The sequence below is a fragment of the Parasteatoda tepidariorum genome, chromosome 1, assembly GCF_982258835.1.
Source record: "Parasteatoda tepidariorum strain Cologne lab strain chromosome 1, Ptep-v5.0, whole genome shotgun sequence".
NCBI classification, from domain to species: domain Eukaryota; kingdom Metazoa; phylum Arthropoda; class Arachnida; order Araneae; family Theridiidae; genus Parasteatoda; species Parasteatoda tepidariorum.
The window spans coordinates 74,058,043-74,118,990 of record NC_141755.1 but is presented as its reverse complement, the minus strand read 5'-3'; the positions used below and the strand labels follow the sequence as shown (position 1 = coordinate 74,118,990).

General features: G+C 26.2%; 4 protein-coding genes across 5 annotated transcripts; 2 read left to right on the top strand and 2 right to left on the bottom strand.

Annotated features, from left to right (window-relative positions):
* Window positions 1–6,540: 6,540 nt before the first annotated feature.
* On the bottom strand, window positions 6,541–11,736 carry LOC107456833 (putative acetylcholine receptor chaperone). The gene is made up of 3 exons (XM_016074797.5): window positions 11,493–11,736; window positions 10,485–10,620; window positions 6,541–6,847 (listed from the first exon to the last, which is right to left on the bottom strand). Exons 1-3 carry the CDS (start codon window positions 11,601–11,603, stop codon window positions 6,588–6,590), a joined length of 507 nt encoding a protein of 168 aa, XP_015930283.1. The 5' UTR covers window positions 11,604–11,736; the 3' UTR covers window positions 6,541–6,587.
* Window positions 11,737–11,788: 52 nt separating this feature from the next.
* Window positions 11,789–20,857, top strand: LOC107456832 (uncharacterized). The gene is made up of 4 exons (XM_016074796.5): window positions 11,789–12,434; window positions 14,777–14,924; window positions 16,381–16,826; window positions 20,099–20,857. The coding sequence occupies exons 1-4, from the start codon at window positions 12,251–12,253 to the stop codon at window positions 20,272–20,274; spliced, it is 954 nt and encodes a 317-aa protein (XP_015930282.1). The 5' UTR covers window positions 11,789–12,250; the 3' UTR covers window positions 20,275–20,857.
* Window positions 20,858–26,730: 5,873 nt separating this feature from the next.
* On the bottom strand, window positions 26,731–35,243 carry Prx4 (Peroxiredoxin 4). Its single transcript, XM_016074800.5, has 6 exons — window positions 34,806–35,243; window positions 34,166–34,283; window positions 33,174–33,290; window positions 30,967–31,089; window positions 28,436–28,601; window positions 26,731–26,912 (listed from the first exon to the last, which is right to left on the bottom strand). Exons 1-6 carry the CDS (start codon window positions 35,011–35,013, stop codon window positions 26,859–26,861), a joined length of 786 nt encoding a protein of 261 aa, XP_015930286.3. The 5' UTR covers window positions 35,014–35,243; the 3' UTR covers window positions 26,731–26,858.
* Window positions 35,244–35,406: 163 nt separating this feature from the next.
* Window positions 35,407–55,002, top strand: Rpn6 (regulatory particle non-ATPase 6). 2 transcript variants are annotated; one of them, XM_043056848.3, is made up of 12 exons: window positions 35,407–35,821; window positions 38,308–38,400; window positions 39,788–39,912; window positions 40,379–40,450; window positions 42,183–42,240; window positions 43,216–43,327; window positions 45,196–45,423; window positions 46,553–46,676; window positions 47,471–47,596; window positions 51,592–51,627; window positions 52,159–52,210; window positions 54,761–55,002. In XM_043056848.3, exons 1-12 carry the CDS (start codon window positions 35,734–35,736, stop codon window positions 54,901–54,903), a joined length of 1,257 nt encoding a protein of 418 aa, XP_042912782.2. In that variant the 5' UTR covers window positions 35,407–35,733; the 3' UTR covers window positions 54,904–55,002. The 2 variants fall into 2 exon arrangements, with proteins under 2 accessions (XP_042912782.2, XP_042912786.2); XM_043056852.3 differs by lacking the exon at window positions 35,407–35,821 and adding an exon at window positions 35,952–36,041.
* Window positions 55,003–60,948: the final 5,946 nt, after the last annotated feature.

The following is a 60,948-nucleotide window of genomic DNA, read 5'->3' as shown; positions in this document are numbered from 1 at the left end:
GGTAGAGGCCTATCAAATTTCATACAAATAGTAAAATAAATGTCGAAATCTTACGAATAAAAAATTCGAAGTACTGTGAGTTCTTGTTCTATTTAATTAAGCCCATAATAAAAAAAAAAGTGCGCTTTTAAACTATGAAACAGGATTATTTCTTAATTTATGTTCCGTTCAAATGGTTGCATTCGAATTGTAAGAAAACAAAATCTTGGAATGGTTTTCAAGATAATGAATAACTAAAATGATTACATGAAATTTTTATAACGAAAATTTTTCATTTAATTGAAATTTTCCTTTGTTTTTTTTTAAATGATAATTAGAAAATTATTTTGTCAATTTTGTAATAAAAAAATAATAGTTATTTATATATAAATAACACTAGAATAATTAAATGGGAATAGCGCTTCCCTATTTAGTTCTACAGTCATTTTTCTCATACTCTTAATTCTTTGATTTGATAGGGTCTAAATTTAGATACATATCTTGGAGAAAATCTCTCTGATTTTCAAACAGCCCATTAGAATTTTCCATCTTAAACCTAAGAGAATTGATTTTCGTGGTATCCTCTACATTTATAAAATTTAAATTATCACACCTGAAAATATATTCGTGCCATCCGAATAAGCTGAGATTTATTTTTAAATATTTTTGCAGGTATCAATGGAAATTCCCTTAAATTGACATGTATTTTAAATTTCAGACCAACAATAAATAAAAATTATTAAAAAATTTACATTTGTTTGAATAAAAAACTAACATTTTTACTTTATACGTCCTTTTTGCCCTTCTTTATTAAGGGAAATTTTAAGTTAGAATTCCAGAATTTTCATTTATATACTTAAGCCCATACGAAATTTATAAATATTTTTCATAAATTATGACATGGTTTTTAAATGATACTTTGAAGAAATTTCTATTTACAAATCCTTTGTAACAATGAAAAAAATCATCTTCTCGGACCTAAAATGTCAACAGAAAATTCTAAAATTTTATCTACAGAAGCAAAATAGGAATATATATCGATGACTTTTGTTTTTTAGTTTTTTGTTATGATTTTTAATTTTTAGCTGTGTCGGACAAAAATAAAAATACTTTTGATGCACTCAAACTGCATCAAAAAATTTTATGATTACTTGAAGAAAAAAAAAATAATCCTTAACAATTTTATTAATAAATTTTCAGGAAAATTAATAAAATATAAAAATCCAGGCAGAAGAAAAAGGAAAAATAATCTTTTTTGCAATAAATTTAAATTTTGTGTTAATTTTACTTAAAATATTTAATATAATTGTTTATACTATTTATAATAACTCTTTTATTGATAAAAACATCAATACCAAATGGTTAAAATTAATTTCTTTTGCTATTTAGACAAAAAAATTTTTTTAAAATATGAAAAAAAATTTTATGTTCAGAGTCCTTTTAATCAAATGAATTTTGTATGTAAACAAGCAGAAAACAAATGGAATGTAAATAGTAAATGAAAAAAAATTAGTAAAACTCCTATAATTATGTATAGTTAACGCTAATTTCTAAACTAAAAACATTTATAAAAACATGTAGAAAATGGACATTGCAATTTTAAGCCAATATTCTCTAAAAGACTTGGACAGGAAAGGGCAAATAGATTGAATTTAAGGCAAGAGAGATTTAGCACAATCATGTAGCATTAGAAAACGTCAAAAACATAAGTTTTTCCAATCATAATTTCGTAACTAGCTAGGCACCTGGGTGCATCTGGATTAGAAAATTTGATTGTTCACGTTAGAAATATTTGGTGAATATAAATTTAAATTATTTGCAATATTTTCGATTGATAATTCACATTATACAGATAACATTCATGATCAATATGAAGTGTTTTTTTTATCATGTTTGTTACATTTTCGTAATTATAGTTCTGCATAGTAATGAATAATTCATTTTGGATGGTTACAACATATTCCTTAACTAATTTAAAAATAAAAAGTTCAAAATTAAAAAAAAAAAAAATGAAAACTTCAGAATATTGAAAAAAAGAAGTTTTAAACTGATTATTATAAATAATGCTTACTATATTATTCTGGAACAATAATATACTTATATAAACATTCAAATTTATAGAAAAATCATACAGGGATTTTTTTTCAGAAACTTTCCCAATTTCAGAAAAAATCTAGAAAAACTAGGATAAACAGTTAAAATCAATTAGAGTTTGGTGTTGGCAGTTGCGATATAAACGAGAAGGTATGAGGTGCTATGTAAAAGTGGTGCATCTCTCTAATGATAACAGGGTGCATAGCCAAATCTCTCAACAAAAAAAGCACCTTTTAAGTACTTTTTAAGCACTCAAAAAATATTTTCAAGCATTATTATATGCATTAACAAAATTACAAATAATTTTCAAAGACTTCACAAGATCATTATAAAATAAATAGTCTCTGACAAAGAACTCTTTTCTTGATAATATTAGCCATCATAAAAAGATCCAAGAGATTTTTCAGATCAATTTCAGATGATGGAAAAAGAAGCCTGAAATGGAGAAAATCTTGCAAAATTCATCAGAGTTACACATGAGAGTGAAATAATCTCACCGAACCCTGCTCAGTAGAAGCACACGCGGACTCGCAAGTATTTAATCAAACATGTAACATGTTTGGCGCTATCATACATTGCGGACTGACAGTACGCCGAAATGGATTGTGGTTGAATAGACTCTTGAAAATGTTGAATAGAACAAGGGAAAACCATGTTTTTGCATAATACGCAGCGGTAAAGAAAAAAAAAATCTCATTTTCAAAAAGGTAAAATTAAGCACTTTTTAAAAACACCCCATGAAAAAAACACCTCTTTTCACCAGCAAGGGCTTTTAAAAAATGAAAGCAAGCACCTTTAAGCACTTTTTAAAAACGCTATGCACCATGGATAAGATATAAGCATTTAAAACCCTTTACAGAATTAACTGTGTTCCAACCATCCCAGTGTTTCTGAGACATTGATGAATACATACAATTTATAATAAAAAGAAGCTATTTCAGCAGCTTTTATTAATTTAAAAAATGACTGAAAAAGTAAACAAAACAAGTAAAACAACTTACAACAAACATGTATAAATAAAGGAGAAAAAAATAATAAAGATACATATCAGATATAGAGTTCAGCTTAATATATATATCTATCTGGTATATTTGTAAAGATATTTTTCACGTAAAACATTGATATAATACAATTAAATATCGCATGAATATTGAAGGTAAGACAACAAACAATGAAAGAAATGCTATCTACATAAGCCAAAAACATTGAATACAGATAATTTTTATTTCATTTCTACAGTTTAAACGTACACTAGACTTTCTGCCAACTTTTTTAAGGGACATTTTTCAATATCAGAAGTGATGATGATTTGATGTTAAATGCTAAATACTAAACCACAAAAATATGCATGATACATCATACTGTACACATAAAGAAAATCAATGAACTCCTAAAATATTTTAAATTCCAGTTTACATTATGTATTTTGTTCAAAACCTTATTTTTTCTCTCTCTAAATATATAGTTGGGAATATTTCAAATGGATTAAACACAGAAATGGTTATTCGGAGAATGAATGTTTTTTTTAGTCAAATTTTGCAATTTAAGATATAGCACTAATTAATAAACATATCCTAAGTGCAAGCTTGTGCATTTTTTTATTGATGATATATTTTATATATTAAAATATTTTAAATGAAGCAACAAAACAAAGCTTTATGTCTTAGATTAGCCTAATTTATGTGCATTAATTAATTATTATTTTAAAGTTTATAACTACATTAAAGATATATAAATATGGTGAATTTTTAATACACAATAAGCATTTTCACACATTTCTATGCATATTAATTTTATTTGTAAATATGTTCAATATTATGAAAATATTCTACAGATGTTAATCATAAATTTCTTTTTTGTTCAAATAATAAATTTTAAACATTAAAATACTTTAAATGAAGCAACGAAACAAAGTTTTATGCCTTAGATTAGCCTAATTTATGTGCATTAATTAATTATTATTTTAAAATTTATAACTACATTAAAGATATATAAATATGGTGAATTTTTAATACGCAATAAGCATATTCACACATTTCTATGTATATTAATTTTATTTGTGAATATGTTAAATTTTATAAAAATATTATACAGATATTAATTATAAATTTATTTCTTGTTCAAATAATATTCAATCAAACATACTTAAAGTCTTGCTACAGAAAAATTGCAATTATCCAGTTAAAATTAATTTGAATTGAAACAATTTATATCCTTTATAAAAAACCTCAAAAGTAATGCAAGTCTGCATAAAGCATACTTGAATATTGATTTAAAATGCAAGCTATAATTGGATTCCTATTTTATTGTAATTTTTGAAAAATAAAACAAGTATATAGGAAGTTGGCAGTTTGGACAGTCTGGCTATTTTGCATCGAAACATTCACAAAGCCTATAAATATGTAAATCTGCAGTAAAAAGAGTAACTAATTATATACATACAATATAAAGTTCATAATATAAATGTAATATGCATTACTCGTTAAAAAGAAAATAAATTATAAAATTGCTATAATATTCTTCACATTGAAACATAAAGAATAATATTTTTTCTATAATAATCAAACATTAATTTAAAAAGGAGGAAATGTAGAAATTTTTTTTTATTCACAGGAATGTATAAAAAAAATCAAGTAAAGAGTGTAATAATACAGTAATGTAATTTAATTTAATTATAATTAGCAAATTATATATCTACTAATAATTCTTAAGATTCCTATATGTCTGCAAAAAGGTTGTTCACATCTTTTAATGTGATAAAACAAAATGAATGATAAAGTTTTTAAATAAAAAACTCATACATTTGCATCGAAGAAGCAGCTTTTATTATTTCTGTTGAAAAATAAATAAAAGATGATGGCGGATCATTTTATTACACATTGTTGATCATAACATGAATACTATTCTAATTTTTATCAAGTCATTTAAATTACAAAATTTTAATTTACGTAAAGGTTTCAACTAGATTCATTTAACAATTCCAACATAAACCAATATTTTAACTTATCTCTGCCTAATAATAAACACATTTAGCATTAAATAAATTAATAAAACTCTAAGAGGATGGATTTTAAATTCCTGTTTAAATAAGATTTCGTTTACATTGTTTTTAAATATAAAATTATTATTTTAAAACAATTTAATATTAAGCAGTTAGATTTCAACATTGGTCCATATATGAAGGATATACTATTCATGTGAAATGAAGATTATGAGTGAATACTTGATGTCTATTAAGAATTCATTCAAGATGTTTCCTCAATTAGGTTCTCACTCACATGTAAATTTTAGCATACAGTGAGAACAGTCCCTAAAATTATTTTAAATATATTTTTTTTCTCAAAATAACTCAGATCAATTTATAAAGTAACTAAAAATAATGATATTTGAAAATTCATTCTCTTAATACTGTAAAATAGCTAAGTAAATATTGTTTTTGTTTAAATTAATAAAAATATTGATTAATAACAAAAAATTACTCACATATAATTCTATTTTCAGTAGGGACAAAGGAGAAAAAAAAATCCTGAGAGACTTAAAAAATAAATGCACACACTGCTGATATTTTGAACTCACACTATGCTGTAATGGCATTTTAAATGCACAACACATTTTCCTTTTCATCAATTTTTCAGGTACTTTTTTTGTCTTATTGTTTTTAATTGCTTTTTTTTCTAAGGGCAATTTTCAGAACTTTTTTAATTGGTTTTCCTTTAGGATCAACAGCACTTTTGAAATTGTTTTTCATTTTCAATCCAACGATCATTTATTAATTTTATTCTTTGATGTAATGTCTTCTCCTTACATTATTAGTATTAAGAGAAAAAACCATTACAAAACAAATGCAAGTTAGGGAAATAGTTAATTTACTTTTAAAATAAGTATGTCTCTCTGAAAACTTTTTTGTTAAATATAGAATAATTTTAAAGAATGAATTGCAACAACCTAAAAATTCTTGAATAATTGGTTTAAAAAAAAATTGTAAATTTACATTCAAAAATTTAACAAAAACATACCTAAATAATCAATCATTTTCAACATTTATACAAATGAGTTGGCACAGATAAATTCTAGGTATATTTACTACAGTAATTACAAAATGTTTAAATATCTAATATTACACTTTGAAATTTAAAAATAAATTAGCTGACTGATTAGATGATTGTATGGTTCATCCTTTCGATTCATAATATAGATATATATATATATTTTAAATTCAAAATGTATAACATTGTTATTTAAACTGAATAAATAAAACAAAATTTTTTCATATACATAAAATTGCAAAAAAAAGAAAAAGGAAATATATATATATAAATCATAAAAAGTAATTAAAATATAAATGGCACATGAAAATGAATAGGCTAAATTCGAAATAAATGCTAAGAAAATAAAATGTATAAGTTTTTCAATAATAGGAAACAGCTAAAAAAAAAAACTTGTAAATTATAACAAATAAAATATCACATAATACTTGTAACTTAATAGTATATAAATAAAAAGAAAGAAACAAGTTAATCTTGTTTTGTTTCTTTGTTTGAAATGCTATCAGTTCTAAATAAATCCCTGTGTGAATTTTCTCTCCCATGTTCCAAAGCTGCTCTCTTTTCTTTTCGTTTCACTTGAAGATGAACGATTATTCGACAACTCAGCATCAAGGCAAACACAATTGAAGGAGCGGTTCTTTCAAACTTATCTTCAATTATAGTATGTGTGTAAGAAGCACCAAGCATTAAAAAAAGCAGAATTATATTAGCAACCAGTTTTAGTACACCTAAAAAAAAAAGTTTTCAAATTAAAAATAAAGGTATAAAAGAACTAACATTTAACTTACAAAATAATGAGATAAATGAAAACAACTTTGCATTATAAATGAATACAGGCGTATGAATGAATACAGGTGAATGGATACAGATATTATGAATGAATACAGAATATAAGATATAATAATAATTATAAGTTTAAAATATTAAATGTAGTACTAACAGGGATAAATAACACTCCAATAAAGCCAGAAAAGCCACAAGAGTAGCATGATGGGGCACACATTTTTTTAAAAAGAAAACTTTCAATTTATTGGAAGTTTTACACACTGTATATTTTGGTTTATAAGTCAATCTGTTTTATAAGTCGATCCCAGATTTGGATAACAAGATGGCAAATTTCTGCTATGTGTCAAAATTGTATAAAGTCAAATATTGATAAAACTAAACCTGAAAATTTCTAAAATTAAAAAACTTAAAACAAAATTAAAGTCTGCAAAATTTTCTCAAGTTCCATGTTCATTTTTCTCTCTGTATATGAAACATATGCCCTCAAATAAAAATGCATAACATTATTGAATCTGACTAAGATGATGTTCAGGAAAAATTTAATTTGTAGCTTTATGGTATGTTTAAAAAGTTTGCATAGAACTATATTTTTAAATACTCTTCACTAAATTATATAAACTTTTTATAATCTTAATTTCTTTCTGAATGTCATTTAAAGTATTGCTTTTATATATAAAAAAAACTGTTGATATTAAGAAAATACAAAATTAACCATACATAACATAGTAAAAATAGTTTTTCAAAGGGATAAATTGATAAAGAGTATTCCTATCTATCTCATCATTTATAACGCAACAATCAACGAATGTCTGAATTTATTATTGGTGAATAAATCAACCCCCTGATTTTTGTAAAAGTTTAGGGGTTTGAAAAGCTCACTAACAATATATATATCCAGTACCGTTTCTACGCATGGGCCCTTAAGAATTCGACTTTTTATAAATTTTATTAAAAATACTAAGAATAAACAGCATTGCATTATATATTTGTTAAAATAAATATATTCTCCAGTAAAAAGTGTGAATTTATTTTCTTCCTACAAGTAGTGATGGATTATCAGACAAACACCAATAATTTGAATAGTTTATCACTAGAAAAACTTAAAAAGTCAATCAAAATCTATTTTATCTACGTTAAAATGATTATGTCTCTAAATATGCTTGACCACCACCAACTCTGTTTAGCGTTTATAAGTAGTTAAATTAAGTAATAATTGAAAGAGTTTAGAATTACACAGCAATATGGGAGAGTAACCTTTCAACTGGTTACGCCTGATGCGCATTGAAAGATGTTCCAATATCTGACTTTAACAGTTTGACAAAGTAATTCATACCTTTTGAATTTTTTTATAAGTTACACTCTTATTTTTTTTAAAATTTAATTATTTTATTAGCTTTTTGGTTTTGAAATTTATTTTATTACTTGACGAGTGCGACTGGTCAGCATCTCAATTTTTTAAAATCATGCATAGTTTAAAAACACGTTATTTTATGTGCATTTAGTTTCTGAGGTAATAAAAATGTGTTTAAGTTTGTTAAAATTATTGCATATCTTAAAAATGATTTATTTTATGAATGTGAAGTTTTTAAGTTTGATTTTAAACAGTATGGCATGTTATAGGCGCCCAAAACATTTCTTTGCCAGTGGGCCCTGCTTGCTATTAAGACAGCCCTGTATATAGTGCAAAAAATTCCTTACAAATATATATACACACACAAAATTAAATTTAAATGGACAATCATTAAGAAAAAAAAGTGTGTCCTTCTTATGCTAACCTTATGCAGATAAGACTTTATGGTCATAGATATTTTAATGACGATTTTAGGACACTTTAAAGAGAATGAATAATTGTAATCATTCTATTAAAAATTTTTTTTACAGAAAAACTACAGCATTTTGAAACACATAAAATATCTGTTCAGTGCCGACATAAAGAGTTCAAAGGAGAGTTTTTCATTTATAATGCATTGGGTGTTTTGTATTTTATTACTCAAAGAAACAAATGTAATTGAATTTAAAGAAACTATTTCAAACATTTAGAGCAGATTGGAATGACTTTTGTAATTTTAAAGCTGCTTAGTTTAGAGTAAAAAAGTTTAACCCTATTCGAAATTACAAATAGAAATCAAGCTTTTTTAAACAATGCATGAAGACAATTATATAAGAAAATGCATAAGAAACATTTTTCACAATTCATATAATTTTCCTTATTATTCCTTGTCTAGGTATGCACTGCATATTCTGTTAGTTTGGCCATTAAGTCACATATTTTGCTAAAACATGAAAAATGCTTTCTTTTATTTATAAAATAGTTCATTCATAATAAAATTTAAAAAATAAACGTAATAAATAATTGAAAAATAACAGAAGCTTTATGGAACTCAATATATAAAACAATTAATAAAATAGAAATTTCAGAAAGACCTAGGAAACTAAACCTTTTGAAGTTGTTGGTTATATAATGATAAATGTGTATACATATATATATAAAACCAAGTACGGACACAGATTACAAATGGTAATGTTAGATTTTAAAATTGTGTGAATATGAATCACAATGCAGAATTTTTAAATGGCGGGATTTTGAATCATAATGTGAGACTTTCAAATCGTGTCAAACAAATATGAATTATGGTAAGTGAAACGCATTTACATGGCAGATTGGTGAATCAAGATAATCAATAATTCAAAATAAAAATCAATATTTATTCCACTGTTCTAATTCTACTCTTCTGATCTAGCATTTTTTGTTCCGTCATAAAGCATATGTATAAAGCAATGGAAAGAAAAAAAATGACTCTTCTCTCCAATAAAAAAAAACCTGCAATAATTTGTGATAAAGAACATTTAGAAGAAAAAAGAGTGAGATTAACCCCCCTAAAATTAATCAATAATGTCGTTCTTGATATGCTCATTGAAAGGGTTGGACTGGACCTTCAAACTCCCCACATTTTATATTAATGCAACTGGCTTCTTTTTTTTCTGTCTATAGATAGTTAAGATTCTGTAAAAAAAAAAAAAAGCAGTTATTTTGAATTTTTAAGGACTGTATGAACCCTGCGCGACTGTAAGGATTTTTAAGATAAGTGACAAACTAAAAAAAAAAAACTTTTCAAAGCAAGAGTTAAATTGTAAATAATTAAAGTAGTTTTTAATAAAACTTTTCTTACACAGTGACAGTATAAAAGATTAAAACATGTGAATATTCAGAACTGCAATTCAAATATTTAAAATTAAAAAAAAATTCCAAGATTATGTATATAGTATTTTACATATTTGCTATAATTTATTCATTAATTTATTTGATCATAGAACTAAAATATTTTCATGCAACTTTCAATGAATGCTTTATTTTAGAAAATCATAGTTGCTCACATTAGATTATTTCATGTTTTTTCTTTTGTATTGATAAATAAAATTCAAAACTTTTTATTTATCAATTCAAAAGAAAAGACAACAACACAAGATTATAACACGAGCAATAAGAATAACATAATACATAAGTGAAAACATGTATTTGAGAATTGAGCTTGAAAGTATTAGAAAAAAAAAGACAAAAAAACTGTAAATGTCACAAACCTGGGATAAACACAAGTGTTAAGCCACATAGAACCTCCATCCAGCCTACAACAATACGAAAATATTTCGAAGGTATTTTGAAGCCAATTGTTTTTGCCAGAGGAAAAACTTTTGCATACTGGACAAAATTTCTTCTCTAAACAAAAAATTTAAAAATAGAATATTATAAACATAATAATTGTGCATACATTAATCTCATTAATAAAAAATAAACGTGATACTTTGAGAATCCATCTATTATATAAAGTTAAATAAAAAGTTAAGAGTAATATTTATTATAAAGAACATTGATTTGTACAATACACCCTTATAAAATTGCAATCTATAAAGAATTAGGTTTTAGGAGGTATTAAAATATTAAAGACAAGAAAAAAAAAAGATTATTTTTTTCTTAAAATCAGCAGAAAAGATGAGCTTAAAAAAAAAAACTATGGATAGGCTCTACCAGACAGCAAACTTTATCTAAAAATATCATTTAACTGTCACAATAGTTTTAAATATTGGAGTAACAATAAATTTATATTAAATGCAGAAATAATAGAACAAAAGAACAATTTTATTCAGACATTTCGGAAACGACTGATCTCAATTAAAACAACGTATTTACAAATACAACAGGTATTTTAAATATTCAAAAAACACGTTAAGTTGCTTGAATTTGAGAAAATATGTTTTAAAATGCATACAAATAGCCTAGATTTTGTTCACAAAATATATTTTGTCTTTGAAAACCACCGTAACAGAAAATAAATTTATTTTTCATAATTTAAGTCACCAATAACAATTTCTTTAACTATTACGTTTTAGTGTTTATTATTAAGTCATTTATTTTATAATGATAACTTCATGATGACTATTTTTAATTATCTTAAGTTAAAGTTTATGAAACAAAGAGAAAATAAGAAAATTATACACAAAATATTGCTTCACCTATAGTATCGTTATTATACATAAATTTAATTTATAAAGTCAGAAAAATAAAAGTATTTATCAATGAATAAAACATACTATCTCACGGTGCATTTCTTTATTTATGGTCGGAGAAATTTTCATTGATCCGACAAGTATAAAAAATAAACCTAGAAATACTGAAAGTGTTTTTAAAACTAATGAGCCCATTTTATCTATTAATAAATAAGCCAAATAGTTAAATATATGAAGTCAAAAATATAAACGGTATAAACAAAAACTCAGCACAAAAGGACAAGCAGACAAGCTTATTAGTTTCCGTTCAGTTCATTTTTATCTAGTTGCAGTTGTGAAACAAGGATCTAACAATTTTTCGTTTATTAACTGTTGTTACTAGCGCTACCTGGGAAAGGAAGTCGAAACTTAGAGAATTCTTAGATGTTCTCGTGGCGTTTATTTCATTATACTGCTTTCATCTTTTGGCACTTGTGTCTTCTATTTGATTGGTCACTTTTAAGCATCTGATTCTAAAATACCAATCGCGTCCTTACTGCAGATGCTTTGACGTTTACAGAAAAATGGCGACGAGACCTTTAAATCAACGCTTTTGATTGGTTGTATAATAAGGGAAACGCTTAGAAACTTTCATGGTTGACTCTCACTTTAAACATTAATGTGAACATTTTATTGTAGGCAACGGTGAAGCTGAATTGCACGAAACTCAATTTTTTTCAAAATAAACATAGAGGAGGTAAACAAGCAGAATACAACATAGTTGAAAGACCAGTTTTATTATAAATCTTCTGAAATAGTTAAGTCATTGGCTAAAGTTCTAGTGCCATATAATTTAGAGCATAATGATGAATATCGCTTCGTTTGCCCGCTTGAATAATCTCAATTCAAAGCAGCGAAAAGACTGTATTTTGATCAACGAAGTAAAGAGGTATTCTTTTTTGTATGATAGAAATGAAATGAATCATAAACGGTCCAAGTATCGTCAGGCTGCTTGGGAGGAAATTGGTCGAAAACTGGGCATGGAAGGTAATATTTTATTATATTAGCAATATTATATTTTATTAACAATATTAAATGTTTGTTATTGAGGTGAAAGAAATTACATGTTTTTATCCTGTTTATTAAATATATTTCCTTTTAAATGTTATTGTATATTTATGTTAAATGAAGATTTTTCTTACTTATACAAATATATATTGAGATATATATTTTTTTAGAGTAGGGCAATTTAAAAAAAAAGTTTAAAAGTCGAAGAAAAAACCCATTTAATAATTCGTATCTTGTTAATTATGATGTTTGTTTTTATCTATTCTCCTAAGGTTGCATTTCTTATATATATATTTTTTAAAAAGGTTGACTAAAATTGACTGTCTCAAACGATAATTATTAACTTCTTCATAGTAACTTTACTTATATTTTTATTAAGAGTCAGGGGAAGATTTTCGCATCAGTTTCTACTCTAACAGTGTTTTCACTACAACCGATAGTCTCGCATATTTTTTTCTTTTCTCGCATTAAAAAATGATCACTGCAAAAAATTTGCGCATTCTATAAACCAATTTCAAAATTAGAGAATTTCTCGCATTTTGAAAAAAGTTTCTCATTTAGAATAAAATCCATTTAACTTTTCTTCCTGGATCTTTCATTACATATTTTCAACATCTGCCCCATTATCTAGCTTCCCTATTTACAAGTATTGTTCAGAACCTTTAAGAACAACAGAACACCATCTCTGGGAATCACGGAACCTCTTTCAGAACGCATAGGTAAGGTTTCTTCATGTAAGATGTTCAAATTTTTTGTGCATTAATGTAAGATGGATAAATACCTTGTGAAGGCAATATCTTCTACTCCGAAACAGTCAAATGAAAATTGAAGCAAATGTGGGCGGAAACGATTAAAACGCAAAAAATTCGCATTTGAGCAACCTAATGAGAAAAGCTGATGAAAAAGTAGATGTAGAACATTTTCCATATGATGTGCAGCAAAAATATTCAATGTTTTAAAAATTAGAAGATGTTAAAAATGTATTTTAATTAAAGAAATGATTTTTTTCCCAAGTCTCTTTGTGTTTTTTTTTTTTTTTTTTTTTTTAATTTTTAGAAATATCACTTAACTTTTTGAAATCTCACCCTGTTTTTGAGAAAGAGTGAGAAATTCTCAACCATATTTCTGTGATGAAAACACTGTCTAATGTAAATGCTGAGTCCACCATCATGTAAAGTTTTTTACTATTACTAAAAAGGAAGTCTCTTCAAAGAAAGTTTGCCTTTTTATAATGTCTGAGGAGAAACAAAAATTTTTACTATCTTTCCTCTAATGCAAATGCAATGATAACATTCGTTGATTACTTTCCATGCACAAATAAAATGCTTTCTACATATTTTTTTTCTTTGCTGAAATGTTACATCATATTTCTTCACATTTTTTTTTACCTCTTTTCGTTTTTAACCAAACTTATCCCTGTGGTATTAATATCAAGCTTTATAAAAATTAAATATTTTTAAAAAAATCCATGATTTTCAAACAACTTTCGTTAAGATGAGGTTGTGACGAAGGGATTGAAACTAGCTACAAGAGTTAATCAATGCAGCAGAAAGTTTAAGTGAAAAAACTATTAAGTACCTAGTAGAGGAGCTGCATCACTGCATTAAAAAAGTATTACAAAGAGGTTTGCATTGTGTAATATAAGGTCACTTTAGTTAAAGTTTAGACATTTTTCAAGAGAAAAATCAACTTTTTTATAAACTAGATGAAATCGAAATAATGCTGATTAAACACCAAAAAGAAGTGAAAAATTTTTAAAAAATGTTAAAACTAAGCATTGAACCAGGTTGTGTTCATTTATATTAATTTTGAAAATTTAATGTAAGTAATTAAAAAATAAAACTAGAAATTTTATATTTAAGTTGAAATTTATCCATTAACCTATTTCATTTAAACCATACTAGTTTTTTTATAATGTAATTAATTTAAACTCTTTCAATATTTTGTTTTGATAGTCAATACAAAATAACAAAAAAACATTTTATTAAAAATGAAATTATTTTTAAAAATCAGTATTGGATCTTTAAAGAGATTTCATTTTTGATGAAAAATATATTTTATCATGCAATTTAATTTTTATGTTAATGCTGCTTAAACTTTTAAATACAAGACAATTAAACAAGAGGTAGTTATTGTTTAAAAATTGTCGCATGTGTTTAAGTAGAGGCTGCTTAAAGATAAGGTACTCTAGAGAATATTCCTGTGATAAATTAATATTTAGACTATTTCATCACCAGTAAATATTAAGACTTTAGCTACATTGCAAAATGAAGAGTTTGCATTTATATTAATGTTTATATGTTTTTTTTTTATCAACGTAGGTATTGATTGTATGAATCGCTGGAAGGTGATAAGAGATAGATACAGGAAGGAAAAAAGGGATAAAATTCGAGGTCCTAAGTCAGCCCGCATTAAAAGATGGCTGTACTATGACTTGTGTACATTTTTAGACCCACACCTAGAAGATGTGTAAGTAATAACATTATAAATCAATGAATATTCTAAAATTATTAAAAATTATAATTATTTAAAGGGTTTGGTACAAAAATTTTTTATTCTCATCTCAGTATAATGTTTTCTATAACACTAAAAAGTTAAAGATGTTTTACTACTTTTATAGTAAACATGTATAATGTTATCAGTTTCAATGAGAAATAATAAATGTAAACTTGTTTTATTAATTGTCAGTTGAGGTCATTTCCTTCATTTTACATCTGAGGTCTTTTTTTCTTCTTCCTATTTACATTTAATAATCATACTTTTACTTGTTTAAGATTTTTTAAGATTAAAATATTTTGCCAATTTCGAAGTAGTTGTAATGCATACCGAATTCGGGAAACAAATTGATTAAGATTTGTTAGAGTTATTGTAGCGATTTAGTTTCAAGTAGTTGTGATGTTTCTAAAAAATGCCAACTTTCTTTCTTCCATTTTTAACTTGCATATTGTTCAGAACTCAATAGTTCGAAAAATACAAGATTTACTATTTAGGTTTTAGTTGTTCAAGATTTTTCTAAAATTGATTAAGCTAGTACAGTTTAAAGGAAGTTGATATTTATTTTAAGATTCTACATATAGTCTGCCTATATAAAGAACTCCTCTCAACACAATGTCTAAGGCTGTCTGTAACTATTGGAAAAAGTAATAGCACATTTCAAAGAGGGGAGCTTTATAATATACTGTAGGAAAATGATTACCTTTCTTTTGCTGCCATGGCCAAAGCCTGTTTGAAATTTTGAGTCGACAGTCCTACTTGAAATAGCCATAGTCATAACCATATTTATCGCCACTGCTCCTAGACAAATTGGCAAGAGGAGTTTTTTGCGTAGACAGACTGTAGAAGTATAGTGTTGTCCAAGATAAGTTTGTTCTCAGTTTTCTTTTTCATTGATGGCATCATTAAAGGAGGAGAGGAAGGTGATGATGTAGAGCAGTATCTCCCAAACTTATGACTTTTGTGTACCCTTTCTAAATTTTTCGTAACGCTGAGTACCACTAATAAAAAAATGAATGATTTTTTACTTTAAAACAGTTGTATAAAAGTTAAAAATCGCAACTGGCTGTTGACACCACTAATTATTAATTGTTAATTCTGCAAAAAATAGCCAATAGAAAAATACGGAATTGTAAATTTCCATGGCTAGTTTTGCTTTTAAATAAACAATTTTGAGAATTCTGTTTGTTGCAAGATATTTTGTATATGAACGTGTACCCCTGCTAAATTGTTCCCTTGGGTATGCGTACCACGCTTTGGGAAACATTGATGTAGAGGAATGAATATCAGATTCATCTTTTTAAAGGACTGATCAGGAAAATGCAAAAGTTTATTATCGCAAACAATATTCGTACAACAATTTTTAAATTTGCTAAGATTGACAATAGAAAATACGTACATTTAATCAAGAATATTTTTTTCTTTGTTCTAGTAAGCCATTTGCTCAAGAACTGGATGAAGTTATGAATGAAGAGAGCATTTCCGCTGAAGAAGAATCATCTCAAGATTATCAACATATGAAAGAAGAAAGAGACTCATCAGCGGAAGAACTACAAACATCTTTTAAAGTTTCGTCGCCATCTTCTACTAATATTTCATCAGCAACAGATTCCGCAGCAACTTTTAGTGTTGCAGGATTGCATGGTTCAAGCTCATCATCCACTGCTTTGATGCCGCCAAGTACTTTCATTAGGATAGTTATGCCTACAGACCAGCCACAAGCAACTATTACTAAGCCTTCTGGTCCAAAATCTCGTACACACACACCAGCAAAGAGTTCTCCTCGAAAATATGTTAAGATCTTGCCTAAAACAGACCAGCCATCTCCTCGAAAATCTTCTAGAAATGGAAGAGTACTTGATGATGACGATAGCATAGGTACATATCATTGGTTTTTAACTTAAATCTGCATTATTTCTTGGTTTATCCTTTTTTTTTATTTTTAAAAGTTTGTTTTTTTATTTAAAGATTTATATGTTTGAAATTTTGTGTCTTGAAATGAAACACATTATAGTGTGTTTTTTATGTGTATACAGCGTGCACATACCATTGCGTATGAAACCCTGTGACCAAATTCTTTCGCACTAGCTGTGACAAAACTTGAGCACTAATATCTTTCTGCAAGATACTTTTAATAATAACAAAATATGTGTTTCTAATTTAAAATATATTAATATATAATATAATTTTTTAATTAAACATGTAATAATTTTTTATTCTAATATGAAGGGTGATATTCTCACGCTTTGTTGGGGGAGAAAACGCACTAACTATTTTTATCTTCTCATTTTGTAGATAATCATAATAATTGAAAAATAATTAGAAATCATGAGATCCATAGTAGTAATTGCAGAAAAAAAGATCGGCGACGAAATCACACTCATCGGAGTCCTCAAAAGGGGGTTACTCAAATGCGTGTTTTGTTTCGAGATTAGGTTCTTGTATTAATTAGCATCGTATAAAAAATATTGTATTTGACAACTGTGGAGAAATCAATAGCAGTAGCAGCCAAAAAATCGATAGAATCATTGCCTTTATAAGTAAATACTCAAGTTTTCCATATTGTTTGAAATATATTGGGATAACTAAAAAACCATGTAAAAATCAATACCAATAACTGCCAAAAATGCAATCAAAACATTATATTGCTTTACCATACTATCGGTGGAAGTTGAGCATGCCAAAAAGTGACTATCTAAATGCATGATTAAAATTTCACATGTAAATTTTTTCGGAAAAGAAGACTTACTTAAAAAAAAAAAAACTTTCTACTAGAACTTTGTAATGTTCTGCAATGATGTCGCTGCATTTCTGCTACAGGGGCACCAAAGAGGATATAATTCAAGCAATACTTTTTAATGCAAATATCTATTAAGAGTTCTGGATGCTTTCATGACATATCTTAAAGGTTTAAGAAGTATATGAAAGGTAATATATCATACTATGAGGCTTCGCCCCCTGCTCGCTGGCGCTCTCCAACCCCCGCAACTGCTTTCACAGTTAATTTTAGATTGCTTCGCAATCCAATGCTCGCTTTGCTCGCTCATTGGATACGTTCTTAACGTCTAGTTTTTGTATACTTTTTTGAATACTGAAGTTCCGAAAACTTTTCACTGTAGAAAATTCTAAACCTGTACATTTCAATATTAATTTGAAATTCCAAACAGTTCACATATTTTTCTTAATCACACTATTCTAAATTTCAGTTGTTGAGAAAAGTAACTGTTGTAAGTTTTGTTTTAAAGTCTTTCCCACCAGAGGGCTAAAGCCATGTGTTGTAAAACAATATGAAATAGTAGTCTGCCACTGAACGCCGGATGTAAAGCATCGGCTTTGATGAAGATAATTTTGTATTTTTAATTTTCTAAAGGGCGCCACCTTAACAATATGGAATTTGAAAAATGAATGTATATATTTTTGATTGTTGATGAAGCCCATCATTTTGTGTTTGCATCAGTGTTCAGAAGCAGAACAACTATAAGTTTTTTATTTTATCACAAAAAAATAAAATGTATAAAAAACAAAGAAAAGAGTAAGAAAATGAGTATAGTCTTAGAAAAAGTTAAAATTATAATATAGTATTTGTCAGTTAAAATAAAACTTATTGTTTAAGTTATTGCTTACAATTCAAATTTCTCCGAGGCGATTCTAAAGTATAAATTAAGGTCATAAGTTGAAACACAATATTTTTAGTTTTGATGTCAACAATACAATTCAATATTTCACAAAAACGATTGTTTCCATTGTTAAGTTCAATGTCAACAATTCAAATTTTTCTGAGGCAACTCTTAACCTCTAAATATTATTTTTTTTATGTACACATTTCTAAATGTCAGTATTCAACCACAAAACAACTTAAAGTCCTCAAATTTAGCATGAAGTTGTAAAATGTAATGAAAGAGGGTCATAGCAATAATGAAAGTAGAAGTGAAGTTAGTACTGTAAAATTAAAACAATATTTTTAATCAATGAGCCAAGTTCTTCAAGAAGCAGTTGTAGAAGTAGGTTGTTTATTTAAAACTTTTTATAGAATTTCTTTAAGAACACAATTGTTAATTTGGGCATTTGGCGATACAACACTTTTAGAATTGAAGAATTTGTTATGTCAACCACTCAGGTATCATAATTTTGATCTAGTTGCGCTTCTATGTCATTTTGATTTATGTTGCTAAGTTAACTTTCAAAAAAATTCTATGACTGGCAACAGCATTGTTATTTTTTAAGTTGTTTATTTTGATTTCTTTTAGAATTCGTTATTTTTTTAGCGAAATGTTTTTTAACCTAACAGAATTCTTTGCCGACTGTTTTCTCTATGAATGAAGAAAATAAAGTAAATATTTAACTGTTGTGAAAAGAATCTTATTTAGTTGTACAAAGTACTTCAGCCAAAATTTGGGAGCCACGTAAGAGAATTATATATATTAGATCAGAAACACATCATTAAAAGACAGAATGCTTTGGTGTTTTCAAAACAAAGCTAACGTTGCCACCGGCGGAAAAGAAATACAGCCAAAATTTGGAAGCTACTTAAGAGAATTATATATAATAGATGAAAGATTAAGTTAAGTTTTAATTATTAAGTAACTATTTAACTATTAAGTTTTAATTTTTCAAGTTGATTTCATAGAAGATGCAGGTTTTATAAATGTTCTAGTTGAATGTTATGTTTAAAAGTAATTTTTTTCTTCTTGAAAATATTCAGATTTTCAGACTTTTTTTTTGAATTTCAATTTTACTGAAATATTGGTTGTCAAGTAAGATTTTCAGGCACCATAGGGATTGGGTACTCAGGTTTTGTAGAGCTCTTATTAAGAGAATGTTTTACTAATTGCGTCCACCATCCCATGTTTTGTACATTAATTTCTAAGCAGCACTTCATAATTAGCATATTTAATGTTTTTCCTTGAGATTATTTAAAAGCATTATAGTATAGGAAAGTCTACTTATTAAATCAAAAATTATTTCTTGGAAATTTTTTTTTACATTTGTATGCAGTGGAGCATAGTATAGTTATAAAAATTACTTTATAAATTTAAAATCTTATGTATCTTTAATATACAAACATGGTATTGAAATAGATTTGAACTAATTTAATCAATGAATGAAATTTATGTTAGTTAATACTCTCATTTTTTTTCTCCAATTTACAGATTTATCCTTGTATAAAGATAAAAAAGAGCTGGATACTATTGATCACTTGATGAATTTTATGGGCAACACTCTAAAGCAGCTGCCATTTAGAAGACAAAACAAAATTTGCCAAGAGTTAACTGCTGTATTTTTCAACATAATAACAAATGAAGAGGAGGAAGAAGATGACTCATGACATGTTTGAAGGACGTTTTTGCTTGATATGTTGATATGGGATAGTAACTGATTCACCTTGATTTTAAAGGTGCAAAAAAAAAAAAGTCAGTCAATTCGAAAGCAATTTTTTTATATATGTATCTTTATCTCTTTTGTAAAAGTTAGTCGTACAACAGTACTACTTATAAAAAAAAAAAACTTGCTTATTTAAAATGCCATGTATTTTTAATCGGAAGTTTATTGTGTAGATACTTTATTGATTCTCAAAAAGTTTGCTGGAAAAGGGTAAAAAATATTGAGTAAATTTTTTTGTCACTCCTATGAAAAAGCAATGTTTATTATTCTTTGACGGTAACAGATTTATTCGAATCTAAGCTGCCATCGATTCAAAGTTGTGCCCCAAGTTCTCTACATATTGTGAAAAAATGAAAATCAGTGTAAAAAGGATATCCCGTTTCGGCAAAACCGTAATAAAATATGAGAGTTCTTTTTGTCTCTACTGTTCTTTCAGAGGAATAGAAAGAAGATTAATTGCTGTTGCATCCTTATCCCCTTCACGAGATGTCAGAAAGAAGAAAATTAAGTGCTCGGACTTCTCAAAATAACAGACGTGAGATCCCATAATTTACAGTAATTGTGGGGAAAAGTTGGAAAAAAAGCAAATAATATAAAATTAACTATTTAATAAAAAAAAATTATATAATAATTATTGTGAACAGAATCAGATATTATGTATCAAAAGTTGAGAATTGCTTGCATGCATTGCAGGAGAAAGAATCGTAGTATAATAGTAATTAGTAGTATTATAGAATTTCTCTTCCTGGCTCTCTTACGTCATTGATCAATGATAAAATTTTTGTTGTCAGTGACTATTCCTCCGCTCATAAACCTGTTGTTGGTCTAACCGAGAGTATCATGCTCCGAAAACTCAACTTCAACCACCCAGAGTATTTTTCTCCCTTCGATTGTAAGCCGAACCGGATTCTCAATAGCTTAGCATAGGATGAAAAGTGCAGCTAAGATTCAAATAAATGCAGTATTTCTGGAAAAAAGTACACAGCTTCTAGAAAGGGTCTGTTCACTGTTGGTTATTTAATACACAATTTGTCATATAATAGAAAAATATTTGTTGCATACATTATTAAATATTTGTCTATAAATATTTTTTTTTTGTAACCCGCTAATCTCACCAAACCTTTTATAGACTGGATAACACATACAAAATTACACAGGAAGTTTTTGCAACAGTATTATTCATTTAAATGTTCTTTAAGGTCATTAAAATAACCTATCTTTTTTTCTTTTACACATTAAAGTTCTTCATTATTGTCTTCTTAGATCATGCCATATTTTTTATGTGAATTTTTGTACACACATTAAACAACATTTTAAACTTTTTCTTCATTTGTTCGTAATTACAAAGCTATTGTTTTTTTACCTTCAAGATATTAGAATTTTGAAGTGAGAGATGTTAAATGAAGAAGAAGAAAAAAAGTACTTCGATAAAGTTTAGGACAATTTTTTAGCAAGCAAATATTTTTTTTCATTTTATTATTTTTTGTTGTGTGCGTGAAATTCGGAGAAATACATGGTAACACTATTTTATAATATGCTTTACATGTAAATAAGTAATATATGCATTGATTTTTTAAATGATCTTTTGGAAAGATTTAAAAAATATGTGTTTCACTTGATTGAATTTACTTCTATTTGTTGAGTATTTTCTATGAAAAAAAGAACTTCCTACTATCAGCAGCATCTTAAGGCAATTATTTCAAAAATCCTTAGCTTAGACATGTCAGTATTTGATAAGCAGCACTTATTATGCATCTTATTACTTTTTGCAAGTCTTACTAATTATCCTATAATTTCTGTTTGTATTTGCTATAAGTTGTAATATACAGTGCTCAAAATAAAAAACAGACTGCATTGAATAACTTTTAATCTAATTATCGAACCTTTATGTTCTAGAACTCATTCTTAATGGTTCCAGGGGGTGACCTCAAATATGCTAATTAGTGGCAATGATATTTTATGTTATGAAATCGGACACAAAAACGTGCTTTCTCTAATTAAATATACCTTTTTTTTCAACAGGTTCAGATTTCTGACCCCCAAAATATAGGGGGTGACCGCTATCTGGTAAATATGGTGCCAATAGGTGGTCAGGAGAGCCATCCAAATTTTGGACCTTTTATTGTTAGTTTTACTTTTTTTTTTGCATATTTCGCTATATTTCCTTTTAAAGAATATAATTTTACAAAATTTAAGTTAAATCAGTCGAATTGGTAATGAGAGATCTAATTAGAAAAATACATACTTTGTATTTTGCTATATAAAATTTTATTCTTTAAAATAATATAACACATTGTATACCTTACAATGTAAAATTTTTTGGCTAATTTTAAATGAAATAAAGATTTATTAAGTTATTTTTTGCATAGAATTATCTTAGGATAAATAAATTTTATGATTGCATTTGTGTGTAAAAAGTTTTCAATTCGCTTTTAAATTCCTCGAGATATGGTGAAATACTCAAAAAGTAAAATTAACATAAAGGGGTCCAAACTTAGGAGCACTCTCATGACCAAAATATTATTACCATATTTTCCAGAGTGCAACTGCTCCCTATATTTTTTGGGGGGTGGGGGGTCAGAAATCCAATTCCCTCGAATGAGAGGTATGTTTATTCAGAGAAAATAGGTTTTTGTGTCTGATTTCATAGCTTAAAATATTGTCTGTTCTAGTTAGCATATTTGAGGTCACCCCCTCGAACCATTAAGAAAGTGAAGATCCATTAGAAAGTGAATATCTGATCATTAGATCAAAAGTTATTCAGGGAGGTTCGTTTATTTTTTTGTGCACTGTACATTATAATTTTATAAACTTGTTTTATGTTCATTGTAACCTATAGTTTGTTATTATTTTTGGATGCAGGTATAGTGAATTTTGATTTTAAAATATTGAGTTTTTTTTTATGTAAAGCACCAATAACTGTATTGTGATATAAATTCTGTGTGGTGCATATGGAATAAGCAAAGAAAAATAAAAATTTTAAATTTTTTTAATGAGAAAATAGATTTAACTGTTATAACATCCATAATGACTTTAATTGAAAATTGTACCTGCCATTTAAATTGTATTTTATGTATTTGTTAGTTTTAGTTTAGCATTGTGAAAATATGTACTATAAATAAAACTATAATGCATTGAATTGTATAAATAAAGTTGAACTAGAGTTTTGCTGTGGCTTATCTGTGAGAATTTTAAAAAGATTAATCATAGTACTAGTTATTATAATTCTTTTAGACTAAATGCAACTTTCATTAAATTCTTATATCTGGTTAACAGATTGATGGGCAAGTGATGTTAAGATTTCTTTTTTAAATAAAAATTTCAAATAAATTTATGCGGTTACTGCAATGTGTATTTTTATAACATAAGTTTTGTAACAATGCCATAAATTCTGCAATTCTTCAACTTTTCATTTTGAACTGAGTTAAATTCTGTCATTTCTAAATATTGAACCCTACTGATAGTTAAAGACTGGGATTAATTTTAATAAAACAATCAAGGAAGGTAATTATGTTAATACAGGACTGCCAACTTTCTACATTTTTTGGGAACATTTCTTCTAGTGGTGGCTAAGTTTATGTTTTGTAAATTTGATTTAAAGTTATTTTCGACACAACTTCATGTAAATGAACACTAAGTTTATATGAAACACTACTTTGTTCCAGCTCTCTCAGGCTATTTAAATGTTGGCAAAATTGCCAAAAATTCAAAAAGCTTTAATTTTTAATTGTCTACCACTCTATAAAATGTTTTTCAAAAAGCATATACCTAAAAGGACCCTTTAAAATAATTCTTTGTGTGTAAAATGCCTTAAAAATAATACTATGGTTTAAGGCAGACATTTTCAATGAATAATATGAAAATAAACCAAAGGGACTAATATTTCATAGAAAAAGTGTGAATTAGATTTTTAAATGAGAAAATTATGATTGATAAATTTATTGTATGCATTGAAAAGAAAATTGCACTGATTGTGAACTGGACTTCATGCTGATTTCTATATGGCGGTGTATTAATTACTTTCAACTATTAATGTTAAGTAATCTACATAATTTTTTTAACCACACAACAACCTAGGTAAAGAATCTGGTGGCCACTCTCCCGACATCCAAAGAGATTTAAGGTGTTTAACATTGTGCAGTAACCGTAAAAAAATAAATATAGTTTGAATTAATTCTTCGCTTCTCTGAATAAAATGACTTTCGGTAGCTATACTGGATGCTTAGTGTGGATGTCATAATTGGCATTAAAACATTCTTGGCATCTATGGAATAATAGTAGATAAAGCTATATAGCGATTTTTTTAACGTGTCGTTTTAACTTGGGGTCACGTAAAGTGAAATTATGTTATATAACTCATACATTTACTTATCATAGTTGAAGTTTTGTAACAATGTTTAATGCCCTTAGACTATAGCCCCTTAAACTCTGTTAAGGGTGCTGTCACCTAAAATAATTGAAAACTTTGCATTTACATTTTCGATAAGTGATGCGTTAAAACTAGCAGTTAAACTTGACACAACTTACAATTTATTGCTCAAAAATAATTTGTTAAAATTTTTTTTTGATATAAAATTTTTAATAGATAGCATCAATCTAAGCATTTGAAAAAAAGATGTAACATTTTTAATTCTTTCATCTTAAGTTGTTATGCATACATTTATTTTATAATAAAAGCCTAAAAGAAAGAACTTACAAATTGAAGGTTTATAACTGTGTTTTATTTGTCAAATAATTAAAAGTCTACGTGCCCCCCCCCCTTTTTTTAAAAAGAAATAAATCAAAATTATTTGTTTCTATTCTAAAGTTTATGAAACAAAATTGTCTATAAATTTGAGGATGTAAGTGAAATTTAATAGCAATTAAGATTCTAGCATCTAATTTTTTTTTATTCAAATGTAACTAGATATATATTTCCATACGTTAAAATCAAATAAATCTACAATAGGGAATAATAAACATAGCATCTCCATTATTTAAACGAATAATAAAATTCCCTACCTTATTCAATTTAATGAAAAATGCTTAAGTCAGTTTAAATTTATTTTACTTAGAACTACTTTAGATTTTAATTAAAATTTAAAAAAGAATTACTTATTTTATTACCTTTAACAGATATTGATCAATTTTAAATCGTATTACAAAATAATACCTTTGAATACTAAAGATGAATCTGGTCATTTGCCAGACAGTGTGGACACTAAGGAAAGAATATGCATGGATGCCCCAATAAAGAAAGTTTTTGTTGTAATTTTTATAAATATTTTTTTATTATTTTAGTCATTGTTCACTATTGTTTATACAATTTAATTATATTATTTATAACAGTAGTTTTAATAAAAAATAAATGATCATTCTGATCAATTTATTAGTCAGGGTTTTTGTGATTTATTTTTAAGCAAAGGAGTTGTAGGAAAAAGGGCGTCAGGCAAGTACACCAGACTCATTATAGGATTGTAAGAAAATTTTTGAAGACGAAAAAAAAAAGTTTTCCTCTCCAGCAACAAAACTTATTGCCATGGTATTTTTTGCTCATAAATTCTAGGATTTCTATAATGAAATGTCAAGCATCAGAGGTTATTAATATAACATATTTTAAATGAAATAAGAGCATTGTAGAAGATAACTAGATTAAAATATAGACAAATTATGATTTAAAACTTCGTCTATAATTTTTTTCTTTTACTATATTTCCCATAACAGTTTTTAGAAATCAAAAACTACAGTTTCTTGGTGCAATATTATATACATGAGCTTTTCAAACACTGACAAGAAAAGTTTATGTAAAGTGAAGAGATTTTTTTGTATGGGCTATTGCAATTTCAAACTAAATGTCACAACAATGTGTACATTAAATATATTTTGTTCCAATACATTTTTTTTAAAAACATATTGCTACATAAATTTCAATAAGATTTACTTCGCCATTTATTAAATGGATACATACAGTCTGCAAAGAAATAAAAGTTACAAAAGAGAAGAAATATTTCCTAGATACAAAGTTGGAATAAAAATTTTACTAAAATAAATATTCAATTCACTGTAAAAACGTCAATATGTGAATGGATTTCTTTTACCTCTCAAAAGTTAAAAAAAAGATATCAAATTCACATTATAAAATGTCTATATATGTAATTTATTAATATTCAAAGTAATATATTTAGTAAGACCAATAGGTACTGAAAGGAAATAAAATTAAAAATAAATTGAAATGAGCTTTTAGTATTCAAGAATACTCTTTCTATAGCACTGCATTACGGTATATAGTGCTATAGATGAGTAGAAATATTACCTTAGAGCACTATATTACTGTAATTTAAAAGGTTGGCAACTCTTCTGGTTGCTGTTATGTCTGTGACTGTGTTTCACAAGCTATCACTTCCAAATTATAAATGACACATTTTTAACTTTTTGAAAATATTTATTTGAGCAAATGAACATTTCATAAAAGTGAAATATAAATGCACAAAATAAAAAAGAAATAAAAAAATGACTCAGTCAACTTCTCAAATGAATTGTTCTTTTTGCTCATAAATCGAACTTGCTGAAATATTTCAGTTTATCAGAAGGATTAGGAATAATCTGAAAAATAAACAAGAAAATTAATTTCATACTATAGTAATTTGAAATTTTTTAAAAATATAAATTAAAAAAAATTCAATACATTTTCTTTTTTAATAAACTCGGATTAAAAACATTAATGCATAAAATAAGAACAATGTGATGTTTTTATCTTTAGCATAAGCCTAACATATACTGGAACAGTGATAATGGTCATTTGAAAGTGGAATTTGGCATTTAATTAAACTCATTTATTCTGTACCAAACAAAAGGAAAAAAAAAAGTTATAAACATGTTCTAAAGTTAGCAAATTTCAACAGTTACAAAACTGTTGATGACAAAGTGACAGGAACAATAAGGAAGTTACCAAAAATAAAAAAATCACTAGAGCTATTTAGGGTGAAGGATATTTGTAGGTATCTAACAAAGATAAATTCCTGAAGTGCTATCATAAAATAAATTAAACATTCCTGTAAAAGTATGTTATTCATTTCAGGATTAAAATATAAGTTATATTAAATTACAACAGCAAAAATAAGTTTGTTTTACAAAAAACACATGTTTTGCTTCCAGAATTTATCTCTTAGTTGAGTACTATTTTTACAGTAGATTAATTTAATAATGTGAGCTTTAACAATAGATCAACCACACATACATAATACATTATTACAATAAACAGGGATGTAACTTTTTTAAACGAAGGGTCCCATTAAATAAATTTCAAATACAGTAGGGAACCGATTATCCGGAACGATCGGGACCATCACTATTCCGGATAACTGATTTTTCCGGTTTTCTGAATCGCTGCAAAAAGCCGTTTTTTTTTTACTGTTAAACCCAACTAAAAAAAAAATTGAAAATAATCTTAAAAAGAAGAAAAAACTATGAAGTAATACACTAATGATTATTTCCAAAATGATGGTAATGTAAACATCTTTCAAAATCGAAAGAAAAATCCTAAAATCCTATGAGGAGAAATTTTTTTTTTTTTTTTTTTAAATGGCGGGAAAATGTATCGAATTTCGTTCCGGTTTTTTGGTTTTCTGATTTCCGGATAACGGGTTCTGTACTGTAATACAATATTATTTAATGAAATAAAATAAGTTTAAAAATTCAATTGAAAATATGAATACTAGTTTTTTAGATTAAAATTTATTATTGTTTACTTTTATTTAAATTACTCAGCCTAGAGCAGTGCCTCCCTAAATTTTGGTTGTGACACTCTTAAAATTAAATGTGGCACAGAATATTAAAAATGGAAAAATTGTATGATTAAAAAAAAAAGCAACAGTCTATTGAATGGGGCTGAGTTCGTATGGCACATTTGTGAAAACATAAGTCTAGGATCATGTGACATGTATCACACTTATGAAACAGGGAGTAGAAAGAGGGAGATAGTGTAGAATTCAATTTCACACAAAGAGAATCTCAATCTACTATCAGAAAAATCTACCAAATGTAAAAATTATATTTGCTAGTAGCTCATGAAAGAGATTTTGTTTGCGAAACAGACCATGATTCCTTAAGAGATTTATAAAACTTACTGTATCTGCACCGGGCTTCCATCCAGCTGGACATACCTCTCCATGCTTGTCTGTATATTGGAATGCTTGAACAAGTCTCAGAGTCTCATCAACAGATCTACCAACTGGTAAATCATTCATGGTAATCTGCCTCAGCACACCTTTCTCATCAATGATGAACAATCCCCTATTTACAAAATATTACTTTGTATACATTATATTGTTTTATTGAAATATGAAAATGAATTGTATAATATTGAAAATGAATTGAAATATGAAACATTGTATACATTATATTGTTTTTTTGACACTATTATATTGTTTTATTGAAATGTTACATATGAATATGTAACATTTCAATAAAACAATATAATGGTGTCAATTTTAAGAAAAATAATATTAGCTGAACAAATTTTTTTTATTATCTAGGTTATATGTATTTAATCAAAGACTTATGCAACTAGTGTTCAAGAAATGGCCTAAATCGGAGCTAGCGAACCAATGGCAAGCATGCCACTGAGTGGAAAAATAGTCTTTTCAGTGGCACACAAGAAGCATGCATTAAATTTCTTTTAAAATTAATATTTCAAAAGAAAAAAAAACTAAATATTTTTAATACTTGAGGCAATTATAAGCAGATCCAGAAACGTGTTCAATTTTTGGTGTCATTGAGACATTTTCCGGGTCATATAAGGTTGTTTATAGTACTCTCTTTACAATGGAAGTTCATATCCTTTTTCTTGGAAAGTACATGCAAAGAGTAACCCAAACTAAATTTCAAACTATCATGAAATTTGCACTATATTTTGAGCTGGTATTTTAATAATAAATTAGATATTATTATCAATAGTAAAAACAGCCTTGTTTCAGATTTAAGTGAATCTTGTGAGTGTTAATAAAAAAAATAAGTTACAACCCAAACATAAATGACATGACTGATAAGGTTCAGCCACAAGTGCCCCACCAAGTGAGATTAAATGTAAGACATTTTTGAATGCAGTAATATAACATATGTTAACAATATTAAATGAAAAAATTTTTAGAAATGAAAATTTTATTTAGTAGAAGCATTTTATACTGTTGTTTGAGTAATTTTTATTTTAACTTTATTTATTTCAAAACATTAATTTTAATCCTATTACTATAGTTAATTAATCTATATTAAATATTTGGTTAAATATTTAATTCATTAAATCATAACAAAAGTAAGCAAAGTTAAACTATCAATTCAATTTTTCAAACGTCCTAATGTAAATCAGAAAGGAAGTGAATTTGAGGTACCCAAATCTTTAATTAAGAAATTGAGTTACACTTTTGATTGAATTTTCGAATTAAGGTCTATTTTAATTCAGGTTTAATTTTGATTAACTAATTTTAATTGTACTAAATGCTTATGGAACATAATTCAGAACATAAAAACTCTTTTTAGTTTACTACTAAATAAATTCATCTAGCTGGAATAAAATTAAGATTTCTCTAGTGTTAAACTATGCTAGGTAGAATACATTTTAATTAACATTACATTTAATTAAACATTAAGATACATTTTAATAAACTCAAAGCACATTTCAGTTTTAATAAAAAATTATAACGGAATGGAAAAGAAATGAGAAATAAATTTTTTTTATTTGGAACTACTATTTAGAAGACTTAAAAAACAAATCTGAGTATCAGCACTAGATTTTTCTGAACATTAAACAAATGGCTTTCCAGCAACAAAAAACAAGTTTTTCCAATGTAACATACTGAGTAAATAACACGGATTGATCAAAATTTTGTAGAATTTTACTCACATTTGAAATTTTTAAAATATAAAAGAAAAGTTTTAGTCAATAAATGCATTACTATTAAATTATTATTTGCATTTCTTTCTTTTACCAATAATAATAAATTAGTAGACACTGTAATAAAATATTCTGACCTTGTTAAACATTATAAAAGAAAAAATAACTATAAATTCCCTCACATTGGAAAAATTTAAAGCACATAAATTCAATTAAAAGAAATATTCTGATTTAAAATATAATATCTTGATAAGAAAAAATTTAATAACCATGTACTTTTTCTCACTTCATAACAAAAAATTGCAATGAATCTCACTAAAGAAAGTTGTGAATTTTAATTCTAGTTAAATGCTAATTAGCGTTTTGGAAAACTTGGAAACATTCCTTTATAAAATATATTATTTTGTAAAAAATACGAAATTAATTTTATTCATTTAAAAAAAAAAGCTGGAATAATGAATATGAAATAAGTTATATTATTTAAAGGTTTTATTAGACATCAATCAATATTAAAATCAAAAAATTTATAGATCTAACAGATTACAGTCATAAAAGTATGGAGAAAATTAAGCTTTTGTTGCAAGTACAGTCCAAATTAGATGCAGACTGTCAGAAAGTAATTTTTGTCCAAAATATAATAAAAAAACAAACTAAATATACATAAATTTTCTTTATCAACATCTTATATTTTAATCCATAGATTATATAAAAAATATGATTTTTCAAAAAATTTTAGATTATATAAAAAAAAGAAGATTCTAGATATACCTCAGTGTATGACCCAAATCTTCTAAATAAACTCCATAGTCTTTTGAAATTTGGTGAGTGAGATCAGATAATAGAGGAATATTTAAAGGTCCAAGTCCACCTACTTTTCTCGGAGTATTTATCCTAAAAGAAATTAACAAAAAAATTTTATGTATCAAAGAAAAATATGTTTAAAATAAAACCAACTTTGACAACAAATGTTTCGAAATTTTAAAATGATTTAAATAAAAGGAGTAAAAGTCCAAAGAAAAGGGGAAAAAAACTTTAAGGTAATTAAATATGATGAAATTAAAAAAAAAAAAAACTATTCAATTAAGCCAGACTAGATTAAAACAAAATGCTTATACTAAAGTTAGATGTCAATCGTCTATAAACATAATGTCTACATTAAATAAATAATCCCAAAAAAACTGAAGCAATAATATGTTACTTCACTCATTTAAAAAATATACAAACTTGAAATAACAGTAGACATATTTCAAGCCTTCAAAAACAGGTGCCCATTTTGAAGACTTGTCAGATGTGAATGAGAAGAAACAAAAGTGATTTGAAATATAAAACACAAAGTTGCCAACAAAAATGAAAAAAAAAAAAAAAAATAGTGAGAAACAAAACTAGAAAAATCACAGTAGACCAGAGAGAACAAAAGATAAAAAACAGAACACCTCTCCATAATGCATGGAAATGCATTTTACCCTGATTTGCTCCTCTTGGACACTGCGGTTTTTCTTGTTCTGTTTTTATCCTCTCTTGGCTACTGTGGTTTTTCTAGTTTTTCTCATCTTTATTTTTTGTTGGCAATGTTTTATATTTCAAATCACATTTGTTTCTTCTCATGCATGTCTGGCAAGTCTTGAAAATGAGTGTCTGTTTTTGAGCACTAGAAACATGCCAACTGTTTCCAATTAGTACATTTTGAATGGATGCATTTTAAATAAAATTTAATGTATTTCAAATGAATTAGTAAATTTTAAATGAAGTTTTTAATCAAGTAACATGTCTATAGCTCAATTTGTTGATAGCCCTTGCAAATTTTAAATGTCAAGTTGAAAAAAATAAGTTTTTTCATTACTTGAATGAACATACACAAATTATCTCAATATTTTCATTTCCAACATAAAATGTCCCATACAGTAAAACTTGTCTATAATGACCTAAGGACCTAGATAAAATATTGTTATTGAGAAGTTATTGTTATAGACAGTTTGAACTATAAAAGCACATGTTTAAAACTAATCATAATTTAAACTTGTTACGTGAACATCAAATGAAAATTTTTTCTTAGAAATATATAAAAATTAATTCATAAAGAAATTATTTAAGATAATAATCAGTTAATTTTGTTTACTTATTTTTTAAAGAAAATTATTGGCAGGCATACAGACCTCAGCCCATCTAATGAGTTTAAATTTGCACCACTGAACAACAACACATCATTGTTCAAATTTAAAAATTAATCTGCACTGAGTGGAAAAAAACAGATTGGATGATCTTTGGAAAGCACCTAAAATTGAAGTTAAACCAACCATACACCTCTTTTGCTCACAAGCGATTTCAGTCAGCTCAATTTCCACATTTCTATTGTTTATTTCTTCAAAGAAAGAAGCTTTCTTCTAACAATTTTGGATAATTGTAGTTGGCATGGCAGATCACAATACGGAAATACCCCCAATTTTTCAATTATAAATAACAGCATGCTATTTCTTTACATAGAAATTTACAATTCAAATAAAAGAAAATAAAATTCTAAAAAAAAAAAAAAATATACATTTAAAAAATTCTGTTCCTCAATAAATAGTACAATGGGATTTCTTACCCTGCTAAAAGCTCCTCAAAATTAAAATATTAGCTAAATTCTTATTTTTTAAAATTTATCTTTTAAATTTTAGAGTAAAATATTCCAGTTGGAAACTTTTGTAGAGCCTAAATTTGTGTGACAAAATAACTCCAGAATTACACATGGTCTCAATTAAGCCTTCAATAAAGAAATCTTAAAGAAAATAAATAAGCAATACCTAATTAATAGTATTTGAAAATTAATCTAACATCTTATACGCAATTCTGCAAAGATAAAAACAATTAACCCAATTTTTATCACAACAATTTTTTTTAAAACTGAATCCTTGTGATACAATAAACTGTATTTATAACAAGGCTTAGATAATGAGAAATATAAAAACAGAAATGTTACCAATTCAGTGCCTTACCATGCCAGATGAGTGAACTGTGAATCTACTGAACAAGCAACCACCTCAGTATTTATTGCATGAAATTCTTTGATACGATCACTAAATGCAATAATTTCAGTCGGGCATACAAATGTGCTGAAAAGAAATAAAACATTGTTCAAATAAAATGCCCAAGTTTTTTTTTTTTTTTTTTTAATTCAAGTCTATTTACAATTGTGAAATATCAGAGATAATTAAATTAAATTTAGATTTATTGACTTGTGTCTCTGCTAGCCTCAAGAACAATTTTAAGTAATTAAGTAAATCGATACTTAAGTAATGGTTAGAAAAGCAAGCTCTTATAAATGAATTATACAAAGATGCTTTTGTTCATCAAACAGTGAAAATGTTTTAAATGAAATAATTACATAAAAAATAGGTTACAGTTTCAAATAGCTAAATAATATTCACAACTAACAGAAAAAGCAACTAGAATTCCCTAAAAGCAAAAATTGATCAAATTTATAAAATAATGTTAAAAAAAAATTATAATCACAATTAACTGAAAACTTATTATCCATATATGCAAAACCAATCAATTTTCTTTTAACTTTCATAATAAAACAGACTCGATACATTCTTTAATTAAAAAATAACCAAATTTTTTAGGGTTGAATTATAATTATTTAGTAAAAATTGATTAGTGGTCTGCTAAAAGTAAACATTTGTATAATATAAGCACATTGAACAAATGGTGCAGTTTATTAAGTTTGACAAAGGAAAAAAAAATTATCTTTCCACATCATGGTCACGAGTACCTTGCATATCATAAACAGAAATGTAGCCTGATGTGACTGCACTGTTAAGAAAGTGTTGACTGCATTCAACTCACTCACTTTGAGAATAATTTGAAGTAACAATATTTGGAAGTGATTAATAAAAAAAAATATTGATCTAAAGTTCTGAATTAAATAACATATAAAATGTAATAATTTTAAAATCAAAAATTATACTATTTAAAATATACTCACAAATCAAGAGGATAAAAGAAAAACACTAAGTATTTTCCTTTAAAATCTTGCAACTTTAATTCTTTAAATTCTCCATTAACAACAGCTGTACTTTCCCAATTAGGTGCAGGTTTGGAAACTGCAAAACATTTAGTATAAAATAAGTTTAAAATTAATTTTCAACTAACAACAGTTTTAATAAATACCTTTTAAAACTATAATGAAAAGAAAAGCTTGTTGAAAAAATTAGCTGCATTGGACTAAATGGCTGCAGATTTAAAGATATACACTACAAATTTTAAATTCAATTTAGCACATTTGACATTAATTTTCTTATAACAATAGAAGCATCTACAAAGCTTTGAAAATTACAATAAAAAATAAACTTTAAATTATAAACCTTAAGACTGGCATAACTTTCTATTGCTACCAGATGCACCTTCTTAAAGATTTAATTTCATAAAAATGTATTTAAAAATCAAACAAGTTTCATGCAATTTAAAATATACAGTGTAGAGAGAGTAAAAATTAAAGGGAATATCATTTCAAATGAAGGTACAGTATGCAATAAGATTAAAGCTTGTAAAAATAGAAAAAAAGTTAGTGTAACAATTGTCATAGCAAGCAGACATTAAAATTATAGAACGTAAAAAAAAAATACTTTGTGCTTTGCTTGTAGCATAATTTTGTCCAACAGTTGATCTTGTTGTTTCATGGGGATAAACGTGCCCGCCTCCATAAGAATAACAAGATTCATCAGCAAAAGTTTGAGCTAACACCGCAAAAAGTATAATCTGAAAAAACATACTGCCGGTATACCGGTAAATGCTTTTGATAGAAACAGAAGTACACGACGACTGATTTAGCATAAGATAATGGGCTTTAACAGCTGTTTTAAGAACAAAATTTATAACTTTTATCAACGTATCAAATCCATTTAGAAGGAAAATAAATTATAAACAATTTGATTGGATCAGAAAAGCCGGGGAGAAAATAATGTAGATAATGACTTTTTTAATGTCAAGTGTAAAGAGAAAGAGAAGATCAAAGCTTTTCCGTGTAGAACTTTTAGTGATAAACAAAAATAATTATTTTTACACTTGCAGCAGACGATTTTAAAAATTTGACACTTGTTGTTTTCGAATAATTAGTGGGTTGCCAGACTGTTTTAGGTTACCAATATTTGAATTTCGTCATAAAATGAATTGCTAGGTTTAAACTCAAACAGTTGAATGAGTTGCTAACATCATTGAGAATGCTTTGTAATGTGAAGGATTTAAACGAACGCATATTTATCGGTTCCATACTATATTTACGCATTTTTTATGGAAAGAATAATTTTTAATTTTTAATGGTTAAAAACACACTGATAATTTTTTAAACACTGAAAAACTGAAACATATTCCCTATCTTTTGTTTTTAAGTTTTACTTTAATAAAATTATTTTTTTCAGCATATATTTTGGCTACAGGGCTACTTGTAAAATATAAACAAAACAGTTCGCGTAACGGAGTTATTGTGCGTGAATTGAATTTAATAAAATAAGAGAAAATTTGAAATTCTATTGAACAAAAAGTCTATATTTCAAAATGGCAGGAGCTACTAAAGTTGTCGGAAGATCAGAAAAATTAAAGTCTGTTAAGAAACCAGTGGAGATAGAACAATTAAAGAAGATAGGTAAATGTTCGAATTGTGTTTCTAGAACTATCTGAAGTATTATTCATTTAAATACTTTTGTTCGTGAATAGTTGTAGTGCACATTTTGGTATTAATAATTGATATAAAAATGTTTTTAAATTCCAGATGAAATTATCTATTTATACTTGTCTTGACTGAAAGTAATCCTGGTAGATAAAGGAATCGCAAGAAAATAATTAAAAAATTGGTTCAATGAATAGTAATAAAAGAAAAAAGTTACTTGCTGTTAATCATAAAAAAAGCTGACTCTTCTCTTTCTCTCTTATTTTCTATGGAATTTATTTATGTATTCTATTATGTATAACCTGTTTTTAAAGTACTGAATCAGCATATTTTTGTAGTGGTGACGATAACAATTCCGGTACTCTAAAATAAATGATGAAACCACCTCGAAGAAACTTCAACATAAAATGTCACTGGAAATTTCATTCACGAATTAGGAAACAATAAGAAAAATTACTCAATTTAATTTACTATGAAAATAAATGTGAAGTGATATGAAGTATTTTTTGACCCCATTTCAAGAATTTCGAATGCTCCTTATATAATGCATATAACTCTTTTTGAGTAAAAAATTGGAATTATTTTTTGACAAAGGTTTAATTGTTAACTTGCTCAATACAATACACAAAATAAGATGTCAAGCAAGTTTTTAACTTAAAATTTTGTAAAAAAGAAACCCGAAGTTATAACACTATGCACGAAGTACAGTTTGACAATCTTTAAAACAGTAGAGCCTCGATCAATCGTTTATCATATGATTGTCCATTGTAAACCAGAGAATTTGTATCAATATAAAATATCAAACAATGACTTAAATAAGAAAAGTAAATTGAAAATTATTAAATTTACGAGAAGTAAAAAAAATAAAAAATCATGTAGGTACTTTCATCAACAATAATATTTATGATACAAAAAAAAGATGAATGCATACAATAATTTATTTAAAATATATCATAATTTGTTTGTCTTCTCTTCGCAATTGAAACAAAACATTTATAACAGATGTTCTCTTTTTTTTTTGTAAATTCGAGTGAATACTTACAGTAAGTTACTAATTCTTTCGAAGCCATCTGAAAATTTTGGCACTAGTTGTGGTTTTGTTTCACCCCTTTCATTGCTATCATCGTGTACTTCATCAGTTTTTAAAATCAACAAACCACTTGCTTCAACATTTTCAGTACCTGATTCATAAATATCAAATATAATGTTTAATGTGATTTTCCAAATCCTCATTTTCTTATTCATTATTCGCATTGTGAGTTAGCTACTTATTTTCTTCTCAAAATAAAATGTATTACATTTTATTTGTAAATGCCGGTAAAATTTCTTAACAATAGATGTGAGAATCTTCTAGTTTCAGAACCAATCTTAACTAGTATTAATGTTGTAAGAATAGCATTTGTGATGCGACCAATTAAACAAGATTTTCTGTTCTCTCATATGTATTTGTGGGAGAACAATGGGAACATTGGATCGAGGTTCGACTGTATTAAATTCTGAATTTTTCTTTGAATAAGGTAACCCTAAATCTCTGTATTGCTTTTCGTTCAGCCTTTTTTCTTTTAAGTGGCACAGTAAACAGTATTGATGCCAGCAAAGTAGTATAAAACCAAAAAATTTTCTGCACACACAAATGTTAGGCCAAAAACATGTAGAAGTACGCTGGAATGTCATTGATAAACAAAAATTTCATAGTAAAATGATATTTATTAATTCTTATAAGATATAATTTATTTGTTATATCAACACAATTTGATATTTCAAGTAGAATTAAGAAAATCAGTTAAAATTAGATGGTGTCTCTATTAAAGATTAAAGTAAAACATTTGTTAAAATTAAATGAATTAGTTTCTTCAAAACATTAGCTTTTGCTTTTTTTATTAAGGTTTGGAAAATTTTTATTCCAGAAAAATTTTTTTAATTGAAAAAAGAATGCAAATGCTTTATAATAGATTTTGAGAAAATTGGCTTGACAACCATTTTCTGTCAATTTCTAATGTTATGGACAATAAAATAGAATTCCAAAAAACTGTTAAAATGAAATTTATTTTGGAAAAAAAGAATTTTTGCTTTAAGTTGCATATTTTTCAAAAATATATAATAATCTCAATTTTAAATTTTTTGTCTCTTACATAAATTTTTTTTATTGCACAGCAGAATACACTCTATGTGTGCCTTTAGAGCCTACCATATGATTTCATGTTATTCTATCTCCTGATGGCTGAATGATACAGACCTTAATTTGTTCTTTTTGATACTTCAAAATAATTATTCACTATTATTCTTGCTGACAGTTCTTTCTTGTATTCCTTAATTTGAATTACAACTCTTAATTTACTTATGCAAATGAAATGTTAAAACAGCAAAAGAATCCAACTTTTAAATATAAATTTAAATATCCAGTTCTTATTATTCGTGTTATATATTTTTCTCCATCATTCAAAATTTTGCAATTTTTCCAGTAATCGAACAGAAAAAGGATGAAGAAAATTTGGTCACCGAGCAAAATATCCTAGATCTTGCTCGTCAACTCAGTGAATCTGGTAAAGCTACTGGTATGTATTTATAAAAAAAAAAGAAAAGATTTTAGTTGCAAGTTTGTTCTAGTTTTTTTTTTTGTTATTAAAAATAATTTATTCACCTTTTAGAAAAAAAGTAGATAATTTGTGCTGAAAATAAGATAGAAAGAAATATTAAAAACTGGAAAGAGAGAAAAAAAAGGCACTGTGTGTACTAATATTTTGATTTTTAATAATTTAATGCTTTTATGATTATGACATTCACATCATATATTAAGATGTAATGTAAATGTTTGAGGAGTTAACTTTAAGTATTATTTGGTTTGTGGGGATAATGTTTTCAGTTTCAAAATCAGGTAGAAAATACACCCCAAGTAAAAACACATTATTTTTTTCCCTTCAAAAAATTTAAATTCTTGATCCTCAAAATATCTAGGACAACGATAATCTAGAAAATATGGACCCAACAATTTAGTGAAGTGAGTGATTGTAAGTTGGGCTCTTTAATGTTCATTTTTCTTTTGCGTATTTTGACGTATGTCTCAAGAAATGTTTTAGTAAATCAAATCATAAAGTTAATTTATCCTAAGACAGATAATGCAGAGTAAAATTTGAGATAATTTTTTATTCTTTAATTTATTAAGATTGCAGTTAAAAAATTTTGAAATAGCAGAATAAAATTTTTAAAGATAATTTTTTATTATTTTATTAATATTGTAGTTGAACATTTTTGGGATTGTGTGGTGTACAAATTTTTACTTCATTTTAAGCTATGTAATTTTGAATGGTGAAAGCAAATTTTGAATTCAGTTGGTTTAATAGTTTTGTGAACTGAACTTTTAAAAGTCAATCATTTTAGGGTACTTTTCAGTTAGCCATACACAAGGAAGTTCAATAATTTTTTTATTTTATTTAAATTTTTATATGATTGAAAAATAAATTAAATAAAAAATAAATTATATTTAAAAAAAATAAGTTGACAGATGTCTACATCTTTTGTCGACTCTTAGCTGACTCGCGGCCAACAAAAAAGCACCCATTTTAGACATTGTATAATATTGAAAGTAAGTGACATAATTTCAGTGATGGATTGAAAATAAAGAACTGCTAATCTTTATTAGTGATTGAAATTTTTTCTTTGAGAAAACAAATAGTGAAATATTTAAAAAAAGTTGTTTATTTATTTCACTTTTAAATTTATTTATTTTTGAAAAATATTCTAAATTTGTTTGAGGTAATTTATTATTATTTGAGTTATACAAAACTATTTAAATTTTAAGAATCGATGCATGCCTATCAGCTGAATCCTATCACTGTATAAGCTACTTTAGATGTGTGGTAAACAAAAAAGTTTGAAATCAAATTCTTTAATGTATTTAGTAAATATTTTTTACAACTGTTTCTTTTTTTTTTTCATTTGCAGAGTTGGCGAATCTAATTAAAACAACTAGACCATTTTTGAACCAAATTAGCAAGGCAAAAGCTGCAAAAGTAATTAGAGCGCTTGTTGATTTGTTTCTGGATATGGAAGCTGGCACTGGAATGGAGGTACTTTCTTACGTGATCTATTTTTAATAAAATTATGTTTAAATTAATTTTAATATTCATAAGATTCAAAAAAAAAATTTCATCGGGATGTTTCCATATTGAAGTCTGTTTCAACTAAATTTGCCAAGTGCCAGTGATGTTTCTTTGTGCTGGCAATAAATTTTATATATATATTGGCTTGCCTGGCATTAGCTGTGAGTAAGCCTAATTTTGTGATTTTTTTTTTTCAGTTTCTCTTATATCGTTGCCCTGTTGTATCTAAAATTTTATGACTATTTTGTCATGCTTACAGATACAAAAATCTTCATTTTATTTTGTTTATAGATATTCATTTCATTATTTAATCGGAAAATTTTCTTTCCCCTAATTTTGGAAATATTTTTGAAGTCTCATTCAATTTGCAGTTCATTTTATGTTTTTAAAGATTGTAATTAAATAATATCTTTGTAATATCTCAAATTTATAGGTGGATCTATGTTTAGAATGTATTGAGTGGGCAAAACAGGAGAAAAGGACCTTTTTAAGGCAATCATTAGAGGTATTTTGTGTTTTAATATTTATTTCATTGTATTTTAAAATTAAATTTAAATTAAAACTATAATGAATGCAATGTATAAAATAAAAATTTTTTTTTTCTTTTCAAATGTAGTTAAAATTTATGTAAAAGTGATATTTTGAATTTATTTTCTGATAATAATTATTGTTTGTTCTAAAGTTTTTTAATATTAACATCAATAGCATGGTCACTGTGAACTTATATTTTTGAGAGGGGAAAATTCCATTTTGCCGAATAAAATTTCGAATTTGCTGAATCATAAATAAGCCCAGGCAATTATATTTACATATAATAAAGAAGCATCAAGAGCAACTTTAAAGAAGTATAAGTTATAAATAACATAGATTTATGTAATATAGTTTTTGAGTGAGAGTGAGAACAATAATATAAGAAATGCTCGTCAAAAATTTTCTGAAACAGTGGTGACCCCCCAGTAATTTTGTTTAATATAGAGATAATATAAAAATAATGCTTTGGCAAGTTAAACTTTATGTCATTTGCGCAGTCTTTTAACCATAGAAATATATATGTATTTAAAAATGAAGATAAGGCTCTTCAGTATGCAGTTAAATTAATTATTTTTTTCATTTTTGTGCAAAATTTTCTTATATTACTAACCAAACTGTATTTACCGAATCACTGTTACATTTTTAAATTTTTCTTTTTCTTTGAGTTTTGAAGATGAGCTAGGCGTTATATACAATTTAATTTTTGAGAAAACTGGCTCATTTGTATTTCGAAATTAGAGCTCCATAACGAGTTGATTGAAAAATGGGCTTTTGGATGTGGAATGTTGTCAATGTGGAAGGAGGGAATAATATTTGTTGAGGAAGATATAAGAATGGTGAAATGGAAGCATGAAATGATAATTGTGCAATTTTTTTTCCTTTGCTATTTAAAAATGTATTTTTTGAAGGATAATACTGATAATAAGACTAATTTCTTTTATGTTTGATTAAGGATAATATTAATTTAAATTAAATATCAACATGGTAATTATATTATTTGATAGATTACTGTGAAATCTTGTCATCTCCCATCCCTTTTGTCACGAATCAAAAGTTTTGATACTTTCTATTCTATGTCAGTTTAATCATTTTCTGTGAGATTGTCTTTCTTGTAATGTAAATTATTAAACTGGTGAATATTAATTTACTTGTAAAATATTGGAGGTGAAATATTAAAATACAAGTAATATCTTATTTTTGTGGTCTCGCAAATAATTATAATTGTTTTAAGTGGATTAATAAAAGTTTATGTTAGGAAATGCTTATTTTAATTTTAAAAAAAACAACAGCATAATTCTCGGACAAAGTATTCCTTGTGTAAAAAATGAAATATTTCCTCCCATTTTTGTAAAAAGGAAGCAAAATTTGTAATCTGTGTATGTGTTAAACAATTTTCCTTCTTAATACTATAATTATCAGAATAGTAGCCTCTTTTGATATTAGTATTATTTAGTTAAAACTTTCATTGGTAAGTTCTAACCAATTATTATTAATTATTTTAATACCGACTTTTTAATGTTAATGTTTAATTTTTTATAAAATTATTTCTTTGCTATTTTTCATGTTTCTGTTATTTATAATTTGAATATGAATTTATATGCAATTCAAAGTCTAATTTTTTTTAAAAATTCATAGCATATTTAAAGTATTGTTTTTATTTTAATTGATAAATAGATTAATATTTCATAAATTTTTTATATTTTTAGGCTAGATTAATTGGTCTATATTATGACTCCGAGAAGTATGCTGATGCTTTACAGTTGGGTGAGTTTATAAAATTTAGACTTTTGGGAGCTTAATTGTTAGATGACCAATTTATAATTGAAACAATTAGGCTATCAGAGAAAGTTAATATATACGTATGTGTTTATATATACCTGGTAGCTGAATTTTCATAGTGAATCTGTTGCAATATCTTCATAAATTTGAATTAGTCTGCAACCTCAAGTGAGTCAGATAGATATAATTATTGCAAAATTTCAGTTTTATCTGACATATATTTATCTAAGATATATAACAAAATTTGAAAATATTACTTCGTTATGAATGAAAATTTTATGATGTTCAAATTTAAGTTGAAATTTATACAATACTAAAAAAATGAAATCCCATGATCAAGTAAATAATTCATAGCCTATCATAGGATATCTGAAAAAAATTCTTTACTTTTTGTTCTTTGCATTTTGTTTTTTACGTTTAAAGATGTTTTTCAAAGGAGTCTCAGTAATTTTTCTCTATTTTTTTATTAGTTTTTTTAAAAGGAAAAAGAAAACTTGAATGAAAAATGCAGATGTTGTAATAATCTAATTGTTAATTGACTAACTTGTAGGAGAAAGGAGAAAATTGATTGATATTTATAGTTTATACCTTTTTTTTATGTCATTTCAGTTAATGATCAGTTATATATTTTGCTTTCACTATTCTAATTTCTTTGAAATTATATTACAAATTTTTTTATTATTACTCTTCCACTTTAATGATGTAAAACAATGACTGAAAAAAAAATTTAATGACTAATATCCTGATTTAATTAGTTTATTACAATTTCTATTTGACTACAATTTCTAGAAGGTTGTTATTGCCTCTTTTTTCCGTTAATTTCTTATCTATGGATTGCCTCCCTATTGTTATGTAGTGTAACTATTATTATTTTGGTTGATCTAAAAAAAAAATTGGTTGTAATAAATAGGAAATAAATTGTTTTCATTGGTTGTAATTGGAAATAATTTGTGATGGTAGGGAGCAGTTTGCTGAAAGAATTGAAAAAGATGGATGATAAGAACCTATTAGTTGAAGTTCAGCTGTTAGAGAGCAAAGTCTACCATGCCTTGAGTAATTTACCCAAATCCAGGTATTTGACAACTTTTATTTTCGCATTAATACAATTTGTGAACTTTTGTACCCCTAAATAACTTTAAAATTTGGGAGGTCAACTTATAAACTGTTAACGACTTTTTTACAAAGGCAATATAAAATTTTGTCAGGAAACTTTTTGCTTATCATCGTAAGGGTTTCATTTTACAAGGGGTTTAAGTTTGTCTTCCTCTTCTGAGTTCCATAAAATATTATTTTTGATACTATTCAACGAATCGGCAATACTACATTTCTTAAAATATTAAAGAGTTCCTATTATTTTAGCTATTAATTATATTTTATAATGATATGTGGGTGAAAAAATCTGTGATTATTTCTTTAAGTTATTAATAATTATGTCGTTTTTATTTTTCAATGACAGAGTTTTGTGTTTGACTATAAAATTGTTTTTAACAAATGGGAATTCATGGGTCAACTTAAAGTATAAAAAATTTTATAATACCATTACCTGACTAATCTTTAGTTGAATTCCTTGGTGTTTCAGAAAAGCTGTGTTATTTTTTATTTCTAAGTCTAATAGTTGAGGTGATTTTTTTTAATTTTAAAAATGCAAGAAGTTGCTTAAAAATTATATTTTATGCTTTTGTGAGCTCATATATCGTCCTAGGAGTTAAAAAAGTGGTATCGCTAACACAATAAAAATCTCCCTCAATATTTAGAAATCTCTCAAAATCCCCCTCAGTATTTCAGACAAATAAAGAAAATTTTCTTGAATTATTATTGATTTAAATTTCTTAAAGTTAAAAATGAAGGAAGGGATAAAGATCATTAATCTTTTTGCTAGTATTTAGCTTATTTTAGGAAATTTTTTTTCTCATGCATAAAATTATTGAGATTTTGCCCCCCTCAAAAATTTGGCCCCTGTGACGCCCATGATACAAGAATTTTAATTTTGCAAACTTTTTAACTGTTCAATATGTTCTAGAAAATTAAAAATGAGTTTGAAAGTAACATTAGTAATTACAAGGTGTCTTATTAATATTGGTTCAAGCTTTAAGAAAAGGTAGGGTGCATAATAAGGATTGAGAATTGCGTGGCAATCTACAGCCAGAAATATCATCTTAGGACGCTAGAGGCATTTTTGTACTATGTTCATGTACCTTTGAACTGGTACATTTATTTATTGAAGTAACTTTGATTTTATAGTTTTATGTTTTCTATTGATTATTGTCAAAAATTGTATTCAAGTTGGCTTAGAAGTAGCTTTTACTTACGGAACGTAATCTAATTATTTTGCTACTAAATTGCGAGTTAAATAAGTCGTCAAATCTTTACTTATGTTTCAAAGCTAATTTGGTGCAGGCCTATATTGTTACAAAATAACTACAAACCTCGTCTTTGATCTATTAGTAAGTTCAGATTGTTATGCACTCTTATTTTGAAATAACCAATTTTTTTAATTGTCAGTTTTATTTAATCAAAGTAAACCCATATCAATGGGTTGAATGTATACAGTGCAATGTAATTTCAGTTCAAAATACGACTAAGCCAAAAAATATGACTAGGCCAAAGAAGCAGTTGGACTTAACATTTAAAATTTTATTTTTTAATTGTCATTAAATTTTTAATGAAATGTTTTACTCATGTACTAAAAAACACATTTTTGTGATAAATAATAATCACTAATACTTTTTATTTTACTTGGCTAAATTTTATATGAATTTTTAAAAATGGGCTTAAGTAAAAAATATCTGATGCAGTATTATGCAGTATTTTTTTTCAATGATTCATCTTATATTCTTTATTACATTGTTTTTATTTTTGTCTATTAAACATCATTCCCATTATGGTGACTCACATTTACACTACATTTGTATACAATATTTGATGTTTCTTCTGCGACAGGGCCGCATTGACCTCAGCAAGAACAACCGCAAATGGGATTTACTGCCCACCCAAATTGCAAGCAGCTCTAGATTTGCAGTCTGGAATTCTTCATGCAGCTGATGAAAAAGATTTTAAAACAGCCTACTCCTATTATTACGAAGCTTTTGAGGGATATGACTCGGTGGATAATCCGAAGGCTGTGGTGGCTTTGAAGTACATGCTTTTGGCCAAAATTATGTTGAATCTGTAAGTATTGTGTAAGTAATTTGCTGCTTTCAATCTGCATGAACTCTTAATGGGCCTCTCATAAATTTTTATTGTTTCTGTAAGATAAGAGTCAAAAGTGATTTTTCTTTTTTTGTATCGCAAGGGAAAGGAATGTTGCAAAAATGTCAGAACTTAATAAATATAGTGATGAACAGTGATTTTTAGGCAGTTCTCTTATATTTTTTTTTAGGAATTTAATTTCTATTTGCCTAATTCCATTCCATGAAGATAAAGTCTAATTCGAAAATTTTTCTTCTTCTTATTTCTATGTAAAAGAATTGTCTTGTGGCAATGTTTATATTTTGAAAGAAGTGTTGACTACCATCCCTTTTATTATATCATCTTTTATACCTCCTCTCTACTACAGTCCACTATATAACATGCTATAATAAAAAGAAATTCTTGGAAGACATATATTATATTTGTCTCTTAGGCAGATCTAGATCCCTAACTGATTAAAAAAAATCAAAAAGGCAAAGTAAAAAATTAAAAGGGGACAGTTAAAAATTTACTTTTGATTTATTTTTATAAAAACTTTATTAATGCAAAAACTAAAAAAATGTTTAGGGGATTTGTAGACATTTCTTGGCTTTATATATGAAACTAATCATTCAATCATCAACCATTTAATAGAAATTGATGTTAAATTTCAAAAAAATATAGTCCCCTTTTAAGAAATTTCTGTGGCTTATGTTTAATTCAGTGGGAGAATAAGTTTCAACTCTAGTAAGGTCAATTATTTGCTTTTTTTAAACTAGTTAGTGTTAGACATTTTTCTGTCTGAAAAAATATAAGGGATTCTTTTGCATAGTATTTAAATTCTTTAACTGAAATTTAGTACCTCAAATTAAATTTATAGGAGGTGTCAAGCAGAATTTTAAGACATTTAAAACATTTTAGTTTAATTGCAACTTTTTTGTTAGATATAAAAAAAAATTATATTTCCAACTGCACAATATAAGGAAGGTTTCAAGAGTAATTGAAATACATATTTGTATTTCGATTTTTTATGAATTAATTGTGGTTTTTTTAAGAAAAAATGGAAACAAAGTTTTATTTTAAATTAAATTTTATTTTAAAATTTTATTATATTAAAATTTTATTTTAGTTCTGATGAAGTGAATGCCATTGTTATGGGAAAATTAGCTTTGAAGTATGCTGGTCCAAACATTGATGCAATGAAAGCGATTGCAGCATCTAGTCGTAAGAGATCAATGGAGGATTTTAAAAAGGTGTGTTGCTTTGATATTTTTAGTGCTCAATTTTTTTGAGAGCTCTGTCATTTCTTTTAAATTATCAAAATCAAATTAATATTTTGTGCATGAGCTTTCTAAAAGAATGTATTGTTAGTTGGAATAATTATTTTTTTTTTTAATGTAAAAAGACATGTTTTGATAGAAATAAACTTACAATGTTCAATTATGATAAATTTATGTTCTATATTTATATTACTGCTCTATATCTTGTTATTTGTATAGTCTTTATATGTAAGTCTTGATGTAAGACATTTTTTAATGAAAAAAGATGTTTTTTAAATAGTTTCCTGAGGTATTTCTGAACAAAAACCACAATAATTGATCTTTGTTGCTTCTCTGCAACAAATTTTTTAAAAAGAAAATGTTATTAAAAATAGATTTCACTTATTTGGTCACAACTAAATATCAATTATAATTAATTGACATTAATTTAGTTGTTTGTATTAAGTGTGAGTGTGTGTTTGGAATTAATTTTTTATCTACAAATGTTTTTTTTTTTTGCCTAATGTTCGTGTGAAAAGAAAAAATTCAAGCAATGAAAAGTAATTTTTTTTATTTAATTGATATTTTATTTAATTAGTAGAATTTGTGAAAAGAAAAAATTCAGTGAAAAAATTGTGTGAAAAGAAAAAATTCAAACAGTGAAAATTAATTTTTTTTATTTAATTGATATTTTATTTAATTAGTAGAATTTTCTTTACTGTATATTTATAACTGTATTAAAGACTTACAGAGCTCAATGTAAAAAAAAATTGTTTCTTTTTCTTCAGGCCCTTGTAAAATATAAGTCTGAACTTGTTGACGATCCTATAATTAAATCCCATTTGAATACTCTGTATGACACAATGCTTGAACAAAATTTGTGTCGAATCATTGAGCCTTACTCTAGGATTCAGGTGAGAATGTCTTAAGTATGCTTCTGCTTTTTATGTTATACAAAATGTATCAAAGAATTCTTTAGGCTGGATTTTTAAAACAAAATGGAAATCACTGCATTCTATTTGGTATTTTTTTTTAAAGTAAAAATTAGCTCTTCTATTTTTTAATATTTTGTACTAGTACCAATATTCTAATTCAATATGCATCCTTCTTCTCAAAGCATGTGTCTAATCTATTTACTAAGGATGTTTTGTGATGACTATCTTAAAAATTTAAGTAAGAAAAAAAAATATGTGAAGGATTACTAATTAATATTTAAGTGAGGAAAAAGAATTGCTCAATCATAATAATTTGAAAATTTATTATCGTAAAAAGTTTATCCTTCTTTGGGTACTCTAACATATTCACTTTCCACTTTTTGAAACCATCTTTCAACCTCCTCAAATAAACAACTCAAATTAACTCAACAAATCTAGAACTTCATCTAACCTCTGAACGAAGTATTGTGAACATTGTTATATTAATTTTGAGAAACAATATTTCCTCTGAATGCTGTCTCTCTGTGGAATACATGAATTGTTAGTGTATTATTAAAGATTATGATCCAAACTTTCAAATAGTAATTGTATTAAAACAATGACAGTAATCCTTTGTGATAAAATTAAAATTGATCAAAAATATTTAAAAATCACAAAGTAAAATTTTTATTTAAACTTAATTGAAGTTTGCTGTTACTTGGGAACACCTTCATCAGTAGGATAAATGGCGCAAATGGCAAAACACAGATGACATAATTTGATGCAGAGTGCGTAACATTTTAAAAAAAGTGCTTATTTTTGATTTATGTTTTTTTTAAAGCCCTTAAAGGTGTTTTTTTTTTTATTTGGAGTTTCTTAACAGGGCTTTTTTTTCTATCTTAAAAAGAGATATTTTTTCCTTTGCCATGTTGATTACTGTTCTGAATTACAAAAAATGCCTGATTTACAGAATTTTCTCTGCAATATTTATCAGAGAGTAGTTATTTTATCATTATTAAAGTTTTGAAAATATTTGGAATTTTATTGATTTTATGTTTATAAATTAAGAACTTTAAACAACAGAAAAAATAATTTTTATTACTTCACAAATCCTTATTATGAATTTTTTTTGTTTTTTGGAAAGTGATTAAAATTTTTTCTTGAGTGCTTAAAAAGTACTTAAAAGATTCTTATTTTTTGTTGAAAAGTCTGGCTATGTACAATATATATAGTGTACTATATCCTCTATTGAATTATATTATCTTTGTTTTGCAATTCCTGTCATTTATCCTAATGTCGAAGGTGTGCCTATATGACACAGAAGCATGATTGAGTTTTAAGATTTTTTTTTTCACTATTTGTCATTTTTAAACATTGTTTTTAATGAATTTCAATAATTGTATTCACTCAAAACTTGCTTTATCTACAGTAATCAAAAGATCTTTTTGAATAACAAAAATGGGTTTTATTAAAAAAGTAATTGATTTAAATTCAATTTAATTATGGGGATTTCTTCATAAATATAAAAATAAAGTTTGCACTATATGCATATTGATTTAAAAAGATAAATGGTAGCTTTGAAACAAAATGTTTTGAAATTAATGTTTTTAAAAGAAAATTAGCAAGCTTCAATTTATTCCTCTTTATGTATAATTCATACTTTATGTATAATACATAGATATTAACAATACTTCCATTAATATTGAATTGGTTCTTGATATTGAAAGCTTTGATTATGATCTTTCAAAATATGCTAAACTTTTTGACACATTTAAAGTTTTATATGGTAGATATTCTGTAAAAAATAAATAAAGTTATATCGCATCTATGAAATTGATATAGCAGCAATACTTAGTCCACTTTTTGTATATCCAATAGTTCAGTCTGGAGGTCAGTTGAAACCCTGGGGCCTTTAATGTTATTTAAACTTCTTGCACTTTCTGAAACAAATTTGCAAAAAACTGAAAAATATTACAAATTATTTATAAAACTTAATCATGCAAATAAGCGAATTAGAATTAATAATTATTTCCATATTAATGAAATTATATATCATGTTATAAAAGTTGATATAAAATAATAATTAACTATAGATATTAGATAATAATAATTGTGAGATGCTAACATTTGTAAATCCTATTAAACAGTGTAATTTTAAATGATAAAATTTAAAATTTGAATGTACAAAATGGGTTTAACTACTTTCTGTTGTATGTAAGTTCAAAAACTTTCTATTTGTGAATATTCATTTCTCAGGAACTAATCAATTGAATTTTAACTAACTTTATAATTAGGCATTTAATATTTTGTAAAATAATATTTTGCTGCATGAAATTAGTTTTACTTATTTCTAATCAAACTTTAACAAGTACTTCTCAAGTTTTTTTTAAAAGCACAAACAGAATTTTTAATTTGAACTTTAAATACATGAAAAAAGCTTCTTAATAAAGGGAAATTTAGTTTTTTATAAATTAAATTATAGTATCCTATATGTAAGCCCCTCAAGCCATTAGCATTTCACTTTAGTATGTTCCAATCTAATCCACAAATAAAAAGTTATTCGTGGAGTAATGTTCTTATTATCTGCACAGTACACACATGTTCAGCACAAAGCATTTTCTTTTTTTGTCGTTTTCTAGAGAAAAGGTAGATATAGAAGAAATTTTTGAACTTCTTACCTTATACATGTGCCAAATATTAAAAGAAATAAGCCTAACCTTTTCATATGTAATACTAGGTGCAACAAAAAACCTTGGACAAAGTTATTGTATCATAGAATAGAAGTTAACTAGTTTCTTTTTAGTTTGTTCATTTCTTTTCATCTACCACTTTAATTAAAAAATATTTTATAATATACAGGGTATTCGCGCACCTGAAAAATCGTGGAAAGTCACGAATTTCGGTATTGAACAAAATTTTTCGTGAAATGTTATGATTTTAACTATTTTTAAAAAAAAAATCAAGAAAAGTCATGGATTTAGGTCACCGAAAAATCTAATTTTGTAAAATGGAATCTACCCCCTAGTGTTCCGAGTATCTGTATTTGTAACAAAATCCTCACTCAGTCATATTTGATTAAGATATAAAATGTTTTTTATTGTGTTCTTTAAAAATTATGGTGTTTTTTCAAAAAATGAAAGAAAAAACATTTCTAGAGCGAATTATCTTTTAAAATTCTGTGATTTCAGAATTTTTATTATTGTTAATTTTTTTACTTTATAAATTTAAAATTTTAGCTGAAGCAAGCCAGTCATTGGCGAATTTTTTTATCCTGAAATGGGAACAGAAAAATCAGGAGTATTTTTTTCCTTTTCGATGAACAAGAAAAGTATCTTTAGAATGTAATTCTGCAGAAAAAAAGAAAAAAAAAATTATTTGCTTTTATATTTTTTTCAGCTATTTTATTGCTCCAACTCTTCTTTACTCTGTTTTTTAAATTTGAAATCTATAAATATGAAGATGCAGAGTATAACAGTTTTGGTTATACCTATCATTTCAGTGAAATGTTATTATAATGCTTTTTTAAATTTTTGTTTTTCTGTCAGAGATAATAGTAACTTCGTTAAGTCATGAAACATTCCTGGAATTAGTCATGGTAAGTCACGAATTTGAAAATCTAAAATGTAGCAGATACCCTGAATATATCTTTTAGTTTAAGTATTGTTTTTGTGGATTTTTTACAATTTCAAGCAAGCTTTTTTTTTGTTATTTAAGGGTTGTTTCATTCGGAAAACAACAGTGTGAAATCGTTTATTTGTTCTGTACACTATTGTGCAAAAGCTTTAATTTTCTAAAGTTAAAGTCTTGTGGCCTATTTCTGAAAATTTAAATAAGCGTTTTTGTCTCTGCATCGCTGCAAAAGGTGGCCACTTTGAAACTACTTTTTTTGTCACACCCTGTAGTTACATTTACACATTTTGCTATTTAATTCTATTTTGTTTGGTTGTATCAGTTACTTTTACTTCCTACTCACATTGGCGTTAATTATTTTTCAGGTTCAACATATAGCAAAGATCATCAATTTACCTTTGGTAGGTTGTCCTTTTATTTTTAAAAAAAAATTTTTTTTTGTAAGAATTTTTCTTTTCTAGTTTTACAGAACAGTTTTTTAGTTGTTGGTTATCTTTAAAACTATTATAAAATCTTATATTGTCTGAACGAATACTATTCATTCTTTTATGCAGTGAAATTGGTTCATGTAAATGAATGTCATTTAACTTAATCTTAGTAATTGTTTTAGTTTTTTATTTCAGTTTTGGCAGATTGGTAATATTTTGAAAAATCTCATAAGTAAAATAATTAGTAATTTTTTATTTGTATGAAAATATCAACTTTAATTGAAAAAGAAAGTTGTTTTCAATTATTACTGATTAGACATTGGAATAAATTTTATACTTATACTGAGCCTGTGTATCTTAAAAGATTTTTTTAAGACCCAGTTTCTTTTATACTACTCTATTTTTTTTTTGTATGAATTTATGTATTAGAAATCATCCTCAATTTAAAAATTGTGATTTATTTTTGAATACCTAACTCATTACTTTTTTTATAAATTTTTTTAGGAGCATATTGAAAAAAAGCTGTCTCAAATGATATTGGATAAAAAATGTAACGGTAAGTAAAAATGTTGTATTAATTCATATTTACCAAATAAAAATTTTTTATTAAAAAAGCGTTCTCATGTACAGCTTTAATACTATTTGAAGAATATAAGACTAGTATTGTTCCATTTTTGTTTAAATTAAAAGTCAAATTATATCAAAAAACAAATCTGGAAATTTGAGAACTTATTTGTTTATAAATATTAGTCATTTGTAAAGTGAGGAAAAAATGTAAAGTATCTGTTTTAAAAAATATTAAAGACTTTTTTATTTGTTAAGTTAATTTTTAAAAAAAATTCAGGTAATTAAAATTTTTGATATTGTGCAACTGCATACGTAAAATAAGATTTTTAAGAGTTACTTCGATATAACATTAAAACACACTTACTTTCTTTGTCTGTACTTCGTATACAGCGTGCGGTCAACAATGACTTATTCAATAACTCCTGTAAATATTAGAACTACATATCCATTTAAAGTTTCAAAATAACTACCATCAGTTGTAATGGACTTCTATACAATGTTGTAAAAGTTTCAAAAACAATTTTTGAAATTCTATTTTAAAATGTTTTTCTATTTTGGCGTCCTTAATGCCATAGATAGTTTTCAACCTTCTTACTTAAGGAAATTTTTCAGCTTTGGAAACAAAGAATTTTATAGAGATTTGTCCAACCAGTGAAATGTGTAACAGAATAATTCCCACTGCCTTCAAAACTCAAAAGATTGCTCACTAAACTAAAAAAAAATTGCTAATTGATTTTTGGATATCAAGATAATAAGAAAACCCCTAAGTCAGAAACAGAGGTCAACAATATGCAGCTAGACGTGTATTTCAAGCATCAGATTTGAATTTCATCCCTTAAAAATTTTACCGGAAGTGAAAATATTCCCCGTTACTTTAGTTTAAATTGCTCTAATTTGAGCTAATGAGACCCTTTTCATGTATCCTAAATTAAGGAGACATGGTTATTGTTCTAACACTGCTAATAACTACAGCTACTTGTAGAAAAGATGTTATGCAACTCAAATAAGAATTAATTCTAAAAAGTGAGCTTTTCTTGGGCCTTTCCAAATTGTCTTAAGAAAGATACCTTTTTATGTTACCAATGAAGGTGTCAATTGTGGCATGAGTTTAAAATACACTGAAAAATTATGTTTAATAAATTAAAAAAATTTTTTTTTTGAAGCCTCAGTGTAATCATCCTGAAGTGTTAAAAAAATAAAGAAAGAAATAAATAAATCAAAATAAAGAAATAAGAATAATGGTTCTGGTTAAATATTCAATCAAAAGTTTTAGAATGTTTAATTTGCATAATTAACATTTTTGTCATAGTATATTGTATGGCAGTGAAACATAGTTTCAATTCAGAAGTTCACTCCTCTATTTAAGTTGCACTCTTCAAAAATTAGTAGAGGAGGGAATTACTCTATGAAAATTCTATTTTGGAAAATACTGATCAGATTTAAGCAGTATTCTGAATAAGATCCTTAAAAGGGCGATATACTGTGAAAGAAACTTTTCATCACATTTCATTTTTGTTTCATCTCCCTAACTAATTTAAACTTTAGAAAAAGTACGTTCAGGCAAAACTAAAATGAGCTATAAAGTTTCAATTGCTGATATTTTTTTTAAATATAAATATCAAAATGCAAACAATTTATTGGAAAAAATCTTCTCCATTATGTAATTCTAATTTATCCTCTAATAATTTGTTTCAATATGATGTTTTGAAAATTTCCTTTCAGTATTTAAAACTTCGTGGCTTTTTCTAGGTTTGTCTAAACTCACTTTTTCTTACTTTAAATTACTTATGAAAGTGAAAGAGAATTTTCAATGGAATGTTTCTCCCATGGTGTAGAGTCCTGTTAAAAGTTGATTCTGTAACTTATACAAGTACATGCCAGCATGTGAAATTTACTTCAAAATATATTGAATGCGTATGTTAATTCGCATAATAATGTCAGTCCTGAAAATTAATAACTGCATCTTGTATAAACATTACTTTGGTACTAATAGTAATTATTCTTTCAATATATATAACATTATTTTTAGAACTGATTCATAAATATGTAGTTTCAGCTCTAACGACATGTTATTTGTATAACTGTTCAGAAAATAAAACTGTTGTCTTAGAAGAAAATAGACCCTTCAGAAAAATCTTTTCATAAAAACGGACCTTTCACAAAATAATTTTTCTTTTAATGGGACCCTTCACAAATTTGTTTATCTTCATTATTGTTTTGTTAATCGAATAAATCCTTCCTGGGGGGGGGGGGGGAGAAAGACGGTTCCAGATAAACTAAGTTTCCCTAAGTTTAATTTCCACATGTAGTAATCTAAGAAAATATTTCTGCTTTTACAAACATTCATTAAATTAATTAATAGTATGTTAATTAATAGTAATAACACATTAAAAGTGATAAATTACTAAGTTGCGTTATTTAAAATATGTCAATTGAAATTATTAAAAATGTGAGTGATTTTGTTTCTATTACTGATGTGAGTGATTTTGTTGTCTATAAGAACATTATTATCAATTTATGTTTTTTGTTTTCTTTGTAGGTATATTAGATCAGGGTGAGGGAGTTCTGATTATATTTGAAGATACTGCTGTAAATAAAACATATGATAGTGCTTTACAGACAATACAAAGTTTAGGAAAAGTTGTAGATGCATTGTACCAGAAAGTTACCAAAATTTCTTAATACTAGTTAAGAGTCCGAATTTGTTTATATTATTCTGTTTAATTTTTGTGGAAATTTACTGTATTAAAAAATTCTTGTATTAAATGCATATTTTCAGAACTTCATTGAATTATTAAAAATTATCCAATTACAGAACACACATTAAAAAAAATTGAAAAATTGAAAAATTTTTTGAAAAAGTTGTAAAGTTACTTTATTATCATGTACTAAATCAAACTTGGAAAGATAAAAAAAAGTCTTTCTGTGCACCTGTGCCGCATTATGAACAGAATGTAAAAAAAGTTTAGAAGCGGTAAAATATCTCGAGAAATATGCATTGGATTCAATATTTTGTTAAAAATACTCTCCAATGATGCAAAACTCGACATTCCACCCGCCAGGGGTGCGATTGGGGTAACTTTGAAATCTTAAATATAAGCCCCTATTTTTTATTGCTGATTCTGATTATTCGCGCTATAACTGAGAAAATTAAAATGGTATCTCAAAATCCATTAGATTAAAAAAAAATATATTAAAAATTGAAACAAATTAAGTTTAATTGAAAATTATTAAGTTTATAAAAATTGAATAGATAAGTTTAAAATGTTTCTGAAATTTCTTTTTCAAAAAAGTCTATGTTTAAAAAGTAATGATTATGATGCCTGTTTTTAAGAAAATGTTGAACTGAAATTTATTTTAATTATTCACAAGTTTTTTTCTTCATGCTTCTGACTATTAACTTTTTACTTGATAATTTAAGAAAATCGTGTTTTCTTATTATTATTTTCACATTTAAGTTCACATTTCGAGCATAATGAAATACATATTGATATAAACTGTTCAAGAGTCTTACTGGTTTTGAAAATTCGTAAAAAGTTCTTGATTCTTAGAGGAAGTTGACAGATGAACTGTAGATTGTTGAATTATTTTTGCTCTTAGGTTATTGATAGGATAATCTATATTAACATTACCCCAAAAGGTGATTGATGTAAGTTCAGTTAAAAAATAAAAAAAACAATGTTCTAAATTTTTTAAAATTAAAATAAAAAATAATATATCGATGTTTTTATTTTGAAATCAGATTTTTTCTGCAATTATTTTGAAAAATATCACAATATAGAAGGTTTTTAGCGCTTTTAAATTTTATCAGATTTTTCTAGAAACAATATAATTACAATAAATGTATATTTATTGTAATTATATTGTTTAATGTTTTCTAGAAACAATATAATATACAATAAATGAGTACTAACATTATTATGCATTTAATAAATGTTTTACTTATGGCTGATTTTACAAACTTTAGCCTCTGTTTGTATACATTTAGTTTAAAAATTGTATAAACAATGCAAAAAACAAAAAATTTATTAATAATATGCCAAAATTATTTTCTTAAAACATTTCTTGCATCAGTAGCAACTTTGGCTTCCAGGATTCGACGTAGAATTTCAGACCAACAAAAATGTTTACTAATTATATTTGAATGTTAGAAGTATGATGAATTCTCTCCTATAAATTTTTTGCACCTCTTTGGATCCATTACTATTCACTGATATACACTTGGCATTATTTGCTTTTTCTTTTGGCCATATGAAAAAAAAATTATGCTAATATAATCATAACACTTTAGACATTAATAATTTTTTGTATATCGTGATTAATTTTTTAAAAAAATGTGGTGTCATTTTTTGAAAACATCTATATACCTGGAAAAATTTATAGCAACTAAAAAAAATCGTATTTAATCCTAAACCCGCAAAGTCTAGAGCACAAATAGTGCTAGCATAAAAGCTCGGACAATTAAAACATTTTTGCAATAGAGGATTTTTGTTTCATATTAAAATATAGACTTTATATCTTTTGAAAATACCGATATTTTTCTAAAACTGTTAATTAATTTTTTTAAAAATAATCTTATTTAATCCAGAACTTGCTGAGTCCAAAGCTTGCCTAAAAACACATTTCAGAATTTTTTAAAATTTTTATTATTTTTCGAAATGTGGTACTCATGATACTGGTTTCATATTGAAATGTAGAAGTCATATCTTCTATAAATATTGATATATATCCAAAAATATTTAAAAAAAAATTCTTAATCCAAAACTCTGTCTAAAGCCCATGTAACGCTTACATAAGAAACATACTTTTTTTGAAATGCGGGATTCTTTAGAAATTGGTTTCACATTGAAATGAGTATGACATAAATTTTGAAAATAACCTTATATGTCTAGAAATCTTTTTAGAAAATTATTAATAAATCTTAACCCGCAAATTAAAAAAAAAAAAAAACTTGCGAAGTCCGCAACATATATTGCACTAAACAATCTATAGTTCAGCGTTTATATAAGAGTAGACAATTTATGAATATTTTAACTTTTCGCAATGCGGACTTCTTTTGAAACTGCAAATAAACAAAAGCAAGTTAAGTTCAAAGCTTTAAGTCGTTTTTTTTTTTTTTTTTTTTGTCCCCAAATTTTGTGTCATATCAAAATACGGTAGTCATGCTTATTTTCCAAAAAATACCCATTTATACAAGAAATGTTTACAGTGAAAAAAATCTTATTTAATTTGAAACATGCCAAGTCCAAGGCATTCATGCTGTTAACATAAAGTTGGACATTTTGCCATTTTCTTTATAATTTTTCATAATTTATAATTGGTTTCATTTTTAAAATAAAGTCCTATTTACCGAAAATGCTCATTTTTTACATGAAATACTTGTAGAAAAACGTTAGTTTGTTTAAAGCACGTTAAGTCTAAATATGAAATCTAATTAATAATACAAAGTTGGACATTTTGCAATATTTTTAAAATATCATGCACCCTATGATTAATTGTTTAGCTTCTTTCTTTTTAAAAAATACAGGTGTTATATTAAAAAAAAAACATCTTATGTAGGAAAATCCAGAGCACGTAGTCATAAATCGCTGTAATAAAGGTAAATTAGAAATTTTTTTAAATAATTTTCTATTATGCATTGCGTAGTTAAAAGCTATAAATTCTCTATAAAAGCTTCCAAAATAAGGCGAAATATACAAAATGTAAAATTATTATTCAGGGGCTTAAAATTTCGAATACTCTTCTAAATTTATTAAAAAAAAATTTATTTAGGAAAATAAAGAGCACGTTATAAATCGCTATTATAAGTTTGACACTTTATTATTATTTTTTTTTATAATACCCGTTAATGCACTGAGTTTATAAACGAGTTTTTTACTTGCCTGGTAAAAGCTTTAAATTCGTTTTAAAAGTTTCGAAGATTAGGCGAACTGTACAAAATGTAAAATTTCGATTACTCTTCTAGCTAAACTATTAGGATCACATTTTCCAGATAGTGGCTCATCTAAATCAGGGGTTTCCAACTTACATGAGGCCGGGAGCCGCAATTAAAAACACCAGTCAAATGGCGGGCCACAACTTTATCAAAATTATATATAGAATTCTTTTATGTTTGAAGGAACATTAAATATTACTGTCAGACTTTTATCAAGTTGTACAAAACAAAAGTATTGAATAACAAGTTAAAATAAGAAGTAGATTTTTACCTGAGAAATAATTTTTTTTGCTCCGTTGGTTATGTTAAATTTCACAGAAACGAAGAAATTAGGTTTTTTTTTAACGAAAGAAAAGTATTTTAAACCCATACAGATTCTTTACGAAAATAGTCAGCAAAAAAAATGACAACTAATATATTTTAGTTCGCTGGCCGGATGTGGCCCGCGGGCCGCCTGTTGATAACCTTTGATCTAAATTCCCCGAAAAAAATTGTGATTGTTCTGAGAAAGTACTTATTAGGGTATGATTATTTTAAATTAATCAACAACAATCTCTAATTAATTTTCATAATTGAGATTAAACTGTCTTTCCATTAGATTGGTACTTAGTCCGTAATAATCCGATCATTAGAACAAAAGATGTTCGGATTGATATCTTTTTCTCTTGATTCACTGTTTTAGCTATAACTAACCTTCTTCGTATTCCCGCGGTTTATGAATAAAAGAATAGCACATAGCTTTCCACATTGATACAGTTTATGAATAACGTATGGCGATTAAATAAATTGTAAAGTTCTCATAAAAATCGTAAACAACTTATAAATGTTTTAATTTTATTTGTGGTAGAAAATTCATTAAATAGTTTTGAGAGCCTTAGACTTAAAAGGAAAGCAGAATTAAAGTAAAATTTTAGTGTGTAATAACTTTTAAATTATAAATATTTTTCTATTTATTTAATAACTGTTCTAAAAATGAAGCCAAATATATCCACTTTTCTTCTCTTATTTTAACACTGCTTTTAGTGACATAAAAAATTGAGACAGCTTTATTTTCTTAAATAAGCTCAAAAATATTCATTTTTCGTGATTATGATAATTTTCAGCCATTTGTCATTGAAAAATAAGTTATAACCAGTTTACATGAGTATAATACCTACTGCTATTCGAAATTATGAATTGAAATATAGGCAAATAGCAATAAAAAATAATTTATACGTAGTTGCAAATATTGCTGCTAGTTTAAATTTGCAGCTATATTTTAATGAGCTATGTGTTTCTTTGCATGTTATTTTCCTCTGGTGATTATAAAAAAAACCCTAAAATTCGCTATATGTGGAATATTTCAAAATGTGCCTAACTTTTTAGTTATTTCTTTAGATTATCTCTCATTTTTTTTTCATGTCAAAGACCAGCAGCTCCCAAATATATATATATATATATATATATATATATATATATATATATATATATATATATATATATATATATATATATATATATATATATATATATATATATATATAAATTGCTATTTGCGGATATAATCGTGTAGGCTGAAGAAAAGATTATATCTTTTTTTTCCCGGTTTTATTTTTCCGGTTTTTTAAATAAAATTTCATCCTTTTTTTTTTTTAATATATATAATATATAAACTGTTGACGCCCGGTGGCTGAGCGGTAGCGCTTCGCGCTGTCTTGCCACAGGTCCTTGGTTCGATCCTTGGGCCGGGCAAGGCCGACTCAGCCTTTCATCCCTTCAGTGGGTCGATAAAATGAGTACCAAGCATGCTTGGGAACTAACACTGGGGGTTCCGCGTTCGGCTGACCACCTGACCGGAACATATGCTCCTGCACCCCAGAGCCCAAGGTCAAGAAAACTGAGATGGGCACAGTCGGCCTTGGCCCTCTTAATGGGCTGTCGCGCCACTGAGTTAGTTAGTTAGTTATATAAACTGTTGTTTGTTATTTTTTACTTATTATTCCCCCCCCCCTTTTTTTTCATATGTCTATAATTTTTCTTCGTTTTATTCTTCATTTTGAACTTATATATATATATATATATATATATATATATATATATATATATATATATATATATATATATATATATATATATATATATATATATATATATATATATATATATATATATATATATTTATACGAGTATATAAAGATTTAATTTATTTTAAAATTTTTTAATGTGTAGAATGAAATATTTAATATTATGAAATTTTTCTTGGTGTTTGCAGCTGAGAATGAATAAAATAAGCTAAATTACACTTTATAAAAAAGAACTCTTATAATAGATGAGAATATAGTTATTATAAAAACGTAATTCTTTATTCTTGAATTTAGTTATTTAATTTTGAATGAAAATCTCGATAAGAAATACTTATGAAATTTTTTATAAATGCGTAATATTTTCATAATTTAATTACTATATTGTTATTATGAAATATATATTTTTTATCATTTGCATTATATAAGCAAGCGACATATTAAATAAATTATGGATTATTGATTGGATATAAACATTATTATTGCTTAGTGCTTTGCCTGTATCTCTGCTATCATTCCACGGAACTTTAGATTTCCCCAGAACACCTTTTGGGAACTTCTAGAATACGAATAAATATGAAATTAATCTGCTTTGTGAAAAATTAAAAAAAAAAGAAAAGAAAAATGTATAAAATCGTCTTTTATATATATATATAAAAAAAATTATCAATACCTCAATTCTTGACACCTCTCGAAAGGTGCAGTTGCTGGGAAATCCCATATAATGTCATT

Excerpts from the sequence above, each read along its gene's own strand:
- LOC107456833 (XM_016074797.5), bottom strand. The coding sequence starts at position 11,603 with ATGGGCTCATTAGTTTTAAAAACACTTTCAGTATTTCTAGGTTTATTT. Across the intron at positions 10,621-11,492 it reads AAGAAATGCACCGTGAGATA|AGAAGAAATTTTGTCCAGTA; the intron begins GTATGTTTTATT and ends TTTTTTGTTTAG. Across the intron at positions 6,848-10,484 it reads AACACTTGTGTTTATCCCAG|GTGTACTAAAACTGGTTGCT; the intron begins GTTTGTGACATT and ends TTTTTTTTTTAG.
- LOC107456832 (XM_016074796.5), top strand. The coding sequence starts at position 12,251 with ATGATGAATATCGCTTCGTTTGCCCGCTTGAATAATCTCAATTCAAAG. Across the intron at positions 14,925-16,380 it reads GACCCACACCTAGAAGATGT|TAAGCCATTTGCTCAAGAAC; the intron begins GTAAGTAATAAC and ends TCTTTGTTCTAG. Across the intron at positions 16,827-20,098 it reads TGATGATGACGATAGCATAG|ATTTATCCTTGTATAAAGAT; the intron begins GTACATATCATT and ends TCCAATTTACAG.
- Prx4 (XM_016074800.5), bottom strand. The coding sequence starts at position 35,013 with ATGCTAAATCAGTCGTCGTGTACTTCTGTTTCTATCAAAAGCATTTAC. Across the intron at positions 33,291-34,165 it reads TTCTTTTATCCTCTTGATTT|CACATTTGTATGCCCGACTG; the intron begins GTGAGTATATTT and ends ATTTCTTTTCAG. Across the intron at positions 28,602-30,966 it reads GATTTGGGTCATACACTGAG|GGGATTGTTCATCATTGATG; the intron begins GTATATCTAGAA and ends TTTTGTAAATAG.
- Rpn6 (XM_043056848.3), top strand. The coding sequence starts at position 35,734 with ATGGCAGGAGCTACTAAAGTTGTCGGAAGATCAGAAAAATTAAAGTCT. Across the intron at positions 45,424-46,552 it reads GCCAAAATTATGTTGAATCT|TTCTGATGAAGTGAATGCCA; the intron begins GTAAGTATTGTG and ends ATTTTATTTTAG. Across the intron at positions 46,677-47,470 it reads CAATGGAGGATTTTAAAAAG|GCCCTTGTAAAATATAAGTC; the intron begins GTGTGTTGCTTT and ends CTTTTTCTTCAG.